The sequence below is a fragment of the Bidens hawaiensis genome, unplaced genomic scaffold, assembly GCF_021521415.1.
Source record: "Bidens hawaiensis isolate Kalapana, Puna unplaced genomic scaffold, B.hawaiensis_p1.1 tig00018836_1, whole genome shotgun sequence".
NCBI classification, from domain to species: Eukaryota; Viridiplantae; Streptophyta; class Magnoliopsida; order Asterales; family Asteraceae; genus Bidens; species Bidens hawaiensis.
In genome coordinates this window covers 42,792-114,880 of record NW_027492860.1, presented here as the reverse complement: position 1 = coordinate 114,880, position 72,089 = coordinate 42,792, and the positions used below count along the sequence as shown (strand labels likewise).

The 72,089-nt window shown below is 35.8% G+C and overlaps 1 protein-coding gene and 2 pseudogenes across 3 annotated transcripts in view; 1 reads left to right on the top strand and 2 right to left on the bottom strand.

Annotated features, from left to right (window-relative positions):
- Window positions 1-31,398: 31,398 nt before the first annotated feature.
- Window positions 31,399-37,164, top strand: LOC143557126 (uncharacterized; annotated as a pseudogene). Its single transcript, XR_013139516.1, has 8 exons — window positions 31,399-31,889; window positions 33,204-34,552; window positions 35,447-35,588; window positions 35,670-35,767; window positions 35,866-35,931; window positions 36,466-36,555; window positions 36,686-36,862; window positions 36,978-37,164. The product of XR_013139516.1 is annotated as an uncharacterized LOC143557126 (transcript).
- Window positions 37,165-39,268: 2,104 nt separating this feature from the next.
- LOC143557127 (MLO-like protein 1) lies at window positions 39,269-44,708 on the bottom strand. Its single transcript, XM_077046274.1, has 14 exons — window positions 44,583-44,708; window positions 44,413-44,470; window positions 43,018-43,229; window positions 42,262-42,378; window positions 42,112-42,172; window positions 41,899-41,993; window positions 41,316-41,390; window positions 41,142-41,230; window positions 40,833-40,882; window positions 40,677-40,717; window positions 40,169-40,378; window positions 40,009-40,076; window positions 39,663-39,723; window positions 39,269-39,576 (listed from the first exon to the last, which is right to left on the bottom strand). The coding sequence occupies exons 1-14, from the start codon at window positions 44,706-44,708 to the stop codon at window positions 39,340-39,342; spliced, it is 1,500 nt and encodes a 499-aa protein (XP_076902389.1). The 3' UTR covers window positions 39,269-39,339.
- A 19,956-nt stretch (window positions 44,709-64,664) lies between these two features.
- Window positions 64,665-72,089, bottom strand: part of LOC143557128 (MLO-like protein 1) — a 10,608-nt pseudogene continuing 3,183 nt past the window's right edge. Inside the window, exons 6-13 of the transcript XR_013139517.1 lie at window positions 70,730-70,824; window positions 70,124-70,198; window positions 69,693-69,781; window positions 69,316-69,381; window positions 65,631-65,874; window positions 65,471-65,538; window positions 64,941-65,001; window positions 64,665-64,859 (exon numbers count right to left, since the gene is read on the bottom strand). The product of XR_013139517.1 is annotated as an MLO-like protein 1 (transcript). The remainder of the gene's footprint in view (window positions 64,860-64,940; window positions 65,002-65,470; window positions 65,539-65,630; window positions 65,875-69,315; window positions 69,382-69,692; window positions 69,782-70,123; window positions 70,199-70,729; window positions 70,825-72,089) is intronic.

Genomic DNA, 72,089 nt, shown 5'->3' with positions numbered 1-72,089 from the left:
TCTGAGTTCCTAGAAAAATTTCATAATTTTTGAAGTATTTTAGCTATTTTTCCCAAATAAACGTCCTAATTCGGTAATAAATTCGCCAAATATTCTCGGATGGTCGAAAAATTACCAAATTTAAACAGGGACTCAATGACATGGTCCCTGATGTCCCTGCAAAATTTCAAGACCCATAAGTGAGTGTTTCGGCATTACCTTAGCGGGTTTGGCTCGTTTCCGACTTTCTAGTCAACTTTTCAAGCTCTTGTGCTCCTATGTAGGCTAGATACAAGTCCTATATCACAAACCAAGCAGGTTTCATCAATAGAACAGCCCTTTAACTTAGGGTTTCGGCTAGTGCACAAAAACGAGCTTTTGAACCGTAAAAACGCCGTTTCAACCCTTAAATCCGTGTTTATGGCCAAAAAAGATCATGATTCTAATTTGAAACTAGGTTTAACATCAAAGTATGTTTTTGAATGATTTTTGAGAGTTTTACATGGTTAACTATGATTTTTAACAATCAAGACATGTTTATATGCTATTAAACGAGTTTAAACGAATTAAAAATCGATTAATCATAAAGTTTTTACCTAGTTTTCTTGCTGGTTTAGGCTGGAAAATAAGAATTCCAGAAGTTGTATGTGAAAATATGTGTAAAAATATCTCAAAACTAGTTTTTATGTGAAAGAAAAAAAAAGGGGTGGGTTGGCTGCTGCGATCGAAAGTCATATGGGCCCACTTTGGGCCTATTTTGGCCCAAGTTTCTGATTTTTCAAGCCCAAATACAAAAAGCCCAGTCCAAATTTAGTTCGGGTTCGGTTTTTGGCGCGAAAAACTTATCGGGTGTGTTAAACGGTGCGAAAACGAGTGTTTTTCGGCTAGTTTTGAGTAAAATTATAAAAACATACTATATGTTTGTAAAAATCAAAAATATTTTCACGGATCGCTTAAAACATTTCAAATAAGTGTTTGGTAAGTCTTTTTCGGCTTAACGGATGATACAATGCTTGGTTTGTAACTATCTTTCGCGTTTAACTGTATAGCGGGTAGTTAAACGAGCATGTTTTCATTTAACTTGTTTGCTATCAAACTAACACCATATTACTAATATTTTAGCTTGTATAGATTGTATATCACTTATATATGGCCCCCTGGGATTTTTGGGTCATAACCCGACTCGTTCGGTTAATCGTTCGTTTGTTACGCAAAAAGCATTTATTTGCTTAATCGGTAAATACGTACTGAGGTGTACCTTGTTTTGGCTCAAATGTCACACATTCGCCCGAGTTCTTCACCTTGGGGCGCACCTGTTTTATTTGTGAAGAAGAAAGATGGATCTTTTCGCATGTGCATCGACTATCGTGAACTCAACAAGCTTACTGTCAAGAACCATTACCCACTCCCTCGTATAGATGATCTTTTCGATCAACTTCAAGGAGCCGCTTGCTTCTCGAAGATCGATCTCCATTCGGGTTATCATCAACTTCGCGTTAGTGAAAATGACATTCCCAAGACTGCTTTCCGTACTCGATATGGGCATTACCAATTTTCTGCTATGCCTTTTGGGCTAACCAACGCACCCGCGGTTTTCATGGACCTCATGAACCGTGTGTGTAAACCATGCTTGGACAAATTCCAAATTGTTTTCATCGATGACATTTTGATCTACTCGAAATCCGAAAATGATCACAAAGAGCATCTGCATGCTATTCTTGACCTCCTACGGAAGGAACAATTGTATGCCAAGTTTTCGAAGTGTGAGTTTTGGCTTAAGGAAGATTCAATTTTTGGGCCATATCGTTAACGACAAGGGTATTTATGTCGATCCCGCAAAAATTGAAGCCGTCAAGAATTGGAAGACACCGACGTCACCAACCGAAGTTCGTTCTTTTCTTGGTTTGGCGGTATATTACCGTCGTTTCATTCATAACTTCTCGAAGATTGCATCGCCCCTCACCGCTCTTACACATAAGGGTAAACCTTACGAGTGGGGGTCAAAGCAAGAGGAAGCATTTCAAACTCTTAAGGACATGCTTTGCAATGCTCCTATTCTTGCACTTCCCGAAGGTATTGAAGACTTCGTCGTATTCTGTGATGCTTCTAACCAAGGCCTAGGTTGTGTTCTTATGCAACGAGGCAAGGTTATCGCGTATGCTTCGAGACAACTCAAGGTTCACGAAAAAAATTATACGACGCATGATCTCGAGCTTGGTGCCGTCGTATTCGCCTTGAATATTTGGAGACATTATCTCTATGATACCAAATGCGTAGTATTTACCGATCATAAGAGTCTCCAACACATTTTCGATCAAAAGGAACTCAACATGAGACAACGTCGTTGGGCCGAGTTGCTTAGCGACTATGATTGCGAGATTCACTACCATCCCGGTAAAGCGAATGTCGTGGCCGACGCTCTTAGCCGTAAGAAACAAGTCAAGTCCGTGTTGCTTACTTGTGTTCTCATTCAAAATGATCTTGAAAAGTGTGTTCTTAACGCGCAACACGAATCCGTCACCGAAGGCAATATGTATGAAGAGATGTCGTGTGGTGCGGAATCTCAATTGGAAACCAAGCCCAATGGTTTACTTTATTTCCTTAATCGCTTATGGATTCCCGATCGTGATGACCTTCGCACATTCATAATGGAAGAGGCTCATAAGTCACGATATTCCGTACATCCCGGTGCTGATAAAATGTACGCTGATCTACGTTCCGTCTTTTGGTGGCCCGGAATGAAGAAAGACATTGCTCTCTACGTTGCAAAATGACTCACTTGTTCTAAAGTCAAAGCCAAGCATCAACGACCTTATGGTTTGCTCGAGCAACCTCCCGTTCCCGTATGGAAGTGGGAAGATATTGATATGGACTTTATTACTAAGCTTCCTTCTACCCGAAAGCAACACGATAGTATTTGGGTAATCATCGATCGTTTGAAAAAGTCTGCTCATTTCATTCCATCAAGGAAACATATTCGGTTGATCGTTTGGCACATATTTACGTTGAAAGGATTGTTTGTCATCTTGGAACTCCATTAACCATTATCTCCGATAGAGATTGTCGTTTCACTTCTCGTTTATGGAAGTCTCTCCAATCCGCTTTGGGAACTCGTTTGGATCTTAGTACTGCTTACCATCCGCAATCTGATGGTCAATCTGAACGTACAATTCAAACTCTAGAAGACATGCTTCGCTCATGTGTCCTCGATTTTGGGGGCAATTGGGATACTCATCTACCGCTCATTGAGTTTTCGTATAACAACAGCTTTCACTCTAGCATTGGTATGGCACCTTTCGAACCTCTTTATGGCCGCAAATGTCATTCTCCTATTTGTTGGAATGAAGTTGGTGAATCTCAAGTTACTGGTCCGGAGTTAGTTCAAGAAACGATTGCTCGTATTGCTCAAATCCGCCAAAATCTACTCGCTGCTCGTAGTCGACAAAAGAGTTATGCGGATAAACGTAGGAAGCCTCTCGAGTTTACTGTTGGTGATCGTGTTCTACTAAAAGTATCTCCATGGAAAGGTGTTGTGAGATTTGGAAAGAAAGGGAAGTTATCTCCTCATTTCGTTGGTCCCTTTGAAATCATTGAGCGTATTAGTCCTGTTGCATATAGACTTGATCTTCCATCTGAACTCTCAAATATTCATCTGGTATTTCATGTTTCGAATTTGAAGAAGTGTCTTACCGAGGGTAATTTCCAAATACCTCTTGATGAAGTTCGTATTGAGGAAACCATGCATTTTGTTGAAAGACCCGTTGAGATCATGGATCATAAAGATAAAGTTACCAAGCGTAGTCGTATACCGTTAGTCAAAGTGCGTTGGGAATCGAAGCAAGGAGCTGAATTTACTTGGGAACGTGAAGATCAAATGAATGAGAAGTATCCTCATCTGTTCGCTACAACTATTCTCTAATTTCGGGACGAAATTCCCAAAAGTAGAGGATACTGTAACATTTCGGGTTTTTACCATATTCGTTTGTTTTCATTTTGTCATTGTACAAACATTTTTCAGATCCTAATCTTTAATAAAATTTTGCAATTATAAGTAGTCACTTTCAGCCCTCCATGATTTATTTAATATTTATTCGTTATTTATACTACAAAAGTGCATGTATAACCTAGTAAAATCCATATATTTTTAAAAGCTAACAAAATTAAAACATATTTGTATGACATAATTATAGATATATTAAAACACAATACACGTGCTTCCTTTTTCCTTAATCTGTCGAGATATGCACACACATATTAGTCATAAATTTTTTTTATCCAATTCTTGAGATAACTTCCAACTCTCCTAAAAATATAATCCCTTGGATTCTATACTAAATAACATATGCAATTCCAAGTATCTAGTCATAACATTTTAAAGTTGCAAAACCATTTCCTTCCTACATTTCTTTTTTTCTTTATATATTTACCTTCTAGATGATAGGTGACTTAGCAAAGATATTTCAAATCTTGCAAAGATATCCAGAAGTCAACTTCTTGGACTCTTCAATATCTTGGACAACCTTACACTCCACTCCAACACCTACAAAATCTACCAAATCTTTCACTATCTCTATCCTAGATTCTACCAGCAGCTGAAAGTCAATTTTGAAGACCCATATCTCACTCCAAATTCAACTAAATGACTCCATTCTTCTTCTATATTAACCTTCAATCTCCTCCTGAAATATTAACACTGGCCTCACTTCATTTTATCAAGTTTTCGACCTTCAAATCCACTTAACATCAATACTGCACAAGAACCGATACTGCAGTGATACTTTTACTTTGTCATCGTGTTTAAGGTATCAAACGAACTCCGATTTCGTTGATTCTTTTTCCCACTTCCAAGGATTTCATTAATGTTTAGTTTGGTTGAATTCCCAGGTGCATTTGATGCCCAGAAACGACCCGACATTCACCCAAAAGAGTCACGAGTTCTAGAGGCATCATAGGTGAATTTGCACTCTTGTTGTTTTGTGAGTTCAAAAGCCTTTATGCTCACGAAACTTTTCTTAACTCTTGCAAGGTTCAAAACCCTCCATTAACAAACAAAACATACCCTTGAACCCTTACGACTGGCTGGAATCAATCAAGAGAGAAGGCTCGTTATTCTTTTTCTTAATTATTATTAACTCGCTCATTACTAAGGTGAGTTTGTCATTCCCCCGTTTTCACACATTTTCAAACCTTTTGGGGGCGTATACGTACTTATAGTATTCCATATTATACATATCTTAATCATTAGCAAACGTTATATTGTGTGTGAATCGCTAGACATAAATGCTATTTGATTACTTGTTTAATTTGCGCATTCGGAGAGATCCACCATATTCTCATTATAGTATGATCATACGACCGTCTAGTTTTAACCGGCGCCCGATTCGCTTGGCAATGGTTCGCTTGACACTTTATTTGCTCATTGGTTTTGTTTATTTACCGCTTTATTTACGTTTTGCTATCTTTTCATATTATATATTATTGCAAAAATTAATGACTTGCTCACTCAACATTATCGTTGACAAACCTATTGTATTTTCTACGTGTATGCACGTTATCATTTGAATTGAAGAATTGAAGTCATGGATTGCTAGTTGAGACCATAGGCTTATTCAAGAACAAATTAATTTAAGTTATTTGAATTATTACCTTTATTGTCATGGATTATTGTTTTGGAATTATTTGCTATATTTGGATATTTTGTTTTAAATGAAATAAATTAATTATTAGATATTGTCGTCATTATTGCATGATAGTTACCTCGAGTTATGAGCAATCATGCTCACGCCCCGGCATTTCCGCCTTAGGTTGGGGTGTGACAGGTCAGTACCAGCTCGCTTACTTACTGAAAATCTCATAACCGGAGTTCTATACATCCGTTTGGATTAATTCTAGCGGCTATGTTCTCGGTTTTAATTCTAGTTTATTGTCTCTGAGTTTCAGGTTCATTTTCGGATTAACTCGTTCATCGCGTTAAAAAGTTCGGTTTCTCGCTTATTCTTATTAGTTTTCTCTAATCTCGCCTAAGTAATAAGGTGAGAGATCACTCCCATCATAATTTACTGTTTTTAAACGTGTTGGGGACATATGTGTATGTATTCATATTTTATATTTAATACATATACACAACTAGCAAACTTGAATATTGTGTGTTAATTAGTTAAATGCTAATTGCTTATTTGCTTACTTGTTTACTATATCGCATTCAGAGAGGTCCATCATAATCACATTATAGTATGATCATACGACTGTCATAGTAGCCAAAGTCCAATTCGCTAGGCAATGGTCAACTGACATCAACTACTTGCTTATGGTTTGATTGATTTAGACTCACAAATATCAGTTTTGCTCATTTATTTATATATTATTATATCATAAACTGGTAATTATCTCACTCGACCTCGTGTTGACAAATCTATGTTATTTTGTAAGCATATGCAGGTTATCAGATGATTTGAAGCTAAGGTGAAAAAACACCTAGAGAGACCTTAGTTAATTAAATAAAAAGACAATTGTGTTTGATTATTATTTTGGAATGATTGTTTAATTTGGATTGTTTTGTCATGATTTAATCTTTGTGTACTTGATTGAAATTTTAAAATTAATAAATAAATTAGATATTGTCATATTTAAATTGTATGATAGTACCTTGTGAGCTGTAAACTAACGGTTTACACCCCGGCATTTTCGTCGTAGGTTGGGGTGTGATATTCACAATACTATTTCAAATACATGTGGCAATGACACTCCCATGTCCACATTCATATTCAAAATTCCATTTCAAATACACATGAATGAAACTCCCATGTCTATATTCTCAATTTCTAATTTAAATCTCAATATCTTAGCTTCTAATTTTTTAATCTTAAATCCAACTCAAATACACGTGACAATAAATCAATTCTTTCTATAAATCTAGCATGAGCCCATAACCTAGCCGAGTCATCTCTGCCCCCTACTTTCTTGGTATGTTAGCTCTAACACCTTACCATGGAACGTTAGTACACACACAAAATGATAATAAGCATTCACATTTCCATTGTACATAACCATATGCTATACTATCTTGTATTATATTGTATCAGGAAAGATCCCCTAAAAAGGGTTTTTTTTTCTAAGTAGTCTAAATAGGTCTATTGACATGTAGCACCCCTTATTAATAGGATTAAAGAGCGTACTTAAATTAAAGATAATAAAGTGCTCAATTTTATGGTGCACCTTTTTAAAATATAATGTTGCATGAAAAAATGATGAACATTTAAAAATTAAGGGATATCATGAAAAAAATTCAACAAAAGTGGCCGTCCCCAAAATACGATCTTTTTCCTCTTTTTTCTTAAACTTTTATCACAACCATTTATTAAATAAATGAAAGGATAAGATGTCTTTCTATCCTACTGGAGCAAAACACCTTTTTTTTATCATATCATATCAAATGATAATGTAGAGTATGGAATTATATCGTATCATATCCTATCGCATCGTATTTTAACACATTAACTTGTAGTATACGAATTGTATCATATATCATATAATTATACCATATCATATCATACAATTATGCCATATCATACCGTATTGAATCGTATCGTATCATATCTTATCTTATCCTATCATAACACATCAAATTGTAGCATAACATAGCGTGTGCTACATATCATACAAATCATATCATATCATATCATATCAAATTATACCATATCATATCGTATCATAGCGTATTGTATGATACTAATTATGTCATGTCACATAATTTTAAATTACATTAATTCACATTTAACTATTGTTATTAGAACTGCTAAAAATCACACCCATTAATTAATCATATTTCTAAACCCACTCCCCTAAACATTCCGAGACTCAAATCCACAACATGAAACAGATCACAGACATCAATATTTATTGCACTAAGGTTTATTACATTGCATTGCATAAAACGATATAATTTGTTTAATTTCTTCAACAGATCTTGTCCATTGTATTTAAATTACACATGTTTATATTATGTCTTCCTTTAGGTCACATTAAACATAATTCAATTTAAACACACATCCATGTACAAAAATGATTATGCATGTGTGACAATAACTTCTACACAAGAATGCGTTTTCAACTCACATAGTCGTATTTTATTCGTTGCGCGGTTAGATAACATGTGCTAGGTGGATATAGTAACAATTTACTCTAAGAACGTATATGAGAGAAATACATGTGTGATTCAGTAAATTCTTCATAGATTTGAAAATTTTACTACAGATCGACTCAAGATATGTGGTTTCATTGTAAGAGTGACTACGACTAAAGATTGCATAACTATAGAGATTTTTAACTTTTGTTTAGATTTAGAGGAACATATACATTAAAGTAATATATGCTCATGATGTAAACAAATAGGCCTAATAAAGATATCATTAAATAATACAATAACTAGTATTCATATCCGCGCGTTACAGCGGGAACACGTTAAATGCATTACATGTAGTACCAGCAAAAACCAAGTTGTAATCCGACCCGTGACCAATAAGATACAATACAAATCCATAATCCTTTAGACCGTTACGAAATGGAAAAAAAAATAACGCCCAAACTTTATATAGTATACGAAACTTGCCAAAAATACCCTTCAAAATCTAAATTTACTTGGAGACAAAGTTTTGACACAAAACCGAACAAAATTCAATCCGCTTGTGATTTGTGCTCCGTGACCTCAAACACTCTCAACCTGTTCGCTCGTTGTCCGTAGAAAATATTGAACCCGAAATCAAATCCAATCCTTTCTTATGTACCCGACGTGCAACCAATTGGTTGGTATACCCATATCAACAAATCAAACTTAAATTGCAGGTATAAGTGCAGTTTTATATCAAACCCAAGTACTCAAAATTACCAAACTACCCTTATGTATAAAGGTGGCCCATTACAAATTTGATGTATACTCGAGTTTCAATCACCAAAAACTCATAATTCCAACCTACTAAAATACTTTTAAAAGCATTCAATCATCGGTGAAACATTATCCAATACCTTATTAACTAAAATGCAGCACAATCATTAGTTCAATTCCAATACTAATTCATCATACTCAAGATCAAATAGAAGCTACTCTGGTATAAAAGGTATCAGAAATTTCAGGTATACATATAACATGTATGTCAACTGCGTATATATTAACCGGCCAAGAGTAGCTTTGGACCAATCGCATGAAGTGCAAAATTCGGCGAGTACAGCTCATATAGTAACCAACAAAGGAATCGACGACGACATTGGAGCATTTTCATGGGTGTCTCCGACAGATTCAACCTCAAAAAAGTCTTGAAAATATCTTGGCATGTCAAAATGATAAAAGTGATTCCAAAAATCTCAATGAGGAAAGGAAGTTATTAAGATACATGAAAACACTTTAAACCAATATATTAACAAAATGAAATGAAACATTTTAAAAACACTAAACACCTTTTTTCACACCATAATGTAATTAAATGAATATATACATCAAGATTTGATGTCAAGTACCTTACCTAAATATTATACTTGATGAATCACCGACAAAGCCCCAAATCACAATAACCTAAAACCCCATATAAATATAAGATAAAAAATCAACCATCGTTTTGATTCAATTAACAACAGAAGAGAATTAAGCATCGAAGACAGCGATTAGGAATTACCAGAGGAAAAACGAAGGCCTGTTGCTCGGAACCCGGCGACGGAGTTAGACGCCGCCAGTTGCCACCGTCTTCTTCATGATTGTCTTCCTCGTGGTGATTAGACGTCTCAGCGAGAGGGAAATGCCAATGATTAACACCACCACGTTCATCATCGAGGCTATGCGGTGGCTACCACCGTCATTCTCTCACTCTTCAAACCTTCTGTATCCATTCTTTTTTTTCTCTCTCTATACGTGGCGTGTGTGAAGAAACAAAAAAGTGAGCAGGAGAGTAGGGGCACACGTGGATAAATTGTGAACCGTTTACAAAGTATGCTTTAAAAGATTGTGCAGTCTGCTTTGCTTTACTGAATGTACATTTAACTACAGTGGTCTTTCACTCACAAACCAAAGATACCTTTTAAATCTACCTATTCTAATAAAGTAAAATAAATTGAGACACTTGTTATGTTTTGGTTAATTCTCATAATTTTTTTCCCTCCAAAACTAATATACCATAATATAAGTAATAAATCAACAATTATTCACTTTCCTTTTACACTATATTTATATAATATCTATATATTTTTATAAATATAAATATTAACATATTATTTTACTATATATTTCAAAATACTTGGTGAATTCCAAAAATCAACAACAAATCATGTTTCTCAAATGAAAATTATTTTGGTTTTTTGTGGATGTTAAATTTGATTTTATGGGTCAAAAGTTGGTAAATAGATTGTTTGGTAAGTTAACTACATTTAGGTCAAATTTTGTTACGGGTCAAAAATGAAAATTTTAAGTATTTTTAAAGTGTGAGAATGCAAAATAGATTTATCGTCAAATTTGTTATGGGTTCAAAGTGTTGACTTTAAATTGTCAAAAGTATGAAAGTTATAATTTTAAACATGATTAGGGTTTCAAGTTTATTTTTAAGGTCATTTTTTGAAATAATCAAAAGGTTCGGGATTTGGCAAATTGACTATTTTTTCCTCAACTATTAAAACTTAAGAAAAGATTGCGAACACTTTCGACATGCCACCCCCATGCCTATCAATTCTTCTAACTTTTATCAAATTTTAAATATTTATGACAACATTAATTTTTCCTTCAATGGCGAGAAGCCCTCTGAAACTTATCAAAATCTTTTTATGGTGTAGCTCAGAAAAACATAGTTCTTGAAGAACATCCATTGTTATAATTTAATATCCTACTTTCTTTTGATAGGTGGTAAATTAATGAATATATCAATAAAGGTAACGCCTCTTTTGTATTTAGGCTAAGTGGTTAGAACTACTATCGTATGAGAAGTCTTATTTTCGAAATTTGTTCATAACCAAAATTCTTTCAATTATACATATATGACACCGGGAATGAATTTTTCAATAGAAAGAAACATTCTCGGGTACGATTTTGCATGGACATTTTTTTATTAAGTTCATTTAAAAAAACCATTTTGTGATATAAATAAAATCAATTTATGTACACATTGTATAGATACAAGCATGGATGTAATACATTTTTTTCATATACGCCATGTAATTATTTGTTTTACTTATAATTTTATAATTTGAATTATCCTGTGTGTAACACGGGCTCTAAAACTAGTAAATATATAATAATGAATTTATGTCCGATGTGAAAAACGTGTCACCTCTTTATGTTGTGCATGCACGTTAGGCTTTTAAGGAGATTGAGAAGGACATCATGCATTTTTATTAAACATGTACCCTGAAGAAGCGTGGATCGACTCACTGGTAGACGATCTACTTTCCTCGGGTGTGATTATGCTATTTCACCGATGGTTTCTCCTGGATCTGGATTCTTCCACCTACAAAATGAACAGCACCGTAAACTTACCCCTCAGAAAGGGACAGAGGGGTCCTCTTTGGGGTAACCCTCCGGTGTGAGAATAAGTATTTGTAGGAGAAGATAATATGTGAGAGTAAGGAATTTGGAGTGTATTGCTTAATAGCTGAATACTCTGTTATTGTCTGTTTCAGTGTGTTATCTGATGATATTGGATGATGACTGTGTGTTATGATGATATTTGATGTGATATTTATAGTGCTAGGGTTTCCACTGATTGGGCTTAGACCTAATCAGGGCCTTGCTGGCCTCCTCCAATTGCCTTGCGCCACGTGTCCTTGGGGACACCTGGTGCTTTTTCATTGGTTATAATCACGTGGTAGCACATGGGTTTTGCTGAGTTGTCCACCTTTCATTGGCAGCTGTCAACATCAGCATATTCTTATTCCTTAAAAAGATACATTCTGGAAGGTTGTCTGACGTGCACAATCAAGGTTGCCCTAATCCTGATTTGGATAAGGACGAGGTTGATTATGTGCATGTGTGATATGCGCCAATCCTGAGGATGCGCGAGGTCTTCTCTTTATTCTCACGCGCAGATGTTTCATGCGCAGATGTGATATGCACGAGCATGTGATATGCGCCACGCGCTGATGCGCCACGCGCATATGTGATATGCTTGAGCATATGTGATGCGTGAGCATATGTGATGCGTGAGCATATGTGATGCCTGAGCATCTGTGGTGCCTGGGCATATGATGCTTGAGCATGTGATGCATGAGCATATATGATGCCTGAGCATCTGTGGTGCCTGGGCATATGATGCCTGAGCATGTGATGCATGAGCATATATGTGATATGCGCCATGCGCATAGGTTTTGGCTTTGTGCCTTCATAATGTCTTGATTTCAAGCCTCTTGTCTATATCTTGTGGGTTGACCCGCCTTGCTCGGTGTTGAGGCGGGTACATACCTCTTCAAGCCCCCCAGTCTAATGTGTGTCTTGTCTCGCACGAGCGAGGCAAGATAGATATTAGACTTAACAGTTTGTTCTTTTAGTAGGGGTTTGTCTTTTTCTTCTTATTATTCATCGTTGCGCGAAATTCTATCCTTTTGGTTGCAAACGAATCGTCCCTGTACGTGGTTGGTTGTTGCTGACGTGGGCCAGTGATGGAGACGTGTCAGACCTTTCGTGTGCTCGAGGTGCTACAGTTGCCTTTCGTGTCCCCTCACATGCTGTCAGGGACACGTGTCGCGCTCGCGTTGGTCCGTTCCTGCGAGTGGTGGCGCGTGAATTCTGGCAACAGCTGTAGAGTTTCTTTTCGTGTCCCCTCACACAGTGTCAGGGACACGTGTCGCGCTCGCGTTGGCTTACACCTGCGAGTGGGGTGCGTGAAGTCCGATCAGCACCAATATTTCTCTCTCCTGGGCCTATAAAAGCCAGCCCTTAGAGTTTTTTATCCTTCATCTTCTTGTTTATTATTCTGAGCTCTTTTCTTTCTTTCTTTCTATTCTGATTACGTGTCTTCTGCTTCCAGATTTCTGTTCTTTAGAAGCCTCCCCTGTTTGATTTTACAGTTGTATGTCTGATAGCTCAGACAACACAATCTCCCCCATCCATTGCCGTGTTAAATCGTTAGTAATGTCTACATTGAAGAAGACCGGCAAGGGGAAGAAGGCTGCTGAGGCCTCATCGGAGGAGGTAGGGAGGACCAAGGCCGTGAAGAGGTGGAATGAAATCCCCTGCAAACTGAGGCAGGCCGATCTTGACAGCCTCATCGCCTCTCAGGGTTTTCTCCCTGTGTTTGGCTGCATGTTGCCTGGGGCCGGGCAAACGGCGGCGGACCCGCCTACCGGCTATATATCTCTCTACTGCCATTTTTTCACCCACTGCAACCTTCGTCTCCCGATGACAAGGTTTGTGGGTGCGCTGCTTAGGTTCTATGGGATTCATATATCCCAAGTCCATCCGTTTGGACTTGTGCGCATGACTCATTTTGAGTTCATGTGCAAATCTCAGCGCGAGGAGCCCACCCCTCGGCGCTTTCAATTTTTTTATAAGCCCAAGATCCAAGATTCTTGGTTCTCATTTGTTCCTCGCAGTCAGAAGGTCAAGTGCTCCACTGTTTCATTCAAGAGCCTTCATGACTGGTCTGAGAGGTTTTTTTACATCAGGGCTGGTGTGATCCCCATCCGCATGACCATGCGCGCGATCTCTTCTGCGCCTGCGGATGTGGGTGTCGTCAAGAACCCAACTGGCGCCTGGGTGAAAAAGTTGACTGCTGAACCATCCCCCGCCAAGAAAATTTGTGAGGAGGCGCTGGTGGGGGTGGGTATGAGCAGGAGGTGGGCTGACAGCGCGACTGAGCCCGTGATCCAAGTTGACGGCTTGTGTAAGTTGATCTCATTGCATTACTTCTGCGCGAATACTTATCTTTTTGCTGATATCATTTGATTTGTTTTGTGCAGTCAGCAAGGAGTATGTCCACGCCGCCTATGATGAGCATATGGAGGGTGGCTCCGTCGCGCTGGGCGCTGGGGAGGTTGGCTTCCCCGATCGCTTTGATGACATGTTCATCCCTGTTGATCTGGGATTTGTCTTTGACAGCGATGCGCCTGGTAAGCCTTTGTACTTATGCATTTTCCTTTATAATACCAAATTTTGCTAACACTTCTGTTGCGTGTATTGTAGATGCGCTCGAAAACTACGAGCTGGAGCTCGCGGAAGAGGAGGAGGAGGAGGAGGCGCCCCAACTGAAGCGTAAAGCTAAGGGGAAAACTGGCGCAGGGGCCAGTAAGAAACAGAAGAAAGATGTTGCCCCTGTTGCTCAGGATCCTCCTACTCAGGCGGGGGGATTTGAGAAAACCCAGGATTTTCCCCCCAAGTTTTCCTTGTCCTCCCTGCCTCAAAAAGTGGGCAGACCTCCTGTTCACACGAGGTATGGTGCTACTACCTCCTCCCTTCGCGCGGCGGAAAAGGGTAGCGGCGTTGCGCCTTCTACAGGTATATACTTTGCTTATCTTTTATGGTTCTATGAGCGCGATTCTGATAGAATTACTAATGAATCTTTGCTCACTCAAATGTTTGTAGAGCCGGCGACAGCGCAACAAAATGCCGAGGCTGCGCCGGAGGTCGCTTCGAAGTCCCCTGTTTTACCCTCGAAAAAGGGTAGAATGGACTTCATGGCTTTGTTTGCCTCGCGAACGGAGTTGCGCCAAGGTACGTATTGTGCTTGTATTTTCTGACTTTTTTCTTTTAGACCAAGTCATGAAGCATTTCTTTTTGTTGATTTTTTCATAGGAGTCGTAGCTGGCGTACAAGCTGCTGGCGGCACTCCTGGCGCTGGTGCCAGCGCCGTTGGCTCTGCTCCTGCTCCTGCAGGCGATGAATCTCCCCTCATCGGGATTACTAAGGAGCATGAGGCCGTTTTACGCGCCGATCTGGCAGCGTCGAGACCTCCCTCACCTCCTCCTGCGCATAGCCCTCCTCGCGAGACTGATTTTGGTTCTAGGTCGCAGGAGAAGAGGCCTGTCTCAGAGGAGGATGAGGAGTTTGAAGGTGAAGGCCCCGACAGTGGGCGCGCCAGCCCTGTCGCGCCACGAGGTTTTGTGGCGGAGTCTTCTCGTGGGCCTGGCGCTGACTTTTCTGCTTCATCCCCGCAGGTATAGGTTCGTTTTTGCTCCGCTGCGCGGACTTCCATCTTAGTGTTTTGATGACTTAGATAATTTTTTTGTTTTTGTAGGAAGCCGATCACATCTACCGCCCGAGATGGAACATTACTGAGGACAGCTCATTTCAGTCCATGGGTGTGTGTGAGGACTTCTGGGCTCATTCTGTGCCTCCAGCTGAAAGGAGGTTTCAGGAGGCCCGCGCTCGCGATGACTTGCTTAGAGATCATCTGTTTGCTGGGTCGGCTTTCTTTGCTGCCTCCCAAGAGCTTCGCTATGATTACGTGAAGGTACGTGATGCTCTTGCGGAAGCCAAGCAAGAGGCTAAAGTATCTGCTTGGCATCTTTCTGATGCTCGAGAGAGAGCTGAGAAGCTCCAAGCAGAGCTCAGTGAGAACAGGGCAAGTGCCAACACCGCGTTTGTGAAGCGCGGGCATGAGCTCCAGGCTGCGCGGGAGAAGCTTCAGGCAGCCGAGGCGGACGCGGCCAAGTACGCGCGCAGAGTGCGCGACTTGGAGCTGGACGCGGAGGCGCGTGACCAAGCTCTTGTCCAGTCTATAACTGACAAATCATCGCTGGAGAGTGAGGTTGCGTGCCTGAAGAGGGAGCTGGCGGCCGCGCAGGCCGAAAAAGATGAAGCCTTGGCGACGGCAGCGTCTAGCCAGGAAGCACTCGACCTTGCGCGAGCGGAAAAAGAAGAAACCTTGGCGGCAGCAGCGTCCGACAAAGAGGAGCTGAAAAAGACTAAGGAAACTGTTGAGTTATTAAACTCTCAGGTTCCTGCCCTCGAGACGTCTGTTGCTGGCCTCGCGCAGGATCGCCAATGGCTAATCTCACAGGGCATGACTCGTTGCGCTTACGCGATGAAATACTCAGACGAGTTTCAGGCCCTTGTGATGGATTGCAACGCTGCCGCGCGCTTGGTTGGTCGAGCTGAAGGGTTTACGGATGGCTATGAATATGGCATGTTGAAGAAGAACCCATCCGAGTACCCTTATCAGAGCGACGCTGCCTGCGCGGACATGGCCGCGATGGGGGAGAAGTATTTGAATACTCCCATTCCCATCCTTGCACAGGTATTTTAACCTTAATGAGATAACCTTGACTTATTTTCCAAGTCTTTTTGTACTCATATTTTTCCTTATGATTTGCAGATATCCGCGCTTGCTGACCAGCCTGATCTCGTCGCGCTAAAGAAATTACTTGACGAGTGCGAGGGGGCTGGCGGCGGCGATGATGGCGCGGGGAATGCTGGCGTTGCTAGCGGCTCTGGCGTGGCCAAAGGATCCGCTCCTGACACTATTGTGATAGAAGAATCCATTCAAGACGAAGAACTTGACTATGGTCAGTTTGGAGATGAGGAGCGGGCTGGGCCAGATGCTGAGGGCAATGATGATGACTATGAAGAGGCTGACGTCGACGTGGAGACTTGAGAAGCCCTTCATTTTTTTATTTGTATTTTGTAGTTTGTATCTTTTCATCTTGTATACTTGTAAATTTCAATGCTTTGGAATGAAATTTTGTTTTTCCCTTCTTCGCATCTTGCGCATTCCCCATTCATCTCTTTATATTGCATGTTTGCTTTGTTGAATATAAGATATGCTTGCACGTTGAAATAAGAACAAGGTTGTAAGGAAATTATTATACTTAATCCTTGTCATATTGTAAGTGATTTTTCCATATCTTATTTATGTTGACACGTGCCTAGGCGTTTTCATTATTCCTCTTTTGCGCGACGTTATCGCGCATGGAATTATGAGTTTTTTAGCCTTTACGTGTCAATATGTGTTACTCAGATGTCCATTACAATTTCATGCGCGACCTTGACCTGAGACCTTAACAACTATGTTTTGGCATTTGTTTTGCCTTAGTTGTGTTTAGGTATTTTTATGGTCTGGCTGCGCAGTATGTAGGATGGATGTTGTGAGTGATTTGAGCTAAGGCTCACATTATTGAGCTAAGGCCCTGACGTTTTAGAGTTAAGACTCGTTAACGCGTTTGAGCTTGAAGCTCGCGCATGTATGTTTTACTTCGTTTTATTTCGTTTTGATGTCAATACAATGTTGTCATATTGCTCAAAATTAATAAAGGGAAGTGTGAAACATGTATGCAAAAGGTAATAGAATTGGGCTAAGGCCCTGACGTTTTAGAGTTAAGACTCGTTAACGCGTTTGAGCTTGAAGCTCGCGCATGTATGTTTTACTTCGTTTTATTTCGTTTTGATGTCAATACGATGTTGTCATATTGCTCAAAATTAATAAAGGGAAGTGTGAAACATGTATGCAAAGGGTAATAGAATCCACATTAAGAGAAGATAGCGCGTATCATTATTCATAATGGCTTAAAAAGCCTTGATTACAAACTTGACATTTTTACATGAAACATTTTCTAAGCTGTGCCGCGTTCCATGCGCGCGGGATCTTCTTTCCATTCAAATCTTTTAAAGCGTATGCGCCTTTTCCCAATTCTTCCGAGACTTGATAAGGTCCCTCCCAATTGGGGGACATTTTTCCCGGGTGTATCGCGCGGCTAGCTTCATTGTTTCGAAGGACAAAATCATTTTTCTTGAAGTGGCATTCTTTCACACGCTGGTTGTAATATTTTTCCAGTTTTTTCTTGTATTTGGCTTCACTGATGATAGCCGCCTCTCTGCGCCCTTCAAGTAAGTTGAGATCCAACCTTCTTTCGCGCTCGTTATCAATCTTGCTCATCATGAGCACTCTATGGGATGGGCATCCAATTTCTGCTGGAATCATTGCCTCCGTTCCATAGGTTAGGCTGAACGGGGATTCGCCATTGCTGGTTTTGCTTAATGTCCTGTGTGCCCACAGGACATTAGGTAGCTCTTCGACCCAAGAATGGGATTCTCCCTCCAACCTTTTCTTCAGCCCATTTAACAAGCTTTGATTCGCGCGCTCCACTTGGCCATTCCCCTGAGAGTGGTATACCGAAGTGAAGATTTGGTTGATGCGCAATTCCTTGAGCCAGTTGGATATCTTCCTGTCAGTGAATTGTTTGCCATTATCGCTCACAATTTCCATGGGCAAGCCAAAACGGCATATGATGTGGCTCCAGATAAACTGCTTCATCGCCTCGGCTGTGATTTTGGCTAGTGACTTGGCTTCGACCCATTTTGTGAAATAGTCTACCGCCACTACCAAAAATTTTACTCGTCCTTGCGCTTGCGGTAGGGGACCCACAATATCGATTGCCCATTTGTGGAAAGGCCATGCGGAGGTCACCGGAATCAAGTTGTTCTTTGGCCGCATGGTGTTTGGCGCATAGCTCTGACACGCTTTGCATTTTTGGATCTCTTTTAAAGCGTCCAAGTACATGCCTGGCCAATAGTAACCTGCGCTCATTGCCTTGGCAACCACCATGCGCGGGCCAGCATGTATTCCACAGATTCCTTCGTGTATCTCTCTGATCACATAACTTGCTTCCTTAGCATCAAGGCATTTCATGAGCGGTCCAAGATAAGAGCGTCGATATAGTGTACCATCAAGCAGTTCATAATTCTGCGACTTGTGTCTTATCTTCCTCGCCTGTGCGCGATCGTCTGGTACTTTTCCCTCCTTCAAGAATTCCATTATTGGAGTTATCCATGATGAAGGGGTTGTATGAGTTACAAGGACAGACTTCGCTCCCACCGACGGGTTGCTCATTACTTCTACTCTGACATCTTTGCCAAAGTGATCGAAGCTGGTTGATGCCATCTTGCTCAGCGCGTCAGCAGATTTGTTTTCACTGCGCGGAATATGAATGATTCTGAAGCAGTCAAATTGCTCAATGAGCTTTTTCGCCTGCTCTAGATACAGAGGCATGGTGTTCTCCTTGGCATCATAAAGGCCATTGACCTGTGCTGCTACCAAGTATGAATCAACATGGGCCTCTAGCTTTTTAACTCCGAATTTGTGCGCGATGCGCAGGCCAGCCAGCAGGGCTTCATACTCAGCTTCATTGTTGGTGCTTTTGAAATCCAACCTGATGGCGTAAGTATATTCATGATTCTCTGGATCCACCAGTTTTAGGCCTGCGCCGGACCCTTCGTTGTTTGAAGCTCCGTCAGTGAACAATCTCCAACCATTTTCTTCATCATTGGCTCGCGGAGGGTCTGCCTCGCGCTGAGCCTCTTCAATTTTTCCTTCGGGGACTTCGGCAATGAAATCAGCCAAGACTTGTCCCTTGATTGCTGGACGGGGCTTATAGGCGATCGTGTGCTCTCCTAATTCCAGCGCCCATTTTGTTAGCCTTCCCGAGAGCGCGGGGCGCCGCAAGACTTGCTGGATGTTGTAACCAGTCAGAACTTCAATGGGATGACCATTGAAATATCTATGAAGCTTGCGCGACGCGTGTGTTAGTGATAAAACTAACTTTTCCATTATGGAGTAGCGCGTCTCAGGATCTGTCAGCACCCGACTCACATAGTATATTGGCGTTTGGATTCCCTTGCGATCCACCAATAATACTACGCCGATGGCGCGCTCTCCTGCTGATAGGTATAATGTCAAAGTTTCACCAGGAAGTGGAGCTGTGAGCGCTGGCAGATTTATCAAACATTCTTTTATCTCCCTGAAAGCTTGCTCGGCCTCAGGAGTCCATTCGAATTGGCTTTTCTTTAAGCAATTCCTCAATGTGTTGACAAATGGGGTAGATTTGCTTGCATGGTTCGCTAGGAACCTGTTGATTGAAACCAATCTACCATTCAGCTTCTGGACTTCTTTCATGGTGGATGGCGAGGGCATGTCAAGGATGGCCTCCACCTTCTCAGGGTTCACCTTGAAACCATCCTTGGTGACCATTACACCTAGAAATTTTCCCTCTAGTACGCCGAAAGTGCATTTGCTCGGATTGAGCTTCATGTTAACTTCCTTTAGGCGCCCAAGGGTTTCTTCGATGTCTTTGAGCATTTGTTTTTCCTCCCTGCTTTTGATCACCAAATCATCCACATAGACCTCTAGGTTTCTTCCAATCTGCTCGCTGAAAACGGCATCCATAAGTCTTTGGTAGGTGGTTCCCGCATTCTTCAAACCAAAGGGCATTTTTGTGTAACAAAAAACACCCTTGTCGGTCCTGAAGGCGGTCTTGTCCTCGTCTTGTGGTGCCATTTGAATCTGGTGATAGCCTTTGTAGGCATCCATGAAACATTTGAGCTTGAATGGCGCCACGGAGTCCACCTTTGCGTCGATGTTTGGGAGGGGGTAACAATCTTTTGGCCACGCTTTGTTGAGGTCCTTGAAGTCAGTGCACATCCTCCATGACCCGTTACCTTTCTTTACCATCACAGGATTGGCTACCCATGTCTGGTATCGTATCGGGCGAATGATGTTTGCGCGCAATAGATCCTCAACCTGCTCATTCATGGCCTTCGCCTTCTCATCCCCCATGACTCTCTTCTTTTGAGCAAGTGGCTCTACAGACTTGAAGGTGTTGAGAGAATGTTGCGCCAGGTCTCGCGGAACCCCAGTCATATCAGAGTGTTGCCACGCGAAGACCGACATATATGCTGTGAGCAACCTTTTCATTCTCAACCTCGTGTCGTCTGAAATCGTAGCGCCAATTGTGACTGTTTGCTCCTGGAATTTTGGGTTGAGAATCCATTCCTCTGGCGCGTTGTCTGCCATTGGAAGTTTCATCCTCCCTTCGCGCGGAGTACTTGTCACTGCACACAAATGATCTCGGTATACAAAAGTTACACCTGTTGGTGTTGGGAACCCCAATGCGCCGTGCGCTGGCGACGGTATGGCGTTGAATTGGGCGATCGTTTCCCTACCCAAGATCATATTGTGGCATGAAGTGGTGGGCAAGACCAAGAAGTTGACAATTTCGGCTCGCTTGTGTTTCTCATCCCCCATAGTTAGTTCAAATTGTATTTGACCTAGGGGATGAATGATTTCATTTGAAACACCAGAGATCGGTGCATTCACAATCTCAAGCCTTGCTTGGTCTGCCGGATCCAGTTTCCTGAAACATTGCTCATACATGATGTCTGACTCGCTGCCAGTGTCCACCAGGACTTTTGACACTTCATAATGAGCAATGTGTGTAGTGATGACAAGAGGACTGCTGATGGAAGGGCCTCCCCTGATTCTTGGGAAGATTACTTGTTGCTCGCGCCAATCTCCTTGGATTTGCGCGCTTCTCTTTCTTGATATTTGCCCTTGCCTTCCTCCCACAGTTACACAGATTCTTTTGTACTTTTTGCTGGCTGAGGCTCCTGATTGTTCATTTTCTGGTCTTGAGTTTTTCACCAGGTGAGCCAGCTTGCCTGATTTCACATCCGTTTCAATTGCATCCTTCAAGTGGTGGCATGCATCAGTGTTGTGTCCTGTGGACTTGTGAAACTCACAGTACTTGCCACTGTCTGATGGTCCCTTGTAGTGTAGTGGCTTGGGGCTTTTGAATTGGACATTCTCAGTGCTTAACACCTGTGAAGGCGTTTTAGTGAGGGGAGTCCATATTCTTGGCAGAAGTCTGTTAGGATCTCTGCCGCCTTCCCTCTTGTCACCCTCCCCGCGATTACGAACGTCTTTTTGGGGCTGGGGTGAGCTTGGTTGCGCCTGTTTTTCTGCGGAAGAAAAACTGGTTGATTGCAACCTGGACCATACAGAGTTCTGTTTGCCCCTTTTTTCGTTGCTGCGCGGTGACTCAGCTTGATGCGCTCTTTCTCTTGCCCTATCTTGGGCAATTTGTTTTTCATTTCTCGCGAAGACTCGCGATGCTTCCATTAGTTTGGCCCAAGTGGTTGGCATGCCATCTCTGCTTACGAGAGCTCGGCGGAGTTGATCACTGCGCGCGCCTTGTATAAAGGCCACGCGCAAGAGTTGCTCAGTGATACCTCCGATTGCCAGAGACTCTTGATTGAAACGAGTGATGTAGTCTTCAATCGTTTCATCATTCCTGCGCACGCAGTGCATGATGTCATCAGGGTCGCGCGTGTGTCTGCGCTGCTGTACGAAGTGGGCTTGGAACTTTTCCAATAGCTCCTCGAACCCATCGATTTGCCCAGTCGGCAAGCTCTCGAACCAGACTCGCGCCGCGCCCGTGAGGCAGCAGCAAACATGTGACACCATGTTGGCATCGTCCAGCTTTCTAGGTTTCCAGTGTTGTAAAACCCTTGTAAGAAATCGTCTGGATCTGTTGTGCCGTCATATTTGCCCAAACCACTTGGCATCTTGGTTTTGTGCTGAATGGGGGCCTTCGCGATGCGCTCAGTGAACTTTGAATGTTTCACCAAGATGGCTGGCCTGTATGGTGTGGTTACGTCCACTTGCCCTCTTACTGGTGGGCTGTATGGCGCGTGCAGATCCAGATCGGCTCTGGCTCCAGGCGCCATGTTCACGTGCGCGCGGAGCTGTGAGCCTCCTGCATGAGTATCTCTCGTCTTCCTCATGCTGTGCACTTCTTCATCACTAAACTCAGTGTGTGCAGTGTGAACGGAATGACCATCTTCCGGCGCGCGCGCCCTTTTTGTTCCATGGACGTTTTGCTTGTCAAACGCTAGGCGTTGTGTTAAGTCGGCTGCCTTTTTGTGTTTGACCATCTCATTGTACTTGTCCATTAGACGTCGTTGCTCGTTTATGAGCCATTCCTTGGGGTCATTGGTTTCATCTTCTGGACCCATTGGTCCTTTTTGTTTCGCGCCGGCAAGATTTTGTAACGTGAGATCGTCTGGAGGAGTTTCAGTCTGGCCATGAGGAGTTGTGATGAAGGGACGGTTACTGGTGGCGCGCGTAGAATCACGCGGCACCCTCAGAAACTGTTGTCCCTCATTAACATCCTCACGTTCAATATCCTCCAGAACTTGATCAACGTTACGAACGCCAGAAACCATGGTGAAAATTTGGTTTTTTGTTTAGAGATCTGATGAGATCTTGTTGCCGTTGTAACAGTGGATGACGCCAATGAAGAAGCGTGGATCGACTCACTGGTAGACGATCTACTTTCCTCGGGTGTGATTATGCTATTTCACCGATGGTTTCTCCTGGATCTGGATTCTTCCACCTACAAAATGAACAGCACCGTAAACTTACCCCTCAGAAAGGGACAGAGGGGTCCTCTTTGGGGTAACCCTCCGGTGTGAGAATAAGTATTTATAGGAGAAGATAATATGTGAGAGTAAGGAATTTGGAGTGTATTGCTTAATAGCTGAATACTCTGTTATTGTCTGTTTCAGTGTGTTATCTGATGATATTGGATGATGACTGTGTGTTATGATGATATTTGATGTGATATTTATAGTGCTAGGGTTTCCACTGATTGGGCTTAGACCTAATCAGGGCCTTGCTGGCCTCCTCCAATTGCCTTGCGCCACGTGTCCTTGGGGACACCTGGTGCTTTTTCATTGGTTATAATCACGTGGTAGCACATGGGTTTTGCTGAGTTGTCCACCTTTCATTGGCAGCTGTCAACATCAGCATATTCTTATTCCTTAAAAAGATACCTTCTAGAAGGTTGTCTGACGTGCACAATCAAGGTTGCCCTAATCCTGATTTGGATAAGGACGAGGTTGATTATGTGCATGTGTGATATGCGCCAATCCTGAGGATGCGCGAGGTCTTCTCTTTATTCTCACGCGCAGATGTTTCATGCGCAGATGTGATATGCACGAGCATGTGATATGCGCCACGCGCTGATGCGCCACGCGCGTATGTGATATGCGTGAGCATATGTGATGCCTGAGCATCTGTGGTGCCTGGGCATATGATGCCTGAGCATGTGATGCATGAGCATATATGATGCCTGAGCATCTGTGGTGCCTGGGCATATGATGCCTGAGCATGTGATGCATGAGCATATATGTGATATGCGCCATGCGCATAGGTTTTGGCTTTGTGCCTTCATAATGTCTTGATTTCAAGCCTCTTGTCTATATCTTGTGGGTTGACCCGCCTTGCTCGGTGTTGAGGCGGGTACATACCTCTTCATACCCCTCTTTCAAAAATCCTAGTATAAACGCATATTTTAAAAGATTTAGGCCTCGAAAGTCATATGATTCTCTCCGTACCACAGGGTCACACCTAGTACACCGAATCTTGAGAAAAGCTTAAGGCCATATTCAAAAGATATAAAGGTGAAATAAGTACTTCTATTCTCTTTTTACCGTGAGATAGGTAGCGGTGCATATAAGAACATTCTCAACCTGTCTTTCATCCTTATCTCTATAATTAAACTAAAAAATTTTGTTTAATTAAATAATATTTTTTTTATACTTTTATCATTACAATTTTGTCTCTCCACCCTATAAATTACAAAAAATCACTACGTTTTCCCCAAATTTACAAAAAATCACTGTCTTTTCTCTCTTCACCCTATAATTTACACTTACAACTACTCAAAACCCCACCCTTTAATTTACAAACTTCCCTCAGAAAAATTTAAAAGACCGGATGAGAATGCTCTAAGGAGGTTGCCTAGTAATTTCTTTTACTTGAGATGTTACAATATCTTAACAAATATTTTTTAATGTAATTTGTGTACTTGTGCCAAAAGATGTTACAAATACTCAATTAGATTGTAAGTATTTTTATTGGAACGACTGTCATATTATACTCTTAAAATAAAAGGTTTTTAATATGCCCTTGCAAATTGTTTTATAATATAGTAAATATATTCTTTAATTAAAGCTGTTGTAGAATGCTGGACATGTGTCTATGCCATCAAAGCGCAGGTATATATGTATAGTTGTGATGACGAATTTTATTAACATTTGATTAACAGTTAGTAATTACATAACATAATAACATAAGGCAAATAGGCAACAAACTACGTCGCTACCACATTTTGAATTGCAAAACCAAGTCTTTTATAAACAAGAGTAATTGATCTTAAAGTTATAACATTAATATACGTGACCCCCTAAACTCGGCTAAGTAACTCCACAGCTTCATACGCCAAGAAACCAAAAGTGTAGCGTAAAAGGTATAGATACATGTTGGTTGTATAAGGGCGCGCCCTAATTCAATTTCCGCGCATCCGTCTAAGGCGAACCAATTTGCATTGGGGCTTTCAAATGGCGCGGTTTATGTTATCAAGCCACTTCACTCGGACAACAATGGGGCAATGAGCCACCTGCTAAAACCATTGCAGGTCCTAACACCAATCCTAGTTTGGACCAGACAATGATGGTGGCTTAACTTGAAGCATGCCTAGTTCGGTGTATAGAAGTGAGCCTGTGGTTGGAATTGCTGGGGCTGGTGTTCATGCTCCTGAAATGGCCCTATCTGAACCACAGCCTGCTGGTTCATATGGCGAGCTCCAGGCTTATAGCCAAGGCCATATCAGGAGACTGAACCCAACGCCACCAACTACCACCGCATGTTCACGAAGCCTACGCTAAAATCGTATGATCTGCAGGCATCTGCGCAAATACAAACAGAAGACTATTTAATTTATCAAGTACACAAATTCATACAACACCAAAAAATCTGAATTCGTTACCAAACAATTACCTTCTATGAAAAATCAACATGTCATCGATGTTAATTAACAAGGGTTCTTCTGCCCCCCTGCATGGATAATAAATCAGAAGCTTCATCACCATATAAGAATATATACAGATAACACGAAAACAACAAAATAATTTACGATACTTACAGTTGAAATCCGACCCTGGTTTCATCAAACATTCGCAAAGATGTAGGTTTACAGGCAGCCACGGCGCTGATGATATATAAGTTAGAATGATAAGAATGAAAGAAAAGTTTAGGGTTGCGATTATATGTTTATAAGCTAGGGTTATTTATAATGGTGAGATTTTGCACTTTAGTCTTTATGTAATCTTTTCAATTAATGCATAATATTCTAGTCCATTTCATGTAATCTTTTCAATTAATGCATAATATTCTAGTATCAAAATCTTTTCAATTAATACACAATATTCTAGTCCCATTTCATGTTTTCTTATGATTTTTCTTATTATATTTTATATCATTATGAGATTTTGCATTTTAACCACTTAGCTCGGGCAACTGATATAGCAAGTATAGCATGTACATTAGGTGGAGATATGAGAAGAAAAACGCACGACACGATTTCTAATATTCTTCATAGTTAGTTTTAAATTACCATCCAAAAAGAAAACGAACAATTTCTTAGATTCCTCATTGTTAGCTTTTATTTTGATCCGGTACTCAAGTTTCGCGCTTTCTTGTCCATAGTGAGGGCACTAAAGATTAGATAGATTTTCGCTTTTGTTTAGATTTTGAGGTACGTTTTATTTAGATTTCAAGCGGCATAATCAAGATATTACTTCGAAAAACCTAATAACATTTAATTTGACGTACGTTGTGAAAAACGAGTGGTGTGTCTTTATGTTGTACCCATGAGTTTTTTAAAGAGTTTGAGAATGAGACATAATGTATATCAAATCAACCTATTTCCTTCTTTAAAAAAAGGATTAATCTATCTATTCTAATAAAGTAAAATAAATGTAGACATTTGTCATGTTTTGATTAATTCTTACAATTTTTTCCCTCCAAAACTAATATACCATAATATATGTAATAAATCAATAATTATTCACTTTCCTTTTACACTATATTTGTATAATACCTATATATTTTTATAAATATAAATATTAACATATTATTTTACTATATGTTTCAAAATACTTGGTGAATTCCAAAAATCAACAACAAATCATGTTTCTTAAACGAAAATTGTTTCGGGTTTTTTGTGGAAGTTAAATTTTATTTTACAGGTCAAAAATGAAAATTTTGAGTATTTTAAAAAATTTGAGAATGCGAAATAGATTTATCGTCAAATTTGTTATGGGTTCAAAGTGTTGACTTTAAAATGTCAAAAGTATGAAAGTTAGAATTTTAAACATGATTCGGGTTTCAAGATTATTTTTAAGGGCATTTTTTGAAATAATCAAAAGGTTTGGATTTGACAAATTAACTATTTTTTCCTCAACTATTAAAATTTAAGAAAAGATTGCGAACACTTTCGATATGCAACCCCCGTGCCTATCAATGCTTCTAACTTTTATCAAATTTAAAATATTTATGTCAACATTAATTTTTCCTTCAATGGTGATCAGAACGTTGTATGGGAAGCATGTTATGCAAAATTGTGCTCAAATGAAACAAAATATTCATAAAATTGAATGAGTTAACATGTTATTTTTTATGTTGTCATTATGACAAGTCGAGAAGCCCTCTGAAACTTATCAAAATCATTTTTATAGTGTAGCTCAGAAAAACATAGTTATTGAAGAACATCCATTGCTACAATTTAATATCCTGTTTTCCTTTGATGGGTGGTAACTTGATAAATATATCAATAAAGGTAACGCCTCTTTTGTATTAAGGCTGATTGGTTAGAACTACTATCGTATAAGAAGTCTTATTTTTGAAATTGGTTCATAACCAAAATTCTTTCAATTATACATATATGACACCGAGAATGGATATTTCAATAGAAATAAACATTATCGGGTACGATTTTGGATAGACATTTTTTTATTAAGTTCATTTAAAAAAATCATTTTATGATATAAATAAAATCAATTTATGTACACATTGTATAGATACAAGCATAGATGTAATACATTTTTTTTCATATATTCTATGTAATTATTTGTTTACTTATAATTTTATAATTTGAATTATCGCGTGTGTGACACGGGCTCTAAAACTAGCATATAGAATATTAACCAAGTCTTGAAATTGTTTCAATCAGGTTACTCATAAAATATTTTGTTCCAATCAGGTCACTAGAGTTTTCTTTTTATTCTAATCCTAGATATTTGACATGTATAGCAGGTTATCTAGGTTTTTTATTTTTAAATAGTTTGACATTATATAATATTTTTTTAAAAAAATTGAAAAAATTAGTAAAAATTAAGAAAAATAATTTTTAAATTGCCAAAAGTTGCAAATATGAAAAATTATGGAAAATTACAATATAATTAATATGTTACTTTTTTTTATCGAAGCAGTTAATAATTCTACTAATAAATGTTTTTATATCACCAAACTATCTTTTCGAAATTTTTTTAAACAAATGGTGATTTTATATAAATAAAAACCATAACTTAAATTTTTCTACCTTATTTTTTTCCATTTTTGCAATTTAAAATTATTTTTCTAAATTTTTACTATTTTTTCAATTTAAAAAAAATATATTTTGCAATCTCAAACTATTTAATTGTGAGATTTTGCATTTTACCCCCTCTTTAGTCTTATGTAATCTTTTCAATTAATGCACAATATTCTAGTACCATTTCCTATAATCTTTTCAATTAATGCACAATATTCTAGTCACATCTCATGTTTTCTTATGATTTTTCTTATTATATTTTATATCATTATGAGATTTTGCATTTTAACCACTTAACCCAGGAAACTGACATAGTAATAATAACATGTACACTAGGTGGAGATATGGACACTTGACTCTAGTAAGAAGAAAAATGCACGACACGATTTCTAATATTCTTCATAGTTAGTTTTCATTTAAATACATTCAATATTCATGCTTTTATAATTCCTGGTGACGGGAATAAAGATTCCATAGAGCTTCACTTATGTTTAGATTTCGAGGGGTCTAGATGTTATTCTGAAAAAACGGGGGTAAAGGATTATATTTACATACAAGTGACAACCACTTAATTCTCCCAAGCAATTGTTTTTAACTCACTTAGTAATGTGTGATTTGTTGGGTGGTTATATAACATGTGTCGGGTACGTGGAGATAGGGACACTATATATACTACAGAAACAATTATCATCCTAGAAGAAAACGTATTATTTAGGTTCTTCATATATAGTTAGCTTTCATTTAGATCCGGCACTCAAGTTTCGCGCTTTCATCTTCATAGTGAGATCCCACGTATTTTCGCTTTTGTTTAGATTTTAAGATATGTTTTATTTATATTTTGAGGGGCATAATCAAGATGCCATTGCGAAAAATCTAATAACAATTAATTTGGAGTTCATTGCGAAAAAAGAGTAGTGTCTTTATATTATACACGTGAAGTTTTTAAAGAGTTTGAGAAGGAGACATAGTGTGTGTCAAATAAACCTAATTCCTTCTTTAAAGAAACCTATTGATAAACAAATATTATACTTTTAAAACAAAAGCAAAATATTAATTATCTGCTTTTTCTGATTGTATTAGATACATTTATTAGTTATATGAGGTTAGACAAATAAAATGTTGGTGGGTTAACCCAACCTCTATTTGACCAAGATCGACCCCTCAACAATCAAACTCTAGCTTCAAACAAACTCAGACTTCTTAAAACCCATTCACTTCTTTAAAACCCCAATAGCTTCTATCAAACTCATATTTCTTAATTAAAAGAAAAGAAAAATATCATCTTTTAGAGGATCTACATAAATAATTATACATCAAGGGTAAATAGATATTAGTTGAGTCATAACATAATGATAAATAATAATTGACTCATAAGTTGATGGTAAATTAACTTGTGAGCAAATTGGGGCTAATAATATAGATGTACTTGTTTCTGGATACTCAACGATCTTTTAAAGATTTAAAAGAAAGAAGCAAATGTCGTAAAGTTCTAAACGAGAAGAAAGGTGCGCGCAAAATATCGCGTTGTATTAAAATAAAGAACAAGAGCAATAATGATAGGAACTTGCCATGAGATGTTTATTCCCAAAACTTGTGTACTATCAAGAAATCTAACTCGAGAAAGAGGGTACTTGTGAGTACAAGAACATCAGGCAGTAACCACAGTCACAATTACTGCATTTACTCGTAATGATTGAACTTACAATGTTTCTTTGCAACCCAAAAAATTTAATGATATCCAAAACGAAGGAACAATTGTAATCAAGTTAAACTGCAATGTTTAATTCTTGTTAACGTTTTTATATCGATATACAAGTAATGAATGGGTATAATTGTATGGTTGTTACTCGGATTCGTGTACAACCAGGCTTCAATTGTCGCTTGAACCACATCAATCATGAGAATTTCTTCCACTAGGTTTTAAATATTGTTATGCATTCAAACTTTTATGAATGGTGGCATTAGTACGTAGCACTAATGGCGAAAAATGACCAAGGGGAAACATATGGTTTGGGATGGCACAAATGATGACATCTTTATTTCTTTAACCTTAATGATATGCATCTTATTTTAATGAAAGAAAAAACAATGGTTACTTTCGTAACTAAATTAACGAGCATATTCGAGCAAGAACAAGATTTTTTACCAAACTAATGTATTTGATAAAATTACTTACCAAAACCAGCTAGTGTAGTTTGAAACTTATATATCAAAATGGGTATTTTTAATGAGACCCACCACCCGCTCACCCACTGCATCTTCTTCCCTCCAACACCTCCCCCCCCCCCTCTCTCCCTCTCTCCCTCCCTCCCTTGACCACCGACCAACTCTAATGATTACAACCATCTACAATGACCACCAATACCTCTAGAAATACGTGATGTTGTGGTGAAAAGATCACACAAAAACACGAGGCATAGATTGAGAGAGAAATCTATTGCTTCGTTTCACCAAATACCATTGTTCCCTCTTTAAATCTCTGAAATATAATGAATCATCATTTTATTTTGCTTGGTAAGCACAAAAAGACGCATGAGTGAAATACAAATGATAAAAATACCTTACCTCAAACCAAAGAAAACTTACCAAAATAAAAAAAAAATGGCAATGGCAACCGTGGTAGTGTTGAGAAAGTATGGTAAAAGATGAATGAAATGTAAAAAAGAGAGTGCAAATAACTAGTTTTGATGGAACGAGATTTCTTGTGTAATCGGTGATGGTGGTGGTATCTATGCTAAAAGACGAATGAGGTGCGAATAAATGGTTTTTAATTATAATAGAATGGATTCCTGTATAATCGTTAACTATATTACATTAACCAACCAAGCTCGAAGACAAAGAAAAACAAGCTTTTTCAAAGAATTACTGCAGACGATTCACCCGGATCTTCCTTCCAAGCTTCTAAGAAAGTAAAAATAAGAAATCCCACGCCCAAATAATAATTATAATTAACGTGTGTTTTGTGACAAATCATTTGGTTGTTTAAATGTCATAAAGACCAAAAACCGTAAACACGGAAACATACCAAAATGTCACGAATTTATTATTATTTTTTTTAAAAGGAAAAACAAAAGTATAATAATAATAATAATAATAATAATAATAATAATAATAATTTAAGAAAAGTATGAGAGAGTGAAATTTAATCAACACAAGTAGACGGGAAAAGATTCCGCCGTGAGATCACCGTCAACCACCATCACCACCACCAAATACTAACCCTAACACACAATCCCACCGTCAGACCGAATGGACGAATTCGGTTCATTAGCCAAGGATTTCGGATTCCGGCCGCAAGGCAAATCCGCTCCCATGAAGTCCACCGATCGCCGGACGTCACCGTTATCTACCGACGGAAACCATATGTTTCACGACGTCTTCGGCGGTCCGCCCAAATACACCAAAAAGACGTCGTCGATGTCTGATTTCGATTACGATTCAATCTTCAAGGCCAATGATAATAACAATTCGCCGGTGTATGATAAACCGCTTTATGATGATGATGATGATGTATTTGATAATATGCCCGGGGTGATGAATAATAATAATAATAATAATAAATCAGATCATATTTTTAATTCTCCGCCTAAACAGAGTGATCAGTTTGATGATTTGTTTGGGGATTTCGGTCTATCGGAGAAGGCGGAACCGAACTGGCATCGGAGTGAGAAGAGTTCGGAAGGTTTTGATGATTTGATTCCTGGGTTTGGAAGTGGTAGTAGTCCTGCATCCAATAGCAGGTATACTTCTTATGCATATGATGGATAATTATTAGTTACTAATGTTGTTAGTTTTGAGATTTGTGTAATTATCGAGGGTTAGGTTTTTACATGGATGCATAAGTTAAATACTGCTCTTTATTGTTAGGATAGATCACACAAACAACCGAAAACAATAAACAGAAAAATAGAACACGAGATTTAACGTAGTTTATTTTATTGAGTAATACCATTACAAGAGCATAATGAGATATATCCACTTGTAAACCTAATCACTATGTAAACCAAATGGGCCCGAGTATGCTAGGGCCGAGTATGACTGAACCCTACTACTCTCCTCCTAATTCGGCTATACCCATTACGGGTTGAAGCCTATATATTTAAGCATTTATTTCTTCTGATATTTGCTAAGCAATGATTGTAATAACCTTTGAATTCTGTTTTCACATAAGACTTGGTACCTTATTACCTTATTAATTTACTGGTTTCAGTGCTAGTTTGATATTTGGTATTAACTTGAATTCATAGTTTTCTCCGTCTATATATTGGGCTAGTTAAATTGTGTTATTCTGCAATGTTATTAAATTCTACTCTCCTTTTTTTTTGTCTTAATCACTTTCCATCCATGGAGTCAAATTTTATCGAAGGATATGTCGTGACTACATGAATATAATTCTATATTGTGTCCACGTATCCCATTGTAAAGGACGCCTTTAGTGTTTTACCTTTAGTCATATACTCACATTTTTAACTGATCCAAACTTTATATTTATCAGTGGCCTTGGTTATGAATCCAACTTATATACTTATGATCTCAATTCTCACTATATTAATGTAATAGTGAGAATATCAAGCATGTTTTACAAAATCTATTGCATGTAACAACTGCAAAAGATCAAGTATGTCCACATCAGCATACCCAAGCATGGAAATATTTTATAGGATTTCCGAATTTGGAATTGATGCAACAGTTGCCTCTAAACCGTAACATGATGCGAGAAATCATGGAACTGCCTCTTATTTATAATCTATTAACATGACAAGGTTTCTTGCTGCGTGTCTGATGATGGGCTGTCATGCTGTCATTTGAGTCACTATCTGAAACCTCAGATTTGCAAGAAAATGGGTTCCTTGGTGTTGAAACTAACAAACTGTTAATTATCCCAGCCATTATGGATATGATTTATATTGTGTAATTTGATTTGAGTTAAAAAAAAGTTCTGTAATTGATAAACTTTGTTCTTGTATGTAACTGAGAAACATAATGAATATGCATAGCATAGTCAAGTTTATCTTTTTATCAATTCTTAACATTTATTATCCTTTCTTTAATAGATGGAATTCAGACCCGAGTCCTACATCAACTAGCAACACACAGGAAAAATCAAATACAGTGGATGATCCGTTTGTGGTTCTAGAATCTACACCAACCCCTCTTTCTTCATCCCAGAGTTTTTTCACAGATCCACTAGAACAGTTCAGCAACGTTGGTAACTCCAAAAGCACAAAATCTGGAGTTACATCGCCAAGTGGGGATGTGTTTGCTGACATGGACCCCCTTAACACCTTCAATAAATCACCACCTGCATCTTCAAAGGAAAAACACAAACACACAACAGAAAAAAGGGCCCGAGTCAGAACCATTCAGAGGAAGCATCCAGTGTGGGCAGTGCACGAAGTTCTGTTAATCGATAGCCATTTGACGAATATTCTTTTGGCTTTTCTGAAAGTCAACCACAGAAGACGCCTTTTGACCATTTTCAAGAATCTCATCAAACTTCACATGCTGGTACAAGTTCTAATGTTTACGCATCTCCCAAATCAGAAGAGCATGTGCAGCATGAAGATGACATTTGGCTCACTGTATCAGAGATTCCTCTATTCACACAAATTACTAGAGGCCCACCACCTTCAAGACCGCCGCCTCCAATACCAGCACGTTCTTCAACTACCAGAACATTTGATAATGATTTCTCTTCATCTTCTTCTTCTACTAAATATGCAAATGCTACTAGAAGAAAAAAGCCTGTTCAGGTAACTACAGATGAAGATACAACACAGGAGAGGCTAGAGAGAGAAGAGGAAGATAGAGAGAAAATTAAGGAAATTGAAAAGGAGAAAGCAAGACAAGCTGTAGAGAGGGTTAACCGTGAAGCCCGTGAACGAGCAGCCAACGAAGCCCGTTTGAAGGCTGAACGGGCTGCTGTACAGAGAGTTCAAACTGAGGCCCGTGAGCGAGCTGCTGTTGAGGCTAGAGAAAGAGCAGAACGGGCAGCCGCCGAGCGGGTGGCTGCAGAACGGGCTGCGGCAGAAAAGGCGGCTGCAGAACGGGCGGCAGCAGAAAAGACAGCTGCAGAACGGGCGGCAGCAGAAAAGGCGGCTGCTGACAGGGCTGCAGCAGAAAAGGCGGCTGCGGAGGCCAAGGAGAAAGAAACACGTGAGAAAGAGAAGGCTGCGGTTGCAAAGGCACAAGCAGAAGCAAGGCGTAGAGCCGAGCGTGCTGCTGTAGAAAGGGTGACTGCTGCGGCCAGAGAGAGAGAGCTGCTGCAGAAGCTCGTGAGCGGGCGGCGGCCGCTGCTGCTGCAGCCAAGGTAAATCAACAAAGAAATGATGATGACCTTGATTCCTTTTTTAGCATGGGGTCCCAACCGAACACTGTGCCAAAAGCTAGGGCAAGTTCTAATGTGAGTAATTTTAACCGATTTACTTATTAATTATCAATTTGGGTATTTTTTTTATTACCTTAAATGAATCAAATGGGTAGAGTTTAAAAAAATATAGCTAAAAGGGGAAAGGGCCAAACGGGTTGAAACTTAAAAGTCGCCCATAGTCTAATTTCTATGCACACAACCTTGTAAATCGTTTTATTTAAATATTCAGAACATTAATGTGAAAATCTTGTTTTTGTAATCTTGATTACAGCATTCCTTATCCATGTTCTCCTTTTAAGAATATATGAAAATGCTACTTGGTCATTTGGGCTCAAACGGAACCAAAATACGAAAATACAGTTTTTGAGTTTTTTAAAAACAGTTTTGGTTTTTTCATTTGTGCTTTAAATTTTTGGGCCTAAAACTTTGGATGTAAATCTTTTTGTTGATTAAAGATTGTTATTATATATGTGGGCTAAGGCATTTGGGTTACCCTATCTATATATGTGGGCTAATGCTTTCTTCACAAAAGATTGTTATGCATCTTATCCTCCTCAGACCCTACCATAGCTTGATGATGATGATATCTATTAAATTCTTATGAATTATTTAACATTAAAGTTTAAATGAAAAATGGTAATCCATAAGTTCGGTTCGACTCGTTTTTTCGGTAATAATTACATGCATAATTACATGCAAAACCGAAACCGAACCAAAAATTCAGTTTTTTCAAAAACATAAAACCAACCGATATTGTTTGGGTTTGGTTATTTTGGTTTTTTCAGTTTCTTGCGCACCCCTAGTTTCAACCTGTTATCCAGTACAACAGCCCTGCCTGTTTTATAATCTCTATTTTCTGTATTTTAATAATACTTAGTGACTGTGTATTTGTTAACGGTTACCTTCTCTGCCTGAACTCAAATGTAGGACTCTGCAACTGATCCACTATCACAAGACAGACGAGGGCACCAAGGGGGCCACCAGGCTTCCAGTAGTGCAGCTCCTTCCAACGTGAAGAAAGCATCTTCCACCGTCAATTTTGTTGACGATCTTAGCTCAATATTTGGAGGTATATTTGTGTTAATGTGTTTTTTTAAATAATCTTATGATTTCTTCATCATGTTTGGTGCTAACACTGTTACTCCAAAAGGTGGTATGCCAGCTGGCGAATTCCAAGATGTTGAAGGGGAAACTGAGGAAAGACGAAGAGCCAGGTTGGAAAGACAACAACGTACTCAAGAACGTGCGGTATGTAACTTTGAACAAACATATTTCGTTTGTTTTTCATTCGTTTAGTGGTGTGATTTTTGTACACGATTTTTAACTGCTGAGATTTCAAATTATAGGCTAAAGCATTGGCTGAAAAGAATCAGCGGGATCTGCAAGTTCAGAAGGAACAGGAAGAAAGACATGTAAGCATTAAATATGATTACAATATTACAATAGTGGGATAATTTCTTATATCCACTTCATAACTTGCATTATATTTACTCAAGAAAAAATCATATAGGTATACCCATTTTTACATTTATGACATTTATATACCATTTCCTTAAAACTTACATAATATATCAAGCATACCCATTCAAGATTTTAGGGTCTAGGTTATGAGATTTAAAGTGTAAGGAGAAGGTATATTGGTCATATTGTAAATTTTATTTAATAATTTGGATAAATATGAAATTTGAAGTGTTTTGAAAGGGTATTTTTTATATTAGTTTTTTTGGTTGGTAAGTATTATATCATGCAAGTGTTTAGGGTTGTAGTAGGAAATTGCCCCTACAAATATACAATAATAATCTAATATTTTTTTTGGTAAAGTGATTTAGTACGTTGTATGCATTAAAAATACCCTTCTGGCTACTTCAGCCCATTTCCTTTTTAACAGTTATATTTCTTTACGCGTTTATTTGATATCCTGTCTGACCTTTATGTTTCCATCTCAGAGGATTTCTGCTTCTTTAGATGTCGAAATCAAACGCTGGGCTTCTGGAAAGGAAGGAAATTTGCGTGCAATGTTATCTACATTACAATATGTATGCCACATCATCTCTTTCTAAAAATTTTATTAAATTTAAGGTTTCCAGATCCCCTATACAGTTGACACCATAATTATCCTTCGCATAGTTAACAACAGTATTGAAATAATATAATTGTTATTTTTAGGTTCTTTGGCCCGAATGCGGTTGGCAGCCCGTTGCATTGACTGATTTAATAACTGGTGCAAGTGTGAAAAAGGTATATAGAAAGGCTACTTTATGCATTCATCCGGATAAAGTGCAACAAAAGGGCGCTAATCTTCAACAGAAATATGTAGCCGAGAAGGTTTTTGACCTCCTTAAGGTACTCATTTATATTTTTATCCGGTTATTTTGGTCCTAAAAAATCATAATTGCAAGTGTTGTGTTCCAGACATCCACATTTGACAAAATGTTTGTGTATTGTGTTTGGTTAATAGGAAGCTTGGAACAAGTTCAATTCAGAGGAGCTCTTTTAAATGTTAATCTTGCAAGGGTCCATGCGATAACGGGTTAGCGTGTTGATTTTGAGATAATTTTCTTGTATTTGAATTTTTGTTTTTTTAATCCAGTTGTATAAATATTTTCTTTTTATTCTATTCTTTTATTCATCAATGGTCACTTATATTTGTTGTTTATAAACAAGGTGATTTGTCTGTCTTTATCTTGTATCATTCATGGGGAGGGTTCTACGCAGAAAATATTGTTTTCAGGAACAAAAATAACAGAAGAAATAAAGTCATTTTCTCAAAAAATAAAATATAAGAAAATTGTTGAAATGCAATGTTTATTCATATCTTTTGCATTCTTGTGAATATATAAACAAATTTCTTTTATTTACAGAACCTTCACTTGTGTAAATCATGTGTAGCTATATTTCGTACACAAGTTATACATGTATATGTAAACATATTTAAAATGAAAAGAAAAAAAACATATAATTAGTTAAATGATTTTTTTACATAATATAGACAATTGTATGTATAGGTGAAAACTTAAAAGAAATACAAACGGTTGATAGAAAAACAAAAACTAAACGATTTAGGTTTTTTTTTCTTTTCGCAATAATTTAGTTTTATGTAATGAACTGCTTTCTATCATTCTAATCGTTTCAACTCCAACAGATATGTCATGGGATTTATAGGTTATTACGGGTTAGCCTCTTATATTATAAAGTTTAATTGAATGAACAAACGTACCAGGTGGGCAACTTTTGAATTGGTCACAAAGAAAATTCTAAACGAGGACTTTTACACCCATTTACTTCCTGCTTCTAAACTACTTCAAGAAAATAATTTAATCATTTATTATTAGCAAATTTTTTATTTATACGTTTTAGTCAACCACCTTAATGCATGTGTTACCTCTTGTTTTCTTGGAGCTCATATTATAAAATCCCCAAGTGAACAAGTAGTTTCTTGGGTAGTGATTGACACAGTATGGTATGGTACGGTACGACATTGGAAACGAAAGTAACATTACGATATAATCTCATAAGTCATAACTAATTATTTTGGTTTATGGCTTACCGCTCATATATTGTCAAAGGGTGTGTTAAACGAGTCAAGCTTAGCCCAATAAGCTCAAGCCCGGCTTGCTGAGCTTGATTATGTCTTGTTTCACTTGAACTCATTTAAGCAGCGAACCAGTCGAAAGTAGCTTATGAGTAATTTGCTTGTATACACCTAATCACCAACACGAGGCCAACTTAATTTTCCTTGTCTTTTATTTTATATTATTTATTATTGTGTTTGAACTTCTGTGTGTCACTTACCATCATTAATTGTTATAGATGGCTATATTTTCTAAAGTTTAATGTTATTAATGGGTGGACCAAAATAATGAAACTTTGACTATTGCGTATGGAGTAGGCAAATTGAAGACGGTGGGTGATGTATACACTCAAAGCACAAAATTCATTTCATTTGGTGTATACTTGTCACCTATGTTTCTATAACTACACCGTCTGCATGGTCATTGAATCGACTACCTTTACAAGTCGACTAGGTTTCAAAAACCAGATGACGCCATAAATGATACAGAAAATATATGTACACAAATTGCGTTCTTTCATGGAGCTTATTAGAGTAAAATTAAACCATTTACTAATTCATGATCTTGGTTACGGTGTAAAGTTTGAACTCTATATATGGAACCAGTCAAAGTCAATAAAAGTTTATTAAAGTTTAAACCATAAAACCAAACGATAACTGAACCATTAGTAACAGTTCGTTTTGGTTTTACAAGTCAACGGTTCGCTTTTGGTTTTTGATCATCAAAAACGGTTTGGCTCACCGATTGACCCAAAAACCGTCAAAACTAGACCATGAACACTTACATACTAAAGTTAATAGTTTTTGGACTAGACTAGAGTGGGCAGATTAACCCCTGTTTTAGCTTTGTACTAAGCAATCATCCCTTTTGACCCGTTACCATTTTGCCTCATATTACGGTGATCACCATGCACCATCAACATTTAGATGACAAACTCGATGGATCTAATTTCGGTAATGGATTAAACTAGGTAAGTTGTCAATACGGGTCAAAATGGATAGTCAAATCTCAGCTTGGATCAATTAAAAGAAAACACCATTTGAAGCAAATCAATTGATATACCAACCATCAACCACTTAAAAGTATATCATTAATAAAACCTCAAAAGGTAAGTCAAATCCTTAAAACCATTTTTAACCATTCAAAAACAAAAACTTGCTATATCGCGATTACCATAGCAATACAAGGTCCAAGATTGACCTCATTTTTCAGCTACCATCATAATGAGATATTAACATATGCATCATATCAATCGCCGCAAGTTCCCTGCTTGTTCTGATTAATTTTACCAAGTTGAATAGTCTTCAAAGCAGATGTGGCGGCTGAAGTGGCGGCGGCTGAGGTGGCGGCAGCGGATGAGCTATCATGGCCGGGCCCATTGTTCCCGCCGGTTTGGGCCATCTTTTTCTTGGCGTGCAGAGCCCAGCCCACAACTTTGGCCTGTATATGCTCGTCAAATATTGACCTCTTGAAATGTGTTCCCATCTAGAATTTGATCATTGAAACAGATTTAAGTTGCTTGGTTAAAAAAATATTAAAAATGAAAAAAAATTGATCTTGAAAAAATATACCTGTGTGACGAGGGCGTAAAGAGGCAGAGTGCTGTAACTGCACATAAGCTGAATAAACACCCTGAAATAATACCAAGAATTTAAAAAGGTCAGTTGAGTGCACTAACTCAACCACCATTTATCCGCTAAAAAATATTAAGATCAAAAACTACCAAATATGAAAAACTCTAAAAAATATTATATAGCATAAAATCAAAACCGTATCAGTATTTTACTTGGAAAAGAAAATTTAAATGAGCCTAAAAATCAATTGTGGACTTTTATGGGTCGGGTCGGGTCGGGTCAGGCACAAGGTACATTGTGCATATCTATCACACAAAAAATGTTCATACAACAAACAACTAACCCGATAATCAGCCGAGGGATAATGTAGCGCACTTGTCCCATTATGCACGAGTCAAAGCCATACTGAACCTGTTAGAAATAAAAATAATAATAATTAGTGTGATGTCAATGACTCAAACACTAATTAATGCATATTTTATATAAGTTTAAAAAAAACATACCCAAATCCAGAAGAAGAAGGCAATCTCAAATGCATTTTGAAAGAGGATAAAATGTATGAAAAATAGCACGATTTTGGGTCGGTGAAACCAAAAATGATCGTCTGACGGTTGTACAACTAAATCACCTTCAATGGCTATATGTTTTTCGGCAACTTCATGAGCTAACTGAATTATTATGTGCTCCAGCTTGGTTCCCACAGCAAGTAGAAGCTGGTAAAATTCAAAAAAAAAATTATGAGTTAACATAAGGCAGAATACTTTCATCTAAATATATATAGAGAATTGCACAAATGGTCCATGTTTAGTCTCCACCGTTAATCCCAGTTGGTTTTAACGGAAAAGTGATGGGAACTATACGTGTAATCCTTTCACAGATGTTTAGACCAAGTTTACAATTTTTAAAATCCTTACCAAACTTGCAATATGGTCATTCCACATTGATCATTTGCGCAATTTTTTCTAAATATTTAAAACTTATGATAACTAGTAAATGACCAACGGTACTTACAATGAAAGGGATGAATGCTATCCAAAAATACGTATGCCAGCCTATAAAAGATACGAGAAAAAAGAACACTCAAAAACAAAATATGCATAGTTTCTTTAAAACGCGTGAAAAGATTTCAACTTTGAAAATGGAGAGCTAATAAAACGTGTCGCATACCATTAACGTTCAGCAACAAGAATACAACCACGAATACCCACAGATACCAGCTGCAAATGATAAACAAAAAACAAAACATCTTTATTAAAGCGAACCGATAAATTGATCTTTTCCAAATATGTATTATCTAGGGTCAAAGTAGTAGATCTTTTACTTCAAGTTGACAAGAATCATATTACATAGGATAGAAAATTTTGAGACCAAAAAAAGTAAAATAAAAAATCACTGAACTTTTAAATTTGGCAACAACAATTTTTAAAATATAAAATGAAAGACAAACTGTTCTTGAGAAGTAAAGAAACCAATTACCTGATTCCAACCACTTTTTTAAAATCATCTTCCAGAGCCCTTATCATGTACTTGTGAAAGTTGAACTTCGGGTTCCCTTTGCAATGGGTCTACAATAACCAAAAAAAAACAAAAAGTCAACAAAAGAACGTTGACTTTAAAATTGTATACATAGCCTTGAAATAAGATCCTTACTGTAATAAATCCTAAACGCAGTGCTACATAATCTGACTTTGTGACAGATCCATAAAATTGCTTGAAAAAAGAATGCTGAAATGTTCATCAAAGAATAGAAGTCAACAAAAAGATCAAAACAAATAAATAAATGGTTATTTTGTTATGTGATAGAAATCATAAAAACATAATTGGTCAAAAATCATTATGAAACTAAGAAAAAACAATTTTTATTTTTATTCTAAGCAATCCTCACTAATGCATAAGTAATGCTTACATAAAATACTTTAAGTTCTAATATCGCCAGAAAGATCCTCTTTTAAACAGTATGTAAATGTGCATTTTCAAAGTGATTATAGCCACTTGAAGATCATTATCAAAATACCGTTTTATAACAAAATTCTTATGACACTTTTCCATAATAGACGACTTTAATTTATGTTAAATTTGAGTATGAAATTTTAAACCTTGTTAAGTGTCATACAAGTCACTTCTTTTTCAAATCTGTTGATATGTTTTAATTTTCAAGAAACAAATACAACACAAACAGAAACACACGGACACACACACACAAATATATATTCGGTATATGATATTGACTTACGAGCCAGCCTCGAACGGCAGAACCTTTGCCAATGCCAACAAAACGGTTCCTAATAAAGTCATGATCTTTAACATTTGTTACTTTCGGCATAAAGACTGCATGTTACAACAAATAAATAAATAAAAGAAAATATAAGTTATCTGTGTTAATTTAAGTGAAAATGCGTACTAAATTCAAGAAAACTATAAAGGGTTGACTGTTTTCAATCCTTACCTTGTGAGTGGTCAAAGTTGACTTTTGAAACAGATTCTTCCCAATGCTTCCATTGCCGTATCTAAGTCATGCCAATAATATTAAAGATAAGACGAGATACAATCATAATAAGCAAAAAATAATAATATAACTATTTAACTGTATACAAACCTTAGCCCCTCCAAACACAACAGTGAGTACAGAAAACGTCACGTGCACGACCGCTAAAACAAAAATAAATATGTGTAGATGATGCAATGCTTCAAGCGATAGAAGCGGGACCTTGTTCTGTAAAAACATAAAGTATATACAAATTAAGGTTCACGCGTCATGAGAAATCAACGAATGTATAGTATAGCAATTAACTAGGAAAGTGTTTTAAAGGTTTAGCCAGTTGGGTATAATGTTATAATCAATGAGAATTCAAATGTCATGCAATAATTAATTATACGGTTCGCTTTTCATCCCTGTGGTTTGACCATTTTAACCCATTCAGTTCAAAATATAATCTTTTTTGTCATTTTTGTTCAAAAAGAAATCTTTTGTAACCATCTCAGTCACTCGCACTAACTCTGTAAAACTTTCTGTTAAGTACAATGTATTTCAGTCATTTTACACCTAAAGGACTAAGTACGTAAATAACAAAGAATTCCCATATTGGACTGCACTGGTTAAAATGGCCAAACCATAGAAACAAAAAAAAAACACCCTTACCTCAGGCTATTAACCGGAAAGTAAAGAAAATAAGGTGCTTTTGTTTAAACTGTTAGTATTTAACCTTAATAAATGTTATGACACCAACTCGATTTGTGTGGCTAAGTTTCGCATATCTTTTTTGTAGTTATTAGATCACAAGTGAACTCGTCAAGAATATGATTATTTATAAAGACTGAACCGACAATTAAGTAAACGATCCAAATTTGATACCTTTGCAGCACAATAACCGACGGCAGCTGCTTCTTCCGCGAGTAAATGACGAAGATGAGACGTACCCTCGGGTTTAGGTTTTAAAGCCTCTCTTTTATCACTCAACGAGCACGGAAGAAGGTGTTCAGTTATACTCTCTTTTACACAAATCTTGACAATTCTTGATTGGAAAACGGTTAATAAAAGTGAAATAAAACCCAAAAGCATCAACTCTGCACAAAAATAATTATGATTAGCTCGATATCAATAAAGATTATGTTTTTCTGGATAAAGGTTGTGAAGTATCAAACATGCGCCAACTTTTTCCATCTAAAGTTCATCAAGTTTTCCATAATTCCATATTATCTATCTTTCTTTCTACATTTACATAAAACACCAAGTGTGATAGTTGGAAAAGTTGATAACCATTTTAAGTCAAACTTCTTATTGCTAAAGATTCAAACTTTATACAAATGTTTACCCTATTAGTACAAACAATGTTCTAAAATAGCACTTTATATGATTGGCTAGCAAATATTACTTGAAATACATCAAGCTCGTACTCCTGCAAATTTCAACTTTTATAGTCCAAAATTAGCATGTTTGACCTTAAATGTCAAACCCATTCTAATTTTAGAACAAATACTCACATGATAGAAATTTAAAAATGAATCCTGCTCATACATACTCCAAATTTAGTAAATATATTTGACCTTAAAGGTCAAGGAGCATTCTAATTTTAGAACAGATACTCAAATGAAAAGATTTTGAGTCATCATCTCAAAAACACTCCAAATGTAATAAATTTATAATCTCACAAATAAATTAAAAAGTTTAAAACTGAATCCTTTGTATACATGCTCCATATTTAGTAAATATCTTCCATTTCAATTCTCACAAATAAATTAAAAACACTGAAATTAAATCCTAAATATTAAAAAATACTCATCTCACAAACAAAAATAAAACTTTAAATTTAAATCCTGCTTATTCTGTTATTCACACTCCAAATTTGACCTTAAAGGTCAAAGACCATTCTAATTTCAGAACATATACTCAAATGATAAAGATTTTGAATCATCATCTCAAAAAAATCTCCAACTTTTGTAAAGTTATTTTAATTCTCGCAAAAAAAATTCAAATATTTGAAATTGAATCCTGCTTATAGATACTCCAAATTTAGTAAATATATTCCAGTTCAATTCTCACAAATATATTGAAAAATTTCAAACCTTTACATGCTCCAAATTTAGTAAATATATTTCAATTTAACTGTCACAAAGAAATTGAAAGTTTGAAATTAAATCCAGCTAATACACACTCCAAATTAGTTTAAAAAAAAACTTATATCACTCACACAAAACATCAAAACCCTAAAACCATATAAAATTTAAAAAAAAAAAAGAAAGAATATACCCTCTTTGATCTTCTGTAAAGCTTCAAACAGTGGCTTCTGCCCTGCTTTCTTCAATTTCTACACAAAAAGTAATCAACTTTAATTTACTTTTCATCACCAAACAATTAATCAATCAAGCAAACACTCAATAATCAACCAAACCCATATCCAATAAAAAAAAAAAAAAAACCTTTCCGGCATAATGAAGCAGGCGTTCAACAGCAAGTGAGATGCCAACAATAACCGTACAGACAGCGGCCACAACCCACGTGGGTGTAAACTCCAACGACGTGCCTTCTCCTTCACCACCCGCCATTAATCTCAAATTCAAATGGGTCGGCTACAAAATCCGATCTTGATCACCAAAACATCGATTTTGCAGGTTTCAAGAAAGTTGTGGGTGTGTTTAATAATGAAGGGGTGATTTGGGGGTTTAATAATAATAATAAAGTAGGGGAGATGAAGATGAAGAGAGTGGAGGTGGAAACTGAAATGAATATGAAATTGAAATGGATTTAGTAATTGAACGCTTTACGCGTGATTGGTGAAGGAGGTTTGAGACAATCACTTTCTCAGCTAAAGACATAGATTATGCTCAAGATTTTCTTTTTTTATTGTTTAACAATATTTTCCAAATCCTTGTACCAATAAGATATATATTTTAATTACTAATAATTTAAAACAATTCCCTTTTTACTTTCCTTTATCATGGATGTATATATATACTATTAAAGAGCATGGTAACATTTAATATTAAAAATGTGTTTTTTTATAGTTAGGACATGCGAAGTTTAGTTATGTAATCGTTATATATTAGTATATTACATTTGGATATGGGTATTTAGAGCATACGAAGTGATACGCGTGGAACCTCTAAATTTATTGGTCATGGACTCATGGTTGGGAACACAGTCTTTGATTATTCTTTTTTTACATTTTTATTAAATTAACTTCAGTGTGTAAATAAGTATATTAACTAAATGTTTCAAAAATTGGTTGTGGCTCAATGGTAGAGCACTCGTTTTACTAGTGAGAGATATGTCAAAAATTGGTTGTGGCTCAATTGGTTGTGGCATTACTTAGTTGGTCGTTCCAAAAAATAAAAAAATAAATAGATGTTTCATATTACTCTTGTTAAAAATTAGAATTAGATTAGATCATATGTCAATATTATTTAGGTCACGTTTCAAGTTAATTAATGATTGTTTTTAAAGTAATTGTTACTACTAAAAGTATGGTGTAAACAATTAAAGTTGCGCGTGAGTCACTAGAGATTGTCTCGTTAAAGGCTTTAATCGAACTGAGCTAAAACGGTCATATAATTCATATTGTGTTGTATACAAAGATAACCAATTGAATTGGTGGTGTTGTTTTATAATTAATAAAATACTGTTACATCTATATAAGCTAAGAAAAACTGTTACGCATTTCTCTATGTAATGTGACACTAGGTAGAGCCCGTGGAAAATTTAGGAGAATTTGGTGAAAAAACTTTCCAGAGTGAAATAATAAACAAACAACTTGAACAAGGAATTGGTGTTAATTATGCGAACGGACATGAACACGTGTCACGCTCATGCATCTACGTTTGTGAGCGTTTGTTTTAGTTTGTTCACTACGTTCATTCGTTTATATATATTTTATATATTTATCAGTTATTTATTACTAATTAGCAATACTAATTGACCCTTTAGGCATCAATTTATCACCTCAATTAACTTTTAAAACCAAACCTTGGGTAATCTTTGTTAGTTTCATTTATTTATGTTCATTTAGAATCCAAATGAACAAACATGAACACATCCATTCTATATGAACAAGATATTGTGCGGTTATAGGTTCTAATCATTCATTAAAGTTAAATGAATGTATATAAACAAGCGTTCGCTTTTGTTCGTCTAAACACCAATACGTGTGTATCGCTATGGTCCCACCATTGCCACTTGCAATTAGATCCTTATGAGCATCAATCACACTTTTGTAACAAACTATCAGTTAGGAGAGTTGTCACTATATTAATTACCATTATTAGACTATGCACTATGGGCGCGGAAGGGAAGGGGAGAGGGGCGTAGTGGGCTCCAAACACCGCCGAGGGGTGCTGATGGGTGGGCGCAGAGGAGGGAACGGTGGAGGGGATGATGGGCGCGGAAGGGAGAAGGGTGGGCCCTCTCTTTCTTCATCTCTCACATACACACATACATATATATGCATATATATATATATATTGGGGGCGCGTAAGGGGCATTAACCATAGCGGGGCGGGTTTCGATGCCCCGTTTTCTACGAGGCAATGACATGGCGTTGACATGGCACGGTTGAGGGGCTTCGATGCCCCCCACCATAACATTCAGCCTTATGGTCCTTTGTTTGATTTCTATTTTATTATTAAAAGATATTATAAGACCGTGAAACACGGTGCGTGTATAAAAACAAAACTGGAAATAATAAAAAATCAAAATAATTTTTGTTTTTTCCTTGTATAAGTGGTTGTTTTAAACACGATCAATATTTAATTTATAGGCTTTTGTATTTGAAAATAAAAAAAATGTATATGATAGCCATTACGACCCGATCGGTGACCCGATCTCAATCCATGCATACTCGAAATGGATCTTCAACTATATTCAGCATTTTATTATTTCACGTATTTTTGTTTGTTTTATCCCACGTTTAATTTTCAGTGTTTTATTTCTTTTAGCCATTCAGTAGTGCTATTAGTTGCTTTTCAAAAAGAATAATAAAAAAAACAGTGCTATTAGTGGGTTACCCATATTAAGTAATTCCTATTTTGCAGGTTTTCTCTTATGCAAGTGTTGTTGGTATTCAATGAAGATGGCAATGGTGTTTCTAGCCGAAGTGGTGAAATATGCATCTTCGGTTAAAGATTCAAGCCTGACTGTTTGTTTCGGTGGTGTATCTATATCCGAAACGAACTGTTGTTCTACCCATTTCTACCCGTTTTTGTTTGATTACAAAATTTCTATTCGTTACATACTCTAATTGTCTATCGGTATTCTGATATTCGTCAAAAACTATTTGACTAGGATTAAGTTATGCTATAACAATACTTGTTATGAAACAAGTTTAAACTAATGCAATATGTTAAAAGTGCCAAATTAAATTATATAAAATGATAATAGATATATAAATGTTTACTACCGTTTCAAACGAACCACGAAACAATAGTGTAAATTTTATATTATAGATAGGTCTGGCCCGTTTGACACTCGATTCCAATAGTTGGGTGGGTCCATCAAAATTTTAAAATTCTAAGATTGTTTAGACTCAATTCACATGTGAAGTTATGACTTGTGAACTTAACTTTAAGACCCTTTAGATTCACATGCGATGACAAAGTTAAAGAGTTTAATTAGTTGGACAGTTCAACAAATGAATATGAAAATATAATCATGGTGACATAAACAAACAATACTCAACCAATAGGTAATTAAAAACACACATATCTTAATATGAATATGAGTACTTATGAACTGATATCGACTGACTTTCCGACCCACCGCAAAGGGTAGTAACTTCAAACATGTAGTGTATTTAACCTGCTTTGTCGTAACGTGCTAGTAGTATTACTTGTGTTTGTTTAATAATCAAGATTGAATGATGGGATCATTGTACTTGAAATTCTAAAAACTTAGGTGATGTATGTTCAACCATATTAGCATGCCTTAAGTATCTTTATTTTGTACACCAAAATTAATAATTCGTAGTAGATTGTTTGTTTATAACTTAGTATTCTCTACATAATTTAATGAAAGAATATTTCTGATACCTTATACAAATAACTCATTAATAGCTAGAAAAAAATATTTGTAGTATACGCTTACCTGAATCATTTTGTATTAATCATGAAACATCTAAAAATATATTACACTTATTTAAATGCAAATTTGATTTTATAGCGGTACAAACTATGACATGTTGACCAATATAAACAATTGACAATTTAGCTAGTGAAATTCTTAAATCTCGTTTTTGTTCTTGAGAGGAGTCTCACTCGCATAATTTTCAAATATCACAACTTATTTTCACTCCATCTCTCTTACAAGGAATTTATATTTCTTATTTCATTCATAATCATCCATATGAGCAAAATTGAGCGGAAATCAAGTGTCTATCTATAATAACTATACGAGTAAGGATATCTTTATCAATGACACTGGAAGTTACGAGTGCTATTGATCGAATTGTCAGTTAGGGGTGTTATTCAGGTTAGTTTTTCGGGTTTCGGGTTTTTCGGGTCTGGTTATTCGTGTATCAAAGTTTTAAATCTAAACCCAAAACCCAACCCAACCCAAATCTCTCACGGCTTCTTCGGGTTCGGGTAATTTGGGTTCGGGTTTTTTCGGGTTGGGTTAATCGGGTTTCAAGTATCATAGGAAAAAAAAACTATATTGCTAAATTTAAACGCAACATATTCTTTTTTACTCATAATGTAAATAAAACCAATAGCTTTTGTGAAACAAGCCTAATAGCCAACTATGTTAGAAAGAGATGAGGGAGAAAGATGGAGATTTCATTCATTAGGTCTGTATAATACATGAGATACAATGAGATATTTATTGGAAAGAAAAACTTAGAGAAGAAGCTATCTATATTAGGAGTTGATAACCATAATATTAATATATTTATAACACTCCCCATTGGTTATCAACATAATACGCTTAGAGATGTTGCCTCATTAAAAACCTTACTAGGAAAACCCAGTGGGACAAAATCATAGTTAAGGGAAAAAGAGTGCAGCGCGTTGTCTCCCCCTGATTTATATATTCGTTAAAATGGTAACTATTGATCTTCTGTGAAAGCTTCAAAACTTTTGTACTCAATCATTTGTGTCTTCGTCTCTTGACATGCGAATTGTTAAGTTGAATAATGTTTCATGATCTCCACGTGAAAACTTCTGTTGTGTCATCTCGTAACCATATACTATTGTATTGATACCCTGTTGTGTTTTTCTGCATGACAAGACTAATAAAACTTGTTTTGATAAGTTAGTAAAATATAAACACATATCTTCATACTTGAAACATATGTTTTAACCATTTCGATGTCACCTAGCTAGACACATGCCGATAAATATAAATAAAGAAAATAATAATCATATATAGCTAACAATACGATATAATGCACTTATGCATTTAATTGTGGTATTTCCGAACTAATAATAGTTCATATTCAGATAGGAAATTATATTAGAGTGCATTATTGGACATTGTTTAACGTACTCAAAGAATGAATCTTGTCTTTGGTAAAATGTCTCAACATCTTTTAGATATGCTTTGATGGATTGATAAATATATAATTACACATATACTCGAACTGCATGTCGAGCAATAATCATATCATGTCAAGATATTTCAAAAATTCTCTTTTAAAAGTTCTGCAGTTTCTCTCGATGATGTGTACATCATCACTATAAACTATGATTATATGAACTTTTAAGAGTGAAATTTTGATAAAAGCATGACTTATTATATCCAACTTATCTCCCTCTTTATCAAAATATCTCTTGATTTTTATGTACCATGCTCAATCTAACTATTTTAGTCCATACGTAATAAGCATAACTCCATGCATTTTTCAATCCATCTTGGAATTCTTTCCATCACTTTTCTATGATTTTTTTGCTACGTAAACTTGCTTATTTAACACATCAATTTTTTAATCACATATCAAACATCAGTAATGCACCATTTCTTTGTTTATTAAGATAATGTATTCTTAAGGTACATTATCTTCTATGTATGCGTATTAATGCACAAGAATCACATCCTTAAGATGTTTCAGTTAATCTTTCAAACATTCAAGTACCTTAAAAACTCTTTAGGAGTTCCATTTATATTCAACATATTCAATAATCATAAAGTATTCAAAGATGAATATGTATAAAACATGAGTCATAGCATTCTCGAGAACTTAATTTTGATAATTCAAATTCTTCATAGACTTTCATGTAAACTTTCAGCATCAACTGAATCATAACATTTATTAGACACATATAAATTCTCTCTTTGTAGTACCAGACTATTTAGTTATCGGAAAGTCATTACTTCCACCATTAGAGAATGTGTCTCCTCAAAATCAATCATGGATCTTTGCAAAATCCTTGTGCCCATAATTTTTCCTTATATAACTTAATTCATAATTCACATAAAAGATCCGTTTGTATCTAACACATTTTACAACTTTAGTTGTACGGATTGTTGGTCCAAAAAACTTTCCGTTATTTAGAGAATTCAACTCTGCCCTATTTGCGTCTTTTCAATTTGGCCAATCATTTTTCATAGGCAGATCTTAAATCATGATCCTCATCATTAGCGCTATGTTATATACAAAATTATAACGACGTCGATTTTATTTCGATTCCATATATCTTGTAGACATGATAAAATACAATTTACTAAGAGCTCTTTGTTTTCAGGTACCTAAGGTTTTTTCAATAACCATCATGTCTAATGTCTCTCAATAGACCTTTTTAATATACCTCGACTTGACCATCTTTATTACTTGCTCCAATTTTCGAGGAATCATTATTCTTGGAATCGACTAGTCTACCACGCTTCAGGCGTGCCTTAGACTCACTAGTCATTACCAATGTATGGTTGTCCTTCCAGGACGTTTATATTAATTGGAACATAAGCAGTTGTTATAGGTGTCTTAGCTAGACACTTTTTTTTTGTTAGTGAATCGTGATATGAGCTAAATTATATAAAAATATTATAACTATTTTCTACGCTTTTGAGTTTAGTTTTTATTGAAAAGTACTCCTAATTAGTCCAAACTTGAATTTTAAAGGTTTTATGAGGCAACGAGCTAAGCGGGTATTTTTATTGAAACCATTTTGCATTTTTGTTAAACCTGAGAGAGATATATGAAAGTTCAAAATTAATTCTTGTGATCTTTACTTGTGTTTAAAAATTAGGCCCACATTGACTTAGTTTTGGGCTTTAAAGACGGTGGGATTTGAAAGATTATTTACCCTATTGCCGAATTAAAGAGGGATTGAGGAGGAGGCTATGGGAGGATTGTTCTCTTTGGTGGAAAACAAGGAGAGAACCCTACGGAAGTTAAAACAGGCAGCCGCAAGATTTAATTAAAGAGAATAACATATTGTTCGAGCAGAGAGCGTTTGGGTTCAACACCTACTCATCAAAACATCATTATTATTTGGTTTGAATTTATTATTTTCATCATGAATTTATTGCTTGAACCTATTTATTATCTTTTGAACTTGAGTATGGTTGTTAGCTAAACCCTTAGACCGCCTAGGCTTATGATGAACATTTGTTGACGTTTGATCGCGGCTTGGGTTTTATTTATCGTTATGGTTTTATGAACTAGTAAAAAGTTTAATTATATTGATTTGATGCGTATGTGTACTTGAGGTTGTTTAATTAAGTTTTATTATTCCATAGTTGCCTTGATTATTGTTTGTCATTAAGATTGGTTACCATTAGGTCATTTACTTTGTGTCTTTGACTATTTTATGATTGATTTCGAATAAGATCATAGGAATAATATTATTTAATTAAATAAACCTAAGTGTGCTGCTAACCTAAATAGCTGTAAGGTGCTAGGTTATTGGTAGGTCTTTGTTGATCAGGATTGCTAGATTTAGTTCTTCGTAAGGAGTCCGTCTAGGTTTGATTGGTTAACTTTGTCTATCGAGTCAATGGAATATATTAGTCTGCCTTTGATTTCCGCGCTGTAAGGTAGGATTTCATATAAAGGAACTAGTTTGTAATTGATTAGGTGACCGTAAGAAAACTTGATTTTTAATACTGGTGAGTGTTAAAACTTATTAGAAACCCATAGGTGTCTTCTTGAGAAGGGTCAGGGGTTCCTGTTCGGGTTTCCTTTTAAGCGTCTATTTTACGATCCCAGTTCCATAACTAAATATTTTCCCGGTTAATTGATAACTGAAACTTAGGGGATTTTAGCGTAGGTGGTTGCCTGTCATCATCTGAATTAAGTCTATGTTTAAGTCATCTTTAAGTCTTAGTGATTAATTTAATATTAGTTTAATATTAGTATTTTAGTAAACCTCCCAATAATAATAAATAAATAGTCGTGTCTGTAGTTAAGTCTAATTTAGCTAGTTTATGTAATTTAAAGAGTCTCGTGGGTTCGATATCCAGACTTGCTTAGCTGTACTAGAGTCGACCGGTTCACTTTTCGGTTAGTAGTTTTAGTTAAGTTAAGAGTCTAGAATTATTACTTAGTGTCTAGATTAGCGTTTATTTAGTTAATAAATTAATAACTACTTTTAGCACATCAAGTTTTTGGCGCCGTTGCCGGGGACTCTTAGCGATTGCGTTCATTAGCTTTGATTAGACTTGCTTGACACATCCGTGCTATTTGTATTTTTTCTATTATTTTTTTTATTTTTATTTTTTTAGTCGTAGGAGTCTAAGTAGATTTATATTTTATTCTATTTTTCTTTTTTCTTTTTTTTTTCGAGTCTGTTTTTTGAGTCGTAGGAGTTAGGTTAATATAGTTTAGTTTAATTATTTTAAATTAGTTTAGATTTCTTTAATATATATATATATATATATATTTTTATTACTATTATCTGGTGCTCATGATCCTTTTCTGTTTAAGTTTATCTTTACAGTGTCTTCATGGAGTGCTACTATGAGCCCAAATTTTGTTCGATATATGATAGGATGGGAAATGTGGTTGGTTGTAAAGACTCATCTGGTGCAATGATGGATTACATACCACATCCAGAAGAGATATTCTTTGATTTCATGCGTGTCGTCCATAGCATGAATCCAAGTACACCGCCTGGGGATTTTATGGATGAGTTTCGGTCAGGCTTAAAATGTCGAATACAACTTGGTGAGCCGATAATAGAGTTTGAGGATGTTAGTTTGCAGAATCAGATAGAGGAGAGTATTCCCTCTTAGGAGGATGAGTTCAGAGATGAATTTGGTGAAAAGTTAGTGGGTTTAGCTGATATTGATGAGAGAGATTTTAACCCCGAAAGAGATATTGAGGAGCTTGAAAAATTGTTATTCGGGGAGCCGGTTGAGAAGCTAATTGTCAAAGAGGAATCACATGAGATATCCGAAAAGTTGAAGAATAACTAACTGCATATCATTGTGAAACATCATCCGCGTGTGCGCGGTAAAACTGGCAGGTTATTAGAGATACTTGTTCGTGGATCACCACGTAAATCAAGAACCCCAAGAAAGAGGATATCTGGAGTTAGAAATCAAAGTGTACCAAATTTGTCACAACCTCGGAATTTCAATAATTGGGTGATCGAGCTGAATTCATATTTTTGGGCCCACATGAATTTGGGAACTAGTTTCTTCTCAACTAGTTGTAAACGGAGAGTGTTGAAAAGTACTGATGGGAAGAGGATAAAGGAGAAACCTCCTGATTGAGGTTTCAGGAACGAGTCTGCTGAAGACTCTTTTATAAACTTAGCGCTTCTCGGGAGGCAACCCGGTACTATGTTTTCATTTTATTTTTATTTTCATTTTGGTGTTACTTCTTTGCTCTGTCGGGTGTTGCTTCTCTTACTTGCAGGTTACTCCAAGGTTGCTTATGAGATGATTGATGAGCTATGGTTTTAAACAAGTGTGGGGATGCCACTTGCTTCAGGATTGTTGCTTTTGTTCGTGAGAGATTATTTGAAGAGAGTTTGATGATTGCGTTTGAATTGGTTGGTGAAGAATACGACTCACGAGGCATATCGTCTATTTATCAGGGGAGTCTGTTCCAATTCTTTAATTCATTTTTATTTTTTGCATAATTTTATTGGTAATTTCCTTTTTCTCATATTGAGGACAATGTGAAATTTAAGTGTGGGGATGGGAAATTGATATTTTTCAGCAAAAATAAAAATATGAAAAAAAAAGCCTAAAAAAATATGAAAAATTTCCCAAGAATTTAACGAATATTTTTTGCACTATAATGGAAAATGATAGTATAATCGGAAATTGGTTTTTCAAACTACTAATATATGAGATAATATAAAAGAAAGCGTACTAAGCTTGGGATGTGTCGGTAGGCCCAACTAGTCTTGAAAGGTTTCCCAATGCATATTCATAATAAACCTATTAATCATAGATTTTGTGGGTTCTCATCCTAAGGGGGACAGTGAAGCTGAAATTCGATAAGGCATGGAGAGTATTACCATAAGCTAATTACCCTAAGGTGGTAAGAATTGAATGCACTTTAAAATTAGCACGTCACTCCGTTTTATGAAAATAAATAAAGAGTGGTGGCGCCCGCCATGTCCAATTTTTATACGAGCTTAGAAATTAGTTGTATATTTTGGGTAAAAGATGCCTAAGTGCACAATAAAAAAAAGAAAAGAAAAAAAATGTTAAAAAAAAAAAGTTGCAAAGTATTCCAATAATTGGTCCAAAAAGTGAATGTAAAAGAATGAGAAAAGTTATGTAATGAAAAATGTCAAAGAAGCATTCTCAAAAACAGAAAAAGAGGCCAAAGTGCACATACTAGACGAGAATAAGAGTTTACGTGTTACCAAGGGGATGGCGACTCTGAGGATACACTATTGGGGCTCGAAGTTTTTAGTCAATAAATATTTTTATAGGAATATATAGGACAAAGTCCAATAATATTTAGGACATGCTCGTACGACCTCACTTGACCTATCATCCATTAATTCTATCTAAGTGCATTTTCTTCTTACCATTAAGGAGTTCTTATCTTATGGTGATATGTTGAACCAGTTTGCTTCAACTGGATTATTTTTAATTGTCTTTACTATGCTTGAGATGGGGTAGGTGGATATTAACTCAAAAGGTGTGAGACCCATAGGTTTTTGATATCAAATGAACTTAAATGCTTAATGTGCGTGGGGGCTTGATAGGCTGGTGGCTGGGTTTAACTGGACAACAATATCGGCAATCGCGGTTTTTGCGTTTATCTATCTATTAATTAAAGTAACTTAAATGTTTTGAAAACTAGTTTCCTGATTATGATTCCATTGCATTATATATTTTCAGGGACGAAAAAGGTTTAAGTGTGGGAATATTTGATATGAGCTAAATTATATAAAAATATTATAACTATTTTCTACGCTTTTGAGTTTAGTTTTTATTGAAAAGTACTCCTAATTAGTCCAAACTTGAATTTTAAAGGTTTTATGAGGCAACGAGCTAAGCGGGTATTTTTATTGAAACCATTTTGCATTTTTGTTAAACCTGAGAGAGATATATGAAAGTTCAAAATTAATTCTTGTGATCTTTACTTGTGTTTAAAAATTAGGCCCACATTGACTTAGTTTTGGGCTTTAAATACGGTGGGATTTGAAAGATTATTTACCCTATTGCCGAATTAAAGAGGGATTGAGGAGGAGGCTACGGGAGGATTGTTCTCTTTGGTGGAAAACAAGGAGAGAACCCTACGGAAGTCAGAACAGGCAGCCGCAAGATTTAATTAAAGAGAATAACATATTGTTCGAGCAGAGAGTGTTTGGGTTCAACACCTACTCATCAAAACATCATTATTATTTGGTTTGAATTTATTATTTTCATCATGAATTTATTGTTTGAACCTATTTATTATCTTTTGAACTTGAGTATGGTTGTTGGCTAAACCCTTGGACCGCCTAGGCTTATGATGAACATTTGTTGACGTTTGATCGCGGCTTGGGTTTTATTTATCGTTATGGTTTTATGAACTAGTAAAAAGTTTAATTATATTGATTTGATGCGTATGTGTACTTGAGGTTGTTTAATTAAGTTTTATTATTCCATAGTTGCCTTGATTATTGTTTGTCATTAAGATTGGTTACCATTAGGTCATTTACTTTGTGTCTTTGACTATTTTATGATCGATTTCGAATAAGATCATAGGAATAATATTATTTAATTAAATAAACCTAAGTGTGCTGCTAACCTAAATAGCTGTAAGGTGCTAGGTTATTGGTAGGTCTTTGTTGATCAGGATTGCTAGATTTAGTTCTTCGTAAGGAGTCCGTCTAGGTTTGATTGGTTAACTTTGTCTATCGAGTCAATGGAATATATTAGACTGCCTTTGATTTCCGCGCTGTAAGGTAGGATTTCATATAAAGGAACTAGTTTGTAATTGATTAGGTGACCGTAAGAAAACTTGATTTTTAATACTGGTGAGTGTTAAAACTTATTAGAAACCCATAGGTGTCTTCTTGAGAGGGGTCAGGGGTTCCTGTTCGGGTTTCCTTTTAAGCGTCTATTTTACGATCCCAGTTCCATAACTAAATATTTTCCCGGTTAATTGATAACTGAAACTTAGGGAATTTTAGCGTAGGTGGTTGCCTGTCATCATCTGAATTAAGTCTATGTTTAAGTCATCTTTAAGTCTTAGTGACTAATTTAATATTAAATTAATATTAGTATTTTGGTAAACCCCCTAACAATAATAAATAAATAGTCGTGTCTGTAGTTAAGTCTAATTTAACTTGTTTACGTAATTTAAATATTCTCGTGGGTTCGATATCCGGACTTACTTAGGTGTACTAGAGTCGACCGGTTCACTTGCCGGTTAGTAGTTTTAGTTAAGTTAAGAGTCTAGAATTATTACTTAGTATCTAGATTAGCGTTTATTTAGTTAATAAATTAATAACTAATTTTAGCACATCAAATCGTCTGGTAATTGATTCGTTAATCTTTATACATGAATTATTCTTTGAATTTTAGTTCATATAATTTTAATTTGAGGATCAATGGTAATTCATTCAAACTAATTTCGTTTTCCAACTGCTTTATATCTACCCCCTAATGTTGGGAATGTTGCTTCACTAAAGTGAAAACCAATGAGCCATAAACAGATATCTCATTAATAGCTATAACTCTTTAATCGTAGATAAATATATAATACCGACATAAATTCCCAACTTTATTTATGGTATCATCTTTCTGTCTTGTGGTGAATTAATTTCAATGTATAAAACACAAGAAATATTAGATGAGAGATACTTGGTTATTGACCAAAACCAATTGCAATGGGGAGGAAGTATCATAACTTGTTGGCTCGATGTGAATGCATGTAAAATAACAAATACCCAAATAAAACATGAACCTTTGCTCTCATGATCATTGACGTTGCAACCAATTGTAGACGTTTGATGATCGTCTCAACAAAATCAATTCGACTATTAATAGTGATTTATCAAAATAAATATGAAAATCTTGAATATTGTGTTTGCTATCTCATTAGCTAAGCCACAAATCACACAAACTTCATGTTGTGAAATTGATAATCATTTAGATGATGCATCGATTTAAAACACTAAATGGTATCATGTTAGGATATGTGTATCCTTTCCTCATTCCATCACATTTAGGGATTCACACCCTTCTTTAATTGGTAAATAAATAATTTCTCTTGAGAGCAATATGACATGTATAATTATGAGGAAGAATCTTTTGGTTCTTCAATAAATTTCACATCATTGACTCAGCGTGGTTTAACCGGTCATGCCTTTAGATAATCATTATCCATAAACTTCATGTTTATGACCGTATATGTATTATGCACATTTAATACAAGACTATAAATATGAGAGAACATTGTATTATTGTTTCAAACGACCAAGTTATGTGTTTTCATATTTTGTTCTCATGAAGATCATTATTTCACCACTTCTGGTGGTCGATCTCATCATTAACATGACCATAATTATAATTTCCGATCAATCTCATTATTACTATACCCATCATTATAAATCCTTTCAATTATGTCCATGATCACAATGATTAATATATAGTCACATTCACTTAAGGGCATTGAGTAAAACCAAGCCATTTTCATTGTTTATTCATAATTTTCTCCAACACGGATACTAAATTACTTCAAACGTTTCATACGTTTTAATGATATGCTACTTCAGGAGCATATTTGAGGTTTGATAAATGAAAAATGGTCTTATCCATGTTTTTCCTCATAATTAATCTTCTCTTATATAACAAGTATTGAGAATTAATTACATGAAGGAGTCATGTAAGATTTATCATGTTAAAATTTTATAACCTTCAATGATGAGATTTACGAAGTTTAACACATTAGATGTCCTGTTATAGATGAATCTTTACCATGATTAATACATGTTTATAATCTTTTGTAACAATGATACCAAACCACAACTTTGATTATATAGTTGTTTTCTTCTATATTATCATCGATCTATTTAATATATGATAACAGATAAAAGACAAGGTATACCATAAAATCATTATACAATATAGGGCATTATAACATGTCATCGTAAAATACAAATAAAAAGTCAACCGCCTTTCTTTCCATCAATGTATTTTATTTAACTAAATACACACTTAAATATAAAGAAAAATTGATTTGAAATCAAATGATTAAGTAAAAAGTTACTTCATTGACAATAAGCAGACTCAAAACTAATATAAACTATTCTTAATATAATCGAATATATTATTCTACTAATAAAATCTTTAAATAAAATCAAATATATTATTCTACTAATAAAATCTTTACGATCCTCCATATAATTTTGATTCTTGGTCATAATAGCATGTAAAAGACAAAATCAAATAATAAAATAGTAATCAATTTTCAACATGCTATTCGTATTTTCTTCTTTCCAAAATTATAGCAAAATAAGCGATGTCCCTTTTTTTTAACGATATCATGATTCTATATATACATTAAATAAGATGCAACTTGAAACATACCATATATTTTGAATTACAACAATACAATGAAAACATTTTCCTTAAATAAACCGTAAAATAAAATAAATTATTATTATTTTCAAACTAATAATAGAAAAAAATCAATAATATGAATTATTGTAATTGTAGTTGTTTACGGCTGTGGCGTTTTTGTTTTAAAACGTTGCATCACAAATAAGCTATTTACTATTATATGAATATTGTAATGAATTTCTATTATCATGTATGCGATATTAAAAGTTGAATATAAATGATTAATGACACAAAATATCATTTTTAAACTTGAAAAACTTTTAATATATTTGGTATTGAATTGTGCTCTTCAATATGCCTAAAACTCCGTTAGGCTATAATCATCTAATGACATATTAATTAGATTCAATTGTATCTTTATGCATATTAATATGGTATTAACATGCAAAACAGAGTAATAAAAGAACTTTGTATAATCAACTAAAAATAAAAAAATCATAACTTATTGAATTATATAACCAATTCATAAACTTAAAATTTTAAAACAACCAATCAAACACTTAATATTATAGTAATCAAGTATGACTTGATAATTTGTGTGATTATTTGTTTTATTATAACAGTAATAATAGTTTATATAAATAATAGTTTAACTTGGTTATAATAAGCAAATAAATGGTATTTGTTAGTTTAAAATTAATCGAGATGAAACTATTTATCCATCGTTTAACACCTTTCATATATCTTCTAGAACACATAATCAGAATATATGTTATGCACTGGAGTTTGCTTTTCATATTATATGAGATATCAATAAATAATTTAAATGGTTATTGTTTTCATTAGAACAAGATTATGGTTTTCGATAAACACAATCTTGAATCCAGGCGTTACTACTATAAACAATTATTTATAGAATCAAAAGGTTACCTGTTTCGCGATTGTAAGATGATCTAATTGATTCATACCCACGGCTTATGAAAATCGGGTCCACTCCAATAGCAACTCGTGCTGATAACGTGTTGTGAACCAAGCCTAATAGCCAAATATGTTAGAAAGAGATGTAGGGAGAAAGATGGAGATTTCATTCATTAGGTCTGTATAATACATGAGATACAATGAGATATTTATTGGAAAGGAAAACTTAGAGAAGAAGCTAATCTATATTAGGAGTTGATAACCATAATATTAATATATTTATAACAATAACAAAGTTATACCATAATAAACAAGACGAGCATAATCGTCTTCAGTATGTCGTGATTAGGGTGTTTGATTATAGTTGCTTTTATTCATAAATTGAAACATTAATTAACAATAAACAATCGATCATAATAGGTGGAATGTATCCAGTCGTTTTGGACTAAGTTATGATAACGTAAGTGCCTATAATACTTAAAAACATATACAATTTTAAAACTAAAAGTTTATTCGGGTTTTTTGGGTTGACCTGAAACCTAGAATTTGGACCCAAGAACCAACCCGAATTACTTCGGTTCGGGTTCGAGTTAGCCTTTTATCGGGTTCGGGTTTCTCGGGTCGGGCCAGTTCAAGTTTGGGTACGTGTTTTTTTGGGTTGGGTTTCGGGTTTAAGGTAAAAGTGACAGCCCTATTGTCCTATTGTCAGTATGAACTATTAACAACAAATGAATTATAATTTAACTATTTAAACTCATTCAACTCTATATAAATCCATGGTACAAATATTAAGCAACATATCAATAACCATAAAACTTATACAAGCATACTTTTTTTTAATTAGCGACCCACATTGCCTTGGATTGTTAAAAAGTGTTTATTAATATAAATATTTTTGACGAATTGTTTACTTGATGAATTTGAAACTTTCTCTTCCAATTTCCAATGTCCTTGTTGTCATATGGTTTTTTCATTTTTATTTTACACTTTTACAATAAAACGAAAAAGGGACTTAAGTCTACAAGGAAAACTTCCAATGGTTTGCTTTAAAATTCGTGACTCGATCATTTACATTTTGTTATAAAAAGTCATTAGTTGGTATAAACTCGAGGAGACTTTTTTGAGTTGTTTCAATAAAAAAGTCAACTATGCTCATTGTAAATAATACAATTACAAACATTGAAAATGAAGGATGTTTGAGGATTTATTGGGTTACTATTTTCAGAAATTAACAAAAATGATAAATGGATTTGTTAAATATTTGCACACTATTTTCTTTTGTAGTTTATTATAGCTATTATTTATATGATGACTATTTAAGTGATAAAAATAAACACTTTCTGATTTTTACGAGAAAAGTCCATCAACATAAATTTTGACATGTTAAAGTAAATAAACGTAAGATGCAAACAAAAGGAAAAACAAATGGTTTCAAGTACACACAACTAAACGCAAATGATTTTTAATCAAAAGTTTTAAAGAATTAAGCGCTTTAAAGTCACTAAATTTGTCTAGAATGTATGAACTATTAGACAATACTTAAAATGGTAGTTTGTTATATCGTAATTAACAAAAATATAAATTACATAATTTACTTTTGTCAATAAAGTTGCATGATTATTAAACTTTTTTATGCTTGATTGAAAAAGTTTATAAGAAAACAATTGAAAAGGAATGCCATTAACTTCAGGATAATTTATCTATGGTAGAGACATGTGGAGACACCAGATGCAATGCTTTCGAATCATACAAAGTTCAAATAAATACATTCTACTTTACAACTTTATTTTTCTGTAACCAATTATTTAAATATTATTAAAACTGAAAACTGAATTTATTATTTTTGTAATGTTAACGACAAAAAACCGTCCAAGTTACATGTTCGGTTATTCCCCGACACCAACTTTTATATAAAATTTGTTTTATACTAACTTGTATAATAATTTTATTTTGTTACGGGACATATCTAGCCATAGTTTATATTGTATATTTAAATTTTTATAAAAAAACATAATTCAAAATCAAATTTTGTTGAAAAATGCTACAAAATCATATATTTTTCATACGCATGTGGCGTGATTATCGCCTTCAATTAAACCCATTTTCAATTTCATGCTCTTTTATCTTTTCCAAGAAGGAATTGACCATTCCAAGATAATAATTAACGAGATGAAACTTGATAATGGTCTTGCTCTAGTTGATTTAAAATGTTTTTTTACATGGGTGCTGATTATAACAATGCTTCTATATATACCCCGTACGTTAAAATTAAAATGTGTGATTAAAACGCGTATCAAATCTAGTATATATAACAGCGTGTCAAGTAAACAGCAGCGTATAAGCATAACCGTTCTAGACATTTGAAGATGTGAATTATACCATGGTTTACCATCTAGTATAATAATATGTAGTGGCGGATCTAGACTGAAACATAGGGGTGGCGCTCAATTTTTTTTTTCATATTTCATACAATGCTAACGAAATAAATATAAAAAACGTGACAATAAATTTAAATACATGGGTTGTAAATTTCTCCTCTTTGGTTTTTGAAAACTTGAAATCGAGCCATTACATCTTCTTCATTTACTTTATTAAACGTTTTTTTTTGGACCGCACAAATTAAAGCATTGCTCAGATACTCATCACCCATCCGATTGCGCAAATCCGTCTTGATATGCTTCATTTTAGAAAAAACATATTTCAACGGTTGTAGTTGCAACCGGTAAAACCAACGCTAGCTTCAATATTCGATAAACTAAAGGAAAAGTTGTGTGCTTTCAGGTTTCCAACATTACACGAGCAAGATCACCCGTTCCACCCAGTTTTGCAAATTTATCATCTTCCTTTAAAGTGTAATAATAGGTCGTAAGATCACCCGAAATACACCCTTTTTCTTTGTTAGCAAAATCATTTGAATACATCTCTGAAAAAGTCATTATCTTAGATATGTCAAACTTAAAAAACGAATCACGAGGATTTAAACCCTACATGTTTTCTAATAAACTAATTGAGACCTCACTAAATCTATTTCCAAACTATTGAATTGGCATATCCAAAATCGTATTAAAAACTTCAACCTCAAAATGATGTCGATTAGTAATGACATTCTTTCGGTTTCTTTGATTGCCATAACTTTCCACCATGTCTAACATCTTAATCTTGTTTTTTTCAAAAAAAGAAGTCACTTTTGCTAACATCTTGTCAAATCCGTTTTGTCTTATATTATTCAATGCTCTATTTGTCTCGCTTATCAACTTAGACACTTCTAACAAATCTTGTCTCTTTTTTAAAGATGTTTTGATAGAGCATTTGTGAGGCCTGAAATTTCTTCCAACAAGTGTATATAAAAACACAAATTCAAATTTCTTAAAATATGATAGAATACATTTCGCATTAGATCGTTGCTACACGCTCTCTCCATCTAATTTAATAAATATAAGTACCTTAGCAACTTCCAGGAGCAATTTAACAAACTTGTGATTGTTCTATGATGAGAACCCCATCGCATATCTTCGGCTCGTACAAGGAAAACCTCTTGATTTAATCATTTTCCTGTTTTAATCTCACCAAGAAGAATTTCGTTTTCCACTCTCTCTCTCTCTCTCTCTTTTTAAATCCATCATCAATATCCAATATCTGGTAATTGTTTTATTGTGAATTAAAAGGATTATTTGTGTTAATTTAAGTGGGCTTTTGTTGGGTTTAAGTATTAAATTGGTTGGGCTTAAAATACATAGGGGTAATGTTATTTTTTTTCAGGGGTAACAAAACACGAAAACCGATCAATTTTTTTTTACACTACCGGCAATACGTTGAGGGGTAGCGGAGGCTACCCCTCCTCCTAAGCTATGTCCGCCACTGATAATATGCATGTATCCAAAACGTAACATGTGATTATGATATACCAAGGTAGAGCCAAATGGGCTAGCAACTAGTCAGACATCATAACCGGCTCGCTTAGGCTCATAAGCCTGCTAAAGCTTGATAACTGAAACTCGGCCTAGGGCATGGGCTCATTTATTAAATGAACTTATTGTTAGGCTCAGCTTCTTTTAAGCCCGACTCAGTTAAAGTTTTTAGCGAGCCATTCTCTAGCTAGTAACTCATGAACGACTTGACTCGTTTACACCCCTACACATAGCGAAAACCTTTCATCATATTAGAGAGGAGCACTCTCAAATAGGTTCCAAACTTCTTTTTCTAGAAACTCAAAAACACCAAAAATTAAGGCCCTGCCGTATGGCTGTGTGAGATATCTCTATCAATACATATTGTTCTGGTTGTTGTATCTTGGAAAACAAACGCATTTGTCTAAGAGGAGAGGAGACACACAATCAGTTTTAAGACCAGAGTTAAACAGAAAGCCTTAACCAACACCAATGGATTAGTTCTTTGTTTATGCATGCTATCATACTATTTCTCATATGAATACGTAAAGCTCAACCATCAAAACCCTAGCCGATTGGTGCATGTACCCTTGTCTTTCGACTATATATCAACACCATCACATGATGTCTGATTAACCTTCCGCCACTTTTAACGCTATTTTCACACAATTAGTAAAATAACGTCAAAATTAGTGCAATTTCACTTTTATCCACCCAAGGGTCCACATATACACATTTATACATTATATCCGCACACCGCAAAGACACACAAAATTAACAAAGAATAGTATACCGAATATGGAACAATTTTCAGGACTGTTGGTTCTGATTAATCTGACCAAGTTGAATACCCTTAAAAGCAGTGGTGGAGGCAGCCGGGCCATCTTGGCCCGAGTCATTGGTCCCACTGTTATGGGCCATCTTTTTCTTGGCCTTTTGAGCCCAACCTACAACTTTGGCCTGTATATGCTCCTCAAATATAGACTTCTTGAAATGAGTTCCCATCTAGCATTTGGTCATGAAATGAATCAGAGTTGTTTGTTTAAAGAAAAAAAAAACACATGATTAGAAATGAAAAAGATATACCTGAGTCACGAGGGCGTAAAGTGGTAGAGTGCTACAACTACACAAAACCTGAATAAACACTCTGAAATAAAACCAACGTTTAAGCAAGTTTAGTGAGGTGCGCCGGTGTGGTTCAAGCTCACAAGGCCCAGTTTATAACTTAAAAAGGTATATGATTTGGGCCCAACAGTCCCAATCTGTTCTAACTAGGCCTAGTTCTATCTTTTATGGGTTGGGCTCTATATGGATTTGTGAGCTTTTATGGGTGAAGACCAAAACCGAATGTAGGCTTTTTCGGGCCAAGCCCAAGATTGATTGTAGGCTTTTATGGGCTAGGCACAAGACCGATTGTGGGATTTTCTGGGTTGGGCCCAAGACCGAGTGTGGCCTTTAAGGATTGGGCCCAAGACTGATTGTGGGATTTTGTGAGTTGGGCCTAAGACCCATTTTTATGGACTGGGCTCAAGATCGATTATGGGCTTCTGGGTTGGCCCAAGACCTATTGTGCATATCTATACAAAAAAAAATTATTCACATAATAGAGAACTTACCCGATAACCAGCCGCGGGATGATGTAACCGACTTTCCCCATTATACATGAATCAAAGCCATACTGAACCTATTATAGATGAAAAGCAAGTATGATGCCAATAACTCGATATCAATTTCTGCATAACTTTATATGCTTGCGGAGACGAAAAGAAAATGTACCCAAATCCAGAAGAAGAAAGCAATCTCAAATGCATTTTGAAAAAGAATAAAATGTATCAAGAAAAGCACGATTTTGGGGCGTTGAAACCAAAAATGATCATCTGACGGGCGCACGACTAATTCGCCTTCTATGGCTACATGTTTTTCAGCAACCTCATGAGCTAACTGAATTATTATGTGCTCCAGCTTTGTTCCCACAGCAAGTAGCAGCCGGTAATAAAATAAATATAAATAAAAACTGATGATGAATTAAAGCTAGTAATAAACTTAGTTAAGGTACTTACAAAAAAGGGGAGGAAAGATATCTAAAAGTATAGATTCAAATCTGCAAAACATCCAAGATATATGGTTTGACAAAAAGACGTAAACAAAAGAGGTGATCGCTGATTTTGTGCTATAACAAGATTGGTGGGTTGACGTTGAGTAACAGGTCAAAATAGAGATGATCAAATAAACCGGTTCCTGGAACCGAACCGGTGGACCCGAACCGGAACCGAACCGGTTCCTACCCGTTTTTTGTAGGAACCGGACCCTATCTGATTCAACCCGATGATCCGTGACCGGTTCTTGCATTTCTGAGTGGGGGCGGGTAGGAACCGGAACCGGTTCCTAACCGGTTCCATCCGGAACCGGTTCCTAACCGGTTCTAGCCGTTGGATCGAGTATAGCCGTTGGAAATCGTTTTTTTGGCCGTTTTTTGACCGTTGGGGTCAAAAATAGCCGTTTTTTTGGCTCCCCCAAGCACCCCACTACTAGTATAAATAGGTATTTGGTGTCATGGGTTCATCACAACACTCAAAACGCAAACCCGAACGCAAAAAAATACAAAAAAACGCTATTACAACGTTTTGAGTTCTCTAATCTCTTGTTTTCTCTTCTTCTATATTCATATTTGTTGTTATGGCTGCCTCACAATCATCGGTTGGTCAAGGTTCCAACGCCGAACCAAGTTTCGTTCGTATTGTACCTCATAATCGTAATCAAGAGATTTGGTGCAATTGGGATTTGGTTGAATTGAGTGACCATTCATTGAAGGCTCGGTGCAAGTTTTGTGGGGTTTATTTAAACCCACTTTCGAATTCAAATTTGAAGAGACACATCGAAAAACCGTATTGCAAGGCGTTGAAAAAGAACGTCGATTCGCAACAAACGCAAATGGATAGTGAAGGCGGAATATTTACATACCAAATTGATCGAGTTCAAGATCGTATGGCGAAGTTTGTGATTCAAGAAGCTTTGCCGTTTAGCCACTTCGACAACCCTCGCTTAACCGCCATGATTCGAGATACGCTTCAACCACAATACACTCACGTAAGTCGTCATACTCTTAAACATTATTGTTTAAAATTGTGGAAGAAGGCCAAAGAGGTACTAATTGCATATTTTGAAAATATAAATACGGGAATAAACTTAACTAGTGATGTTTGGTCGGCTCCACATGGTCTACCCGAATCTTATCTTTGTGTCACCGCTCATTGGGTAGACCCGTCATCGTGGGAAATGATGAAACGCACCATTGCTTTCGAACTCTTTGAGTATCCACATACGGGAGATAATTTGTTTGAAATTTTAGATTATGTTATAAAAACTTATAAACTAGAAAATAAAATATTTTCAATGGCATTTGATAACGCGTCGAATAATACATCGGCGGTTGATAAATTAAAATTAAAATATACGCCGATTTGCAATGGTGTATTTTTTCACTCAAGGTGTGTTGCACATATCATTAATTTAATCGTGCAAGACGGACTTGCTTCGGATGAGGTTACATCGGTTATAAACGATTTTAGACTAATGATACATGAAGTTTTTAAGAAAAGTAAAAAAAGACAAATGGAATATAGAAAATTTTGTAAAGATACGGGAAGAAAAGCTTTGGGAGCTAATTGGGATGTACCTCATCGATGGAATTCCACTTGCATAATGTTTCAAAGTGCTTTGGAACAAAGAGAAACTTTACAAATGTTTCATTCTAGTCTTGCCGAGAATGATTTGGCAATCCCCTTTTCAAATGAGAAATGGGAAATTATCAATGACTTATCGACTTTTCTTGAAGTTTTTAAAACATCAACTACGAAACTATCGGGAACGTATTATCCGACAAGTCCCTTGGTTCTTTCGGAGTTATTTTTAATGGTTAACAATCTTAAAGAATTTGAAAATAAAAGTCCAATGTTTTCAAACATCATATTACCAATGAAGTTTAAATTAAAAATATACTTTCTTGAATTGCCACCGGTTTTTACTTGCGCCGCCGCTTTAAACCCAATGTTAAATGTTACGGGGGTTGAATGTGTGATAGACGAAATTTTTTCAGCCTTAGATATGCATGAAGTTGACCCAAACTTTTCAACAGAGGCAAAAAATTATTTTAACTTGAATTTTAAATTTATGTATGACTTTTATTTAAATAAATATGGGTCAAACATACGCATGCCTATGCCGGGGGGGTCTTCATCAAGTTCAAGTGCTACTAGAGTACGAGATCCCATGATTAGCCTTATGAACACCGTTCGCAACGTAACGGCTAAAAAACAAAGGGGTAACACCCCTTCAAGCGAACTAGGAAGGTATAGTGCAAATGATTACTCTACCGGTTTATCCGAAGAGGAATATGGCACTTTTGATGTTTTGGCTTGGTGGAAGGTAAAGGAAACCGAGTTTCCGATTCTTGCCACCATGGCCCGTGATTTACTAACCGTCCAAGCTTCTACGGTAGCTTCGGAATCCGTTTTTTCTCTTAGTGGCAGGGTAATATCGGTGAGAAGAACAAGACTAAATTCGGAGTCGATGGAGATGTGCATTTGCTTAAAGGATCACTTGGACTCAATCGATCGTATTCAACACGTAACCACTCTCGAAGATGAAACACCACTTGATGTTCGAGTGCACGACGAACAAGAAGGCATTTCTACAAGTAATTCCGAGGAAGAAGTCGCCGCTCAATAATTACGACGAACAAGAAGGCTTTTCTAGAAATAATATGTCACAACTTTATATTTATAAGTTTAATATTTTGTTAGTTTGTTTTTGAAGATTTTTTTTTTGAACTTCTTAAAGTAAATAAAATGAATTTTATGTTAATTGTTTTTTTTATTTTTCATGTTATACAAATACGAATCGTAGTTTAGAATCCAAATCGCAAACGAAAAACGAAAAAAAAAATTTTTTTTTTCACTGTACAGGAACCGGTTTAGGAACCGGTTAGATAGGTTAGGGTCCGAGGGTGGGAGAACCGGTTCGGTTCCCTAACCGGTTCGAGCCTGGAACCGGTTTAAAATGGGGTTTTGAATATAGGAACCGGTTAGGAACCGGTTCCGGTTCCTAGTCCCAAACCGTTTTGAACATCTCTAGGTCAAAATGGGTAATTTTAGAGTGCGGGCCAGGTTGGCCCGAAACACCGTTTGTAAAAAAAAGAAAAAAAAACTTTTTGTATAGATGTTTAGGGTGCACAAGTACAACCACTGTATTATATCAGTAAAAATGCTTTTTATTTTTCTTTAATATAATTATATTATACTTTGGGCGGCTTTCAATCTGTTTGACGTGTTCCTTTTGTGAATTTTAATTGTACTCACTCAACCATTGAAGAGAAGCTAAAGAAAAGATTTCAACAACGTTGAGAAATGGTCAGTTAATAGAATAGAATACGTGCATACTTAGACTATGTATATAATGCCGTTGCTTACCATTAACGTTCATCAACAGGAACAAGACCACGAATACCCAAAGATACCAAAATTAGTGTCTAAGCGGTGGCTTATTAACTTTAAAGTTGTCAAGAAACCACATTACATGGGGTAGAAAATCTTGATGAATATGAATAACTCTATAAAACTTTTGATATAAAAAGGTGAAAGAATTTACTGACAGTTGGGGACTTGGGTCTTGTGGTTTTACAAAACAGATTTTTTTTAATAAATATGAGTTAAACCCCTAGCTAGAACTTTATGATGACCCGTTTGTGGTTCCATCGGTATCTGCCACTGAGAATAATATGTTTGAAAATCTTAAATCAAATAATATGTTTGAAAATCTTAAATCAAGGAAATCACTTACCTGATTCCAACCACTTTCTTAAAATCATCTTCCAGAGCCCTTATCATGTATTTGTGAAAATTGAACTTTGGGTTCGCCTTGCAATGGGTCTACAAAAGAAACAAAAAAGAAGTCAACAAAAAAAGTCGTTGACTTGAGAACTGTGTATACACAGGGTAAATGTCATTACAAAACACTAATCTATGACCGAAAAAAAAAAACAAATCTAAATGGTTAATTATTTTTCAATGTTTCACATTTGTATATTATGTATATGTGAAACTATAAATTAAATTTAACGTATACTATTTAAAATTTTATATTGTTCAGTGTTTACCTACAAACAAATGTATTTGTAATATAGTTGAACATAATTTACACATGTATAGGTAATGAGTAAACAACCTAATTTGTTTATATAATATATAGTATTCTTGGATTTAGATCCTTACCGAAATAAATCCCAAACGAAGTACTACATAGTCTGATTTGGTGACTGATACATAGAATTGTTTGAAGAAAGAACGCTGCAAAATTCAGGAGAGATCAAAGTCAATAAAGTCATAGCTAGAACCATAAACTAGGTTATATCATCAGTTCATTAAAGGATATTAGTAGCTCTTCTGATGAAACTTTTTTTAGAAGTGCATAATCTTGAAAAAACCAACTTATGTATTTCACATGTTATTTCCTTTAGCCCCCCCCCCCCCCTTCCCCCGGGCCATGTTTTCTTTTTGCTTAGTAATGTAAATTTGCTCATTTTCGTTTGAAAATTTGTATACGTAGTTCATCATAAAATTTAGAGCCTCTTCTTCCCTGTGTTTTCATCCAAGCTTCGCAACCGACATATCCATGTATTGTACTATATTTAAAATGTATGTATTTCTTAAAAAAAAAAAGAAGTTATTTAAGGTACTACTAAATGTATTTCCCCTCTCACGTTTTTAGTGGTCCCTCTCCCATTGAATAAATATAAAATCCATATCATATGAGGGGTATATTTGGTACATAGAAGTACTTTTGGCTATATCATGTAACTTTATAATTGGGTGACTTACCAGCCAGCCTAGAAATAACGAACGCTTGCCCAAACCAAAGAAACGGCTCTTAATAAAGTCATTATCTTTAACATGTGTGACTTTACGCTCTAATACTGCAAGTTACATGATTTAACAATAATTTTAAAACTAACTCATTAATTTGTTTAAAAAACAAAGCAAGATAATTTTTTGGGTAAATTCCCAATATAACCCTATTTTAAAAAGAGACTCTAATTTTGTGCTCAAAACTTAATAATTCCAAAAATGTTCCATTTTAATTCATTTTTGACCATGAGTTAGAAATCTAACACGTCTTAACGACATGTTAGTATAGCACGCCGTCAAAGATGTGTTAAATTTCCTAACGCATGGTCAAAGATGAGTTAGGCCTCCAAACACATGGTCAACGACGTGTTAGCATCAAACGTATAGTCAAAGACATGTTAGCCTTTTTTTGTTTGTTTGTTTTTTTAATATTATATTATTATAATTAATTTTACTTATATTTGGTTTTTCATTTATAACTGCTAATATAAAAATTTTTATTATTTCGAATATACCGACGAGACATGCTTATTTTTATTTACGGACCGACATAAACTTACTCCAACTCGAGCCGTGTCAAATCAATATCGAAATGTTCAATAAAATTTAACCCCCCCCCCCCCACGGTTTTAAATAAAATTTTAGTCAACATGTAAATAATAATGCGCATGTCTTCTCAGTATATTCGAAATAATATAAAAATTTTTATATTAGAAGTTATAAAAGAAAAAAACAAATATAAGTAAAATTATGTATAATAATATAATATTAAAAAATACAAGCAAACAAACAAAAGGCAAACATGCCTTTGACTATACGTTTGATTCTAACACGTCGTTGACCATGTGTTTGGAGGCCTAACTCATCTTTGACCATTCGTTAGGAAATCTAACACGTCTTTAACGACATGTTATACTAACACGTCATTAAAGACATGTTAGATTTCCTAATGCATGGTCAAAGATGAGTTAGAAGATGACATTTTTGGAATTATTAAATTTGAGGGATAAAATTGAAATCTATTTCTAAAATAAGACCATTTTGAGAATTTTCCCCAATTTTTTGTACCCCTTTTCAATCCTTATGGGTTGAAAAGCGGGTGTTAAGTTTCATAGGTCCATGGTTGAATAATTGAGACCAATACGCTTATAAGTTTTAGTAATAACAACTTTAATTTGCACAAACCTTTTTTTTTATTTGAACGGCTTCGTACTATAAATACAACCAACCTACCCGACCCCAAACAGACCAAAAAGCAGCAAGGTTCAAACGACCAAATACAAAATTCGCACAGACTTTAAATCTTGTAAAAAGTGGGTTAAACAGGTCATCC

Excerpts from the sequence above, each read along its gene's own strand:
- LOC143557127 (XM_077046274.1), bottom strand. The coding sequence starts at position 44,708 with ATGGCGGGTGGTGAAGGAGAAGGCACGTCGTTGGAGTTTACACCCACG. Across the intron at positions 41,391-41,898 it reads CTGCCGTTCGAGGCTGGCTC|CATTCTTTTTTCAAGCAATT; the intron begins GTAAGTCAATAT and ends TGAACATTTCAG. Across the intron at positions 39,724-40,008 it reads ATCCCTCGGCTGATTATCGG|GGTGTTTATTCAGCTTATGT; the intron begins GTTAGTTGTTTG and ends GTATTATTTCAG.